Source organism: Azolla caroliniana, unplaced genomic scaffold (assembly GCF_043228905.1).
Source record: "Azolla caroliniana isolate FFs.n. ecotype wild unplaced genomic scaffold, voAzoCaro1.0.p SCAF_12, whole genome shotgun sequence".
In the NCBI taxonomy this organism is placed as follows: domain Eukaryota; kingdom Viridiplantae; phylum Streptophyta; class Polypodiopsida; order Salviniales; family Salviniaceae; genus Azolla; species Azolla caroliniana.
Window position 1 is genome coordinate 3,626,177 of NW_028230447.1, and position 72,089 is coordinate 3,698,265.

At 43.8% G+C, this 72,089-nt stretch overlaps 3 protein-coding genes across 3 annotated transcripts; 2 read left to right on the top strand and 1 right to left on the bottom strand.

Moving 5' to 3' along the window:
* Positions 1 to 8,672: 8,672 nt before the first annotated feature.
* LOC147856851 (uncharacterized) lies at positions 8,673 to 30,494 on the bottom strand. Its single transcript, XM_087328479.1, has 6 exons — positions 30,214 to 30,494; positions 28,283 to 28,356; positions 28,041 to 28,190; positions 27,538 to 27,823; positions 27,228 to 27,461; positions 8,673 to 9,287 (listed from the first exon to the last, which is right to left on the bottom strand). The coding sequence occupies exons 1-6, from the start codon at positions 30,385 to 30,387 to the stop codon at positions 8,967 to 8,969; spliced, it is 1,239 nt and encodes a 412-aa protein (XP_087184605.1). The 5' UTR covers positions 30,388 to 30,494; the 3' UTR covers positions 8,673 to 8,966.
* Positions 12,680 to 13,638, top strand: LOC147856852 (uncharacterized). The gene has a single exon (XM_087328529.1). It carries the CDS (start codon positions 12,844 to 12,846, stop codon positions 13,636 to 13,638), a length of 795 nt encoding a protein of 264 aa, XP_087184655.1. The 5' UTR covers positions 12,680 to 12,843.
* LOC147856853 (uncharacterized) lies at positions 13,876 to 14,828 on the top strand. Its single transcript, XM_087328622.1, has one exon. The coding sequence runs from the start codon at positions 13,878 to 13,880 to the stop codon at positions 14,811 to 14,813; it is 936 nt and encodes a 311-aa protein (XP_087184748.1). The 5' UTR covers positions 13,876 to 13,877; the 3' UTR covers positions 14,814 to 14,828.
* Positions 30,495 to 72,089: the final 41,595 nt, after the last annotated feature.

Below are 72,089 nucleotides of genomic sequence, written 5' to 3' on the forward strand. Positions count from 1 at the left end.
ACATAGGGAGAATAAATTACAAAGTGTTAACCACAACCCTTTTACTATTCATCAACTTGTAACTAGTGTAATTTTTTAGGAACAAGGGGAGACGATGAATGTGGATACACTTACACCGATCGGCCTCTCTCTTGAGGAAGCCGAAACGCAAAGAACAACCAAACGCCCTCGGATGTTGGACTTCAAAACAAGTCGACATGGAGTAGAAAGGATTAAGAAGATAAGGGAACGTGAGCTACATCGACTAGAAGCTATGGTTGGGGGTACCTTTTACATTGGGGCCACGGACCACATCCACATCGAAACCCTTTGACCTCTCACTTCTCTTCGAGAGACTTGGATGGAAATGAAATTAGGCCTAGTATAACATCATTTTCATTGTAGAACATGTTTGTTATTTTATTTTACTATAACTATTTAGCTTAAAACTCTATTTTTATTTTTATTTTTTACTTTCGATGAATGGGTAAATATCCCATTTTTTGTTGTAAACCATTTGTCTCATGGGCCAATTTTGGCCTTAGAAGACCTTAATATTTATTTATTTATTTCTTTCTTTCTTTCTCTCTCTACATACACACACAATCATTCACTCTCTTTATCTACACACACACACACACACACACACACACACACACACACACACACACACTAGTCTCTTAACAAGTTTCATCTCTCGTCACTCCACTAGATCTCGCCAAGTCTCACCTCATCTATGGGACGCATGGCACATGATTGTTCCCAACCAGGCATTGTCGCTGCCCATGATACCATACTGATCCACGCCTGCATGCTTGTTCTCGTCTAGGCATTGTCACCGCCCATGATACCATACTGACTTGCGAGAGAATCCGGGAACACAAAAACATCAACGTGGTTTTGAAAAACACGAAAGGAAGTGCTTGTTATTAATCTATTCCTCTAAACAACCTCGTGTCGGCCCTATGACACCCATACGTGTTACTTCGTGACCGATTTGTTCCCCCTCATTTGAGAAAATGGAAATGCACAAAATAGAGAGTTTGATTTTGCTATTTAGTTCATAGACTTGATCATTTTCTCCGAGCTATGAGACAATTCAAGGGAGAGTTTGCAAGACGAGTAAGGGTTTGTGGTGTTCCTGCATGGGATGTTTGTCTTTCTAATATTCAATGTGTTACATGTTATTATGGGGTTTCCCAAGGATCTTCATGAAAACAATATGTGATCCTCATCGAAAATTTATTAGATCGATGTAATGTGTTGTTGGTTTCCCTCCCCTTAGATGATGTGTTGTTGGATATACAAGTTAGATTGTCTCAAGGATTTTCTGATCTTGAGGTTTGTAACTATCAACACTCGTAGTTGATGGACGTGACACAAGAACCACAATATCATAATTGTCAATCACACAAATTCTTCCATGGGTTACATGCCACCCATGCTAGATTGGATTTGACTATACGTTTGAATATGGATGGAAATCCTCAAGTAATTATTGATAATTATACATGACATTTCACAACTCTTTTTGGTTCAAAATGTTTTCTAAATAGTTGGATGAGACAAGCAAGATCAATGCTATTTGAATTGATCAAAGAGAAGGTTGGGCAACAAGGCATGTTGATCTTGGAGGAAGACATAAATAAGGACAAGGTGGAGTGTGTTCCTTCACATCATTCTAATGAAACGGTCTCTTATGGAGAGCATCCCTACTAAATTTGGAGGACCACATGGTTGGTTGAGTGGTTAGCCTCTTAAAAGGTATGTGTATAGGAACTCAACCTTGGGTGTGGATAATTGGTTATTTCATGTATAAGATTGGTGTACACCTTGGGAAAACAAGAGACTTAGCTTCATTGTGGTCCGTTGCTAATAGTAATTGATTGATTAAATGTGCAAAATCAATTACGGTTCAATAATTAGTGCACTCTTGGAAAATGAGTTTAGAGTTCGTCAAGTGGAAAACACCTAGTGTTGAAAAGGTATTAATTCTCTACCAACAGTGGTGTTTGCATCCTCGCGACTATCATGTTGGGATGGAAAGGAAAATCTCAAGTGTGACTTCAATCATATGGCAGGGCTTGGCTTTGTAACCATTACAAATATTGTGTTATAGTCACACAAGCATATCACGACCTTTAGGACACTGTGCACCAAGTTTCATACACCTCCTAGATATGACCTTTAGTCTCATCTTCCATTTCAAGCAAAAGTGTTTCTTTGGTGGGCAATGGTGGGTGGCTTTAAAACATTGACACATTTCCAATGGTGCACACCTCAGAGTCCCTCACGTCTCACATTGTTTCACTTGCTTGCATCTCCTACCAATGTTATATTTTGGATTTGTAATTCCTTATATTAAGGTTGTTGATGGTAATGCTTGGATTTGACTTCTTTCAAATATGTAATGGCCAATTCCAATAGCCATTCTTGAAGGAAGTTTTAAAAAATTGATAACACATCATTTAGAGCACTAGTATGTGAATTTGATCTTATGTATTCTTAGACAAATGTGAACTTGATATGTGTTTTGCTTTTGAAATATTGATGGTTCAAGTGTAACATCTACATTGTCGAACACCTAGCATTCTTAGTTAGAAGATATCCTAAATTGATGGCCCAAATGTACACCTCAACATCCTTTCATAGATAGTAGTTGCATCAATTGTTTTTCATACTTCGATCCTATCTAAACAACCACCATCATTGTCTTTGATGACGCAGATGAACTCTTGTGCAGACACCTCTTCTTGATGTGACATTGCATTCCTTTGATTCAGACATATGTTTGTGAACCATTCAAGGCAATGAACGCCCACCTCCCTAATCATGGTGTGCATTTCCTAGATAGATAGAATTAGTTTCAACCACATATGTATGTGGGTCCATCAAACTCCATCCAAAGCATTGACAAGCTATGTCATAAAAGAAAACATTTACAAGCACATGCATAAATCATATCCTAATAGACTTTGGAAAAATGAGGTGTTGCTTATTGTATGTATGAACATGGTCCAACAATCGACGTAAAACTATATAATGAAATCCACTAATACGTAACAATTATGAATGAATAAAATAATTAGATACGTAAGGAGGGCCCTAGAATTAAACTTTTAAGGCGTTAGGTCTCTTAGTTTGTTGAGGATTTTAATAAAAACTATAAAAAAGCATGCTCAAATTTTTCTCAGTTTAAATTATAAGAAAAAATAGGTTGATTGATGATGAAGATTTCTTCAATTATTTATTGTAATTTTGATGACAATATGATCTAGAAAGAAGCATAATCAATGACAATGTAAGAAGAAAAGCATTATTGTTTTGATATTTCGATACCATGGAAATCACCAAACTCTTCTCGATGTACTTGGTTTACAACATGGATCCGTTGGTTAGGTTCATGGAACAAATAAAGAAAAACTCGTCACATTTTTACTCGAAGTATGTGTGAACACCCATCGAAAATGACAAACAAATATTATACTCATGTGATAAGGATTTTGTGAGAAGGGGGGGGGGGGGGCACAAAGAGAAAAAAAAACGGTAAGGAAAGGAGTCAAGACCTAAATTTCGAGGAGAAAAGTTAACTCATAAGGACACAAGCTATTAAATAAAATATGAGAAAGAATGATCAAAACTCAATAAATGATTGAAATTGTGATTGGCGAGACATTCTATGAGTGTTATACAAGAGAAAAAACGAGAGAATTTGATAAATGATAAAATTTATCAAGCAAACGGACAAATATTTAAGTCATAAAGATGTTCATTAATCTTTTCATTCTTATGGGAATTGAGAGGTGCTTTGAGATGCTGATAAGGCAATCATGAACATTATGTAGATTATAAGCCAAATTGTTAAAGATATGTGTGGTAAATTTCTATAGATTTTGGTACTTTTGTAGTATGTTGGATTTGTTATTTGTCTGAAAGGCTCTTAGATGAGTATCAAATTTCAACCCAAATTGTTTAGCATTTCGAGTATGGGATGAAGCAATAGGTCTTGGAGAAAATGGAATTTTTATCACTATGAGTCTTGTTACCAAAGAGAAGAGAAATAAATAGAAAGTCATTTGCAAAACCTAGTGGATATGACTAAGTTTTTTATTTTAATTCCGAGTTTTTATTTGTAGAAAGACAAAATTTGGGCTCATTTATTGTTTGAGGTAGCATATTTAAGGCAAATAAAATAAACTATTACATATGGAAATTGCTATATCCATATTTTTTTCAACAAGAAAATTAGCTACAAAGGTAGTGGCCATGCCTCAACGAAGTACTGGGAGCTGGATCGTTTGCTTACATAATAGAAACTCTTTGAATGTTCTCTAAAGATGGACTAGGGAAAAAAATATCTTCCAATAAGATGGGTTTTTTGTCTTCTAGACTCCAAAATTCAATTGGTGTAAGGTGAATGAGGACATTATTGATTCAAAACACTGCATGGGAACATGCTTTAGAGAATGTAAGGATATACACATGATTTTTCCTTTCTGTTCTAATTTGAGTTTGGTTCAACAAAGGTGTATTGTAATTTATCTCGAACATTCTCGAACTCAAGCATATTTGGACCTAGAAATGAATCTTTATTTTTTGGCTATCTAATTGTTTGATTAATGTTCCATGTAATGTATATTCAATAACATTTACATGCATCTGGTCTCATAATACATGTGAAGATAAAAGGGGATTTGAGGTTGTCCAAATGATCTACAACCTTAAAAGTTTGATCATGACGGAAATCATGTCAGTTTTTTTAAGTCAAATGTTCTTTTATTATGATTTGATAGATAAAAGGATCCAACAATTTAAGGGTTGCTGGATTTAGTTGTCTATTTTACTGTTGAGCTCCAAATTCTAGGCATGATTTTTCATTCTTGCGTTTTTCTATTTTTTCGATGAAATAGTGTAGCTCTTGTTTCTACTTCATGACCTTGAGGTTGTTCATTTAGTTTCCAAGTCGATAGAACACCCAAATGGATTTGATTGTGTGTTTGGATCATATGAGCTTTTTTCATTTAGGGTGGTTGCATGTTTCCTACCTTTTATTAAGTAGAACATGGCAAACGTTTTTCATTTACAACAATTGCCCTTATTTCTATGTTTGATAACAAATATAAGGCAAAGACTTAAGCCATTGTAGGGAGGATTAGGGATTGTAGATGCATTACATCAGTCCAAAGCTTTGATTCAATAATTGGTGATTCGGGGATTGTTGCCAAGATCAAAACCTTGGAAACAATTGTTGTTTTATGAATTGCAAAAGTTTTGTCCCAAAATTGGAGGAGATGGGATTTTATGGAACATAATAAGTTGGCTATTGTCACAAACTGGGAAGACAGATTTGCTCGATCTGTTCTTAATGCATGGAAAGATGTTTCTCTTAATTTCGTTAAGATATTGCAAAAAACAGAAGCTAAATTCTGTAGACAACACCTGATTTGGAATTCATGGTTGACTAACAAGAAAGGACAAATGTTGGGAAGGCGTACTAGATGTGCATGGGCAGAATTAGATCGTGGCCCAACACGGTCTATAGATCAACAAAATCTTAAAGATAATAATTTCGGGAATTTGGATAGAGATTGTGCATAATCTCATAGGGTTGTTGGATAGTATAAAAGGTAATACTCACCAAGCGGAGCTTATGCGTTTGGAGTTTCATGCCATTTGGGACATAGGTATATTTTATAGATGGCTTGTTGATAAGGTGGAGTGGTTTTACTCAACACCAAAGTATTTATTTAAGCCGATGGTTAGAATTTAGAAAAATACAAGGGATCTGTGGTATATCTTGTATGTACAATCTTATGCGTTTTCTAATACTAATGTAGTATCTTTTTTTGAATATATATATATATATATATATATAAGGCAAAGAATTCCAAAAATTGCAATTCATGTGACACTAATCTACATTCATAATACTTTTCATGAATTTTTTATTAGCTAAACTTTTATGTAGGGAATTAAAATGCCATCATGGTTGGATCACGAGCCAGGGCAACTTGCTAGCTAGTGAATGTGATTCTATATTTTATTTTGATGGGACAATATGTTAGCTTTTTTGTTTGGAGCCCTACTATCAAGGTGACTAAAAGTGTACAATACATACAAGGAAGTGATGCATTGGAAATTATATGGACACAATAGTGCGTGTTTAGGTTTATGCTTGTGTGTCGCATGAAAAGTACAAGGTGAACAAGACTAACATTACTTTACTCAGATTGGAAATGATCTCATGTTTGCCGTTCATTGGAACATGGAATTCGTTGATGACACAAGCGATACATTTTTATCAAAGTGCTCAAATGACTAATTCTTAGACCTAAAATGTTTAGTGAATGCTATTTAACAATGAGACTTTTATATCTCATTTTTAAGGATTCAAAATTGAAATCCTCACATACAATCTAGAATTGAGTACATAAATGCATATTTGAATTTTGGTTATTGAAGTTTGTACTAAGTTCTTTATAATTTTGAGATGTTTAAAGAGCACTCCAAGACAAACCATATCAAACACAATGCAAAATCTATCACATGTCACATACAGTTAAGGTTAGAGTCTAAAGAAATGGGTGGAAGTACTGTGGAACAATGGAATGTCAAGTTCATTCTAAATGGCATTCTCCTTTTGTTTACACTAACTACTACTTAATACTTTTCTCCCAAATGAATTGCTTTATAATTTCATATTCCACATTCCAAGGGGGTTGAAAACCATAGATAGCCCAACCATATTTGAATGGAAGAATAGTATGAACATATATACAAATTACATCTCCTAATGTGATATGTGCATATAAACATATGTGTTCTAGTGTAAATAACTAATGTGGATGAAATTGATCATAGCGTGATATGCACTTAAACATATGTGTTGTTACAAGCGCTATGTAGGTTGTACCGTGATTGCATGTTCTTGTGTGAAGATACATGCAAGTCCTCGTGTGGTAGTATATATAAATGTATGTTCAAAGAAATTGGAATTATTTTATTAAGGTGCATGTAGCCTTTCTTTTTTCTGTATGTGCAAATCTCTCTCTCTAACCTTAAGCAAACATTTGGTTATTCTACTTCTCTATGTGGATGCCCTAGTTTTCAAATCACAAGATATTAACACTTTATTTTCTATGAGATACAAAAGCATTATGTGACAAGAGCCATATAGTGCATAAATGTTATTGCTCATGTTTCCAACTCTATTTGAGTTGCATGGATCATGTCATCGGGCTCGTCAGAACTTTAAAACATTTCTTGAATGAACTACCCTAGTGTTAAGAGATTAGACTAGCTACCCACACAAGGCCTTGGGTTCAAAGCCCAACATCCTCACATCTTATTAGATGTTATACTTTTCCTGATTTACTAAGCAACTTTGGGAGTCATGCTTTGCCTTTGATCACATTCAACTATTGTTTCCACACATCTTTGACCAAACCCAATCCTTGCATGAGTTTATCTCACAGTCACAATGTGATGTCTTGATTACAACATTTATTGGTAAAGTTCTTGAACATCAAGAGTTGCTACTCGCTTTCACATGTATTACATGAAATGTAATATTATAGGTCGTATAGGCCATATTTGACCTTTGAAGATGACTTGAGAAAATTCCAACTGGGCATGCTTCCTTCAAGGACATCTCTTAATATAACTAGGTTTCTTTTGCACTCATAGGTGAACTTTGTCCTTAAATATTTTTTTAAGTGCAATGACAAATTTCCTTGCTTAGATAAAGGTTTTCTTGGTAGAAGTTCTTATTTTAGAGTATTTTCCAAAAGCTCTAAACAAAGATGGTTCTTGTAAGGATTAATACCTTGTAAGTTCTACATGTCCCATTACTCGTACAATGGTTACACCACTTAGTTTCACATGCATTTATGATTTTACCAAGATTGATAGATCCTTGGTGCCCTTGGTGTTAGAGAGATGTCCTTGAAGGGAGCATGCCATTTGGAATGTTTTCAAGATTCTCAAATATCTTTACCATAATGTATGCCTTGTTCCCATGTTGTGTTCATACCAATACTCTTTCATGGTAGAAGAGGCACATATTTTTATATTGATGATTAGTACTCCCATATTATATGGTTTCAAAGACCTTAACAAGGTATAACAAAGGATCTCCCTTGTAATGTGTTTGTGAGTTCCATGGGTATCACCACTTGCTTACCTTGGAATTTAATATAATATTAACTACAAGGAAGATAACACTAGATAAACAAATACACTAGATGATTGATTGGTGATGAGTATATTGTAGACCTTGGAAGATATTAAAATTATGTTGAATTACAACTACCTTGACTATAGGATAGCTTGAACAACCATATACATTCATACAAATCATTTCCTAGGCATGCATAATCCCAACAACACTTGGTCTTGGGAAAGGTTTATAGTTCAAGAACAGTCAAGGGGGAATTTTTGGTTCAATTCTCTTATATATTAAGCAGAATTCAACTGGATGACCATGACCCTTGCTAATACATCAGTCACTTGTACACCAAATGCATAATGTGTTCGGTAGACTCGCTCCTACCTTCTTAATATTAACACTATATACTTTATATTATGACATGTGCATGCTATGCTACCTTTGTAATTGATCGTCTACTACAGTATAGTCTACCACCGCAATAGTGTTTAATGCATCTATTGTATCATACAATTATATTGAAGTGAGGTAAAACAGTGTAGCCCATGATTTAAAGCAGATCGATTGTTTTGATAGCATGTAGGCACTTAACCCAAGGTCATAATACTGTACAAGAAAGAATCAGGATCGGAAAGCTTAAAGTTTCCAAAAGAGGAATCAAAGAGAAAAGACCCTCCAGTTGTTACCTTTAAATGTAGTCTTTAATAAATTTGACATCTTTCCTTTTAAAGAAGTGAGAATTCATCTCACCGACAGTGGCTTCCATAGACAACTGGCTCAAAATCAACAGGAGTAGACCAGATTTGTTTCAAAATCCATATCATTTAGCTGCTGGAACAGACATCTTCGGATCGAAATCATCAGGCATTATATGGTTTATTCTACCACCATCTACATCGTGGACAGCTGCAAATGGATTTTGAGGATCAAATAGAAGTAAATTTTGCCCTGAAGGTATCCCTTCTGTCGACATTGCACGTTCTGAATCCGAATGAGGGCCTGTAGCAAGTGTGTCCATTTGCTTGCTCTTACATAATTCCATCTCTTGCCCTGTAGGAACGAATGTTCTTACCATGTATGTGGTTGGAGCTTCTGGAGTTCCATCACTGTATAATACATAGTTATGGTATGTAGGAGCAAACTGCAACAGCAATCCAATAGTCAGTATGATGTTTGGAAGTTGTAACAAACTACTTGTAGCTTAGATTTAGGTTTCAATACCATCTTTCAGCTTATATCTGGCACATAAATTTTCTTTTCTTCTCTCTTCTCTCTTCTCGCTATACTTTTTATCCGGTGAATACTCTCTTCTAATATCTATAACTCTCATTTGTTCTCATAGGCCATTTCAGCCCTTTAAAAAACATTAATATGGTTTTCCTCTTTCTTACTTTCTTTGTTTCTCTCTCTCTTTTTGGAATCCTCTCATTGTCATCTGCCTTTTTTTATAATGATTTCTCTTAAAAGACGTTAATAGTTCTTTCTTTCTTCTCATTGGACTGGAATCCAAAGAACACCATGTCATTGTAGCGTCTTTGGCCCACTACACAAGGTAATGGAATATGAGGACCAACGGTGCCTAGGAATTTTCTTGCTAGAACTCAAGAGACATAGGGAAAAGTTGTTGAAGGACAATAATACAGGCACACAAGCTCATCCACAAAGGACAATCACAACTTTCTTTAGCCCCATCACTCCTACTAATGCTACGAGTCAATTAAGGGATACACAAATGGGCTCGCGAACAGGACAGAACAAAGGTGTTACAATAGATCAGGCAATAGCAATTTGTCGTGCACATAGGCCCCAGCCCCATGGACCACGACCTCAACACCCTTGTCATCAACAGATAAAAGTGATTATCTCCCACCATCGCAGGTGCTTCCCTCGCTTTGGAGACCTTTCCATTCTAGATTAACCTATGCTAGAGATCTTTTGAAGACAAAAGTTACATACATCTAACTTGAGAATCTCACATGTGCCGAAAACAAGTTTCCCTCATCTCTTTTTATCTTATTTACTTTTATATTTACGGAGTAATATTTATTTTATTTTGATTTGTTGTTCTCAAAGACGAGACAACATTTGAGATATAATCTCTTGTTTGGTCTTCAGGCCATTTTGGCCTCTTAAAAGACGTTAATATATCTTTCTTCTCTCTATACTTTTTATCCTGTGAATACTCTCTTCTAATATCTATACCCATAGATTGACACATGCATGATATTCATCATATTCTCCATGCGTGATATTCTCAATATTCGAGAATACAAAATGGCCCTAAGAATATTTAAAAACCATTCGTTTTGTAAAATAAATATACAAAAAATTAATTAATTAATTAATTTAAAAATAAATAAATTTAATTCACTAAACAAAAGAACAATTATTCATTAATAAATTATAAAAATATTATTAGTATAAACTCTCCTTTCTAGTGTCAAATAAAAAAAGAGGAGAGTTTATGAACCTTTATTTTATTTAAATAATTGATTTTTTTATTTTAAAAAAACGAATATTTTTATATTTACTATGAAAACATGATTAATGTGAAGTTTCAATTTTAATGTCAGGTAAAAATATCCATAAATTTTGGGAAAAGAAAACGTCAAGAATTAATGAACCATTCTTTTATTTTATTTATTTAGTAAAGAATCAAGATCTCCAATGAAAATTTATTACTGTCAAGTCTCTCTCAACTCTCTATTTTATTATCCCCTTTTTATTGTCAAGTCCCTTTTTTTTCCTAAGAAACTAAAAGGAGGAAGTTCATCTCTCTTTTTTTCCTTTCTTTTTAAACGAATACTTCAAATGTGAATATGTCAATCTATGTCTATACCTCTCATTTCTTCTCATAGGCCATTTCAGTCCTTTAAAAAACATTAATATAGTTTTCCTCTTTCTTAATTTCTTTGTTTCTCTATCTCTTTTTGGAAACCTCTCATTGTCATCTACCTTTTGTTATAATGATTTCTCTCACACTTCTTACATACATCCGAGGATGGATTCGTCATCATGCCAACCTTATATGGGCATACATCTATCCTATGCGCTACATACTGTGATAGGGCAACTACGAACTTCATCACATTAGTTACAGATTGAGGTAGGCAGATATACACAACTACCTCTAGAAGAGAGAATTTGCCAATTGTGTCATCAAGGAGTGGAATCTGAGGAACACTATGTTTGTCATTGTAGTGTCTTTTATGAAATCAAAGGGAGATACCATTGCCTCTTTTATCAAGGCTTTGGCCTACTACGCAAGGTAATGTAATATGAGGACCAACGATGCCTAGGACTTTTCTTGCTAGAGCTCAAGAGACACCGGGAAAAGTTAATGAAGAATACAACCACACAAGCTCATCCACAAAGAACAATCACAACTTTCTTTAGCCCCATCACTCCTACTAATGCTACAAGTCAATCACAAGATACACAAATGGGCTCCAGACCAGGACATAACAAAGGGGTTACAATTGATCAGGCAATGGCAATTTGCCGTGCACGTAGGGCTCAGCCCCATGGACCACGACCTCAACACCCTTGTCATCGACAGATAAAAGCCATTATCTCCCGCCATCGTAGGTGCTTCCCTCGTTTAGGAGACATTTCCATTCTGAATAGACCTATGCTAGACATCTTTCGAAGACAAAAGCTACAATATTCCTAACTTGAGAATCTCAAATGTGCCAAAAACCAGATTCCCTAATTTCTTTTCTTTTCATCTTATTTACTTTTATATTTACATTGTAGTATTTATTTTATTTTGATTTGTTCTCAAAGACGAGACAACACTTAAGATGTAATCTCTTATTTGGTCTTCTTAAAAGACGTTAATATATCTTTCTTTCTTTCTTTCTCAACGTTTAGGGTTTAGGCTCTATCTCTGTCTCTGCGTTTTCTGCAATGTCTGCCCTGTGTGTTCTCTACAATGTCTAATCCTCTGCGTTTTCTGCAATGTCTATCCTCTACGTTTTCTGCAATGCCTGATCCTCTACGTTCTCTGCCAAATCTGATTCCCTGCATTTTCCACCAAATCTGTTCCTCTGTGTTTTCTGGCCAATAGAAATTCCTGGAATCAATATTGTTCCCTCTGCCCTCAGCATTTCATACCCTGCACCTGCTGTCCTAAGACACCATGGAGTCTGAATGGACAGAAAATGAAAAGATGGATCTTAACACGCACGACGAGGGTTCAGATCCATGGAAGACCCCAAGAAGATACCATAGACGAAAAGGACGGGATAGAAGCACCCCGAATAGCATTAGAAGGGTGCACAAGGCACCTAGAATGTAAGCCCCATTCGACATTCCATTTGATGTCAAAAATGGGAAACATGATCTATTACGCCATTTGATTGCGCACGAGATCAATCTTATTAGAGAGGATATAGAAATAGCACTAAAAGAAGAAATGAAAAAAGAGATAGAGAAACAGAAAACTGAGTTGTATGCCTCTCTCAAGACTAAGTTATTAGAAGAGATGGAAGACCCCAAGAAGATACCATAGACGAAAAGGACGGGATAGAAGCACCCCGAATAGCATTAGAAGGGTGCACAAGGCACCTAGAATGTAAGCCCCATTCGACATTCCATTTGATGTCAAAAATGGGAAACATGATCTATTACGCCATTTGATTGCGCACGAGATCAATCTTATTAGAGAGGATATAGAAATAGCACTAAAAGAAGAAATGAAAAAAGAGATAGAGAAACAGAAAACTGAGTTGTATGCCTCTCTCAAGACTAAGTTATTAGAAGAGATGCGGAAAGACATAATAAACCATGTGAAGAAATCACACTTGGAGCTCAAGGATGACATGACACAATACCTTAAGGATGAAATATCCTCAAGTAAGGTTGAGTTCGGAGCTATAAAAGTGGATTTAGAAAAAGGACAAGAAGCAGTGGAAAGATGCATCTCTACAATGAAAGCCAATGTCACTAAGGAAATGCAAACATGGGCAGACATGGCCAAAGATGCCAAACCTCAAGCTGAGCACGCCCAAAACGAAATTAAAGCAAATGCTCCTTGGATAGAAGTAGTGAAAAAGCAAAAAGGAACATCCATGGATAGGACAACAATGATGAATGCTACATTAGAAGAAGCCAAGAGGAAAGCTCGTGCATTGCATGTACGAGTGGTTGGTTGGGCCGAAAAAGGAAGTCCACAAGAAGATGCCAAGAATCTCAGAACAAAGATTGGAGCATCAGATATTCCTTTTGCTTCAGCATGGAGGGTGGGAAGAGATGAGTGTAGAGTTAAAGCCCTTATCATCCGCTTCATGGATATTGACAAGAAAAGAGCTTTCCTCTCTAAAAGAAAGGCACTCAAGGGTGAAAAAATATACTTAGATGACAATCTCACTCCAGCCCAAGTGGCACACCGCAAAGAAAACATGCCACGAGTGCTTGATGCAAGAAAGGAAGGAAAATGGGCCGTATATAGAGATGGTAAGGTCATTATTATAGAGAAGGCAACCGCATGACAATATATGGCCTATGAGACCCTACGCAATGCACATGACCATATGGAATTGCAACGGCTCTCTCCGGAGAGATGTCGGATATTTTGAAGATACATTGAAAAACACAGATATTGCTATGTATACAGACAGAGACTCACCAATGCATGGCTAGCAAACTCCCCGAGGTACAAGGATATAGATGAGAGTCAATATGTCGCCCCCAACCTCGGACACGAGGAAGCACTAGAGGTTCGAGAGGAATGGCGGTGCTATACAAAAAGGAGTTCCATGATAGAGTGCATGTTGTTCATAAGGATGTAGATGCACGCTACATGTGGATACGAATAAAAAGAGGGGATCTTAGGGAGTTATATATTGCAATTTGCTACTTTCCACCTGCTTACTCAAGGTTTGCACCTCTAGGTGAATCACCATATCTACCTCTATATGATGATATCATAAGATTTGCTACTATGGGGGACATTATACTATTAGGAGATTTTAATGCACGAACCAAGGATGAACAAACAACTATGTTTAACACCAACGAGGCTGTTTATGGAGAAGTTATGGCAGAAGAGGTTGGTCTAAAGCGACAAGCTCAAGATATGAGTGCTATAACTGAATATGGAAAACACTTTCTAGACTTGGGAAGTGCGCATGGATTTGTGATATATAATGGCTTGTCACAATGGCCTAGATCAGATGTTTTGACATGTTGGAACCCAAAAGGGGGTGCAAGCACAGTGGACTATCTAATGGGATCTCCATCTCTTATACCTGAAATAAAAGTGTTCACTATATCGGGTAGACCTATTGGCTTGGCAGCAGATCATGCATATCTACGCTTCGAGGTAAAGGATGGATGCACAAAGGATGTATATGCTAAGGAGAGTGGGCTGGCTAAGTATCTATTTACTCGCGAGACAATTGATGTGTATAGTTGTGGTGTATACAATGGCATGCTAGATTTAGATCCTTTCGCACCCCTTGAAGAACTTACCCAAGGATTGTCCAAATCATTGCATAAAGCAGCCACAAATGCCTTCCCTCACACAACAGCCAATCCCCCCAAACTTCGTAGAGTAATACAAAATAGTTGGTATGATGAGGAATGTCGTGATACAAGGAAATGCTTGCAGCGTGATGTAACTCGGGGCATTTATACACACAACCAAGCAAGAGCAACCTTCTAAAGCCTTGTAAGGAAGAAGACGAGATTGTATTTGGCTAAATTTGAAGATCATTTGTATCGCTTGTTTCTAGGACAAGAGAGTAAAAGAGCATGGAAAATGTATAATGAGAGGCAACCCACCACACAACTAACCTCTATATGATATCCCGGGGCAACCTCGTCTTCCCCACCCGAATGCCTCACGCCCACATTAATCAACCTTCTTTACACCACAAAATGCAAGAAATGCCATTGATTGGCTACAATTTGGGAAGGCCCAAGATCATGATGGATTGGTGGGTGAGCACTTTATCTATGCCCGCGACACCTTGCTTCCATTGCTAGCACACATCTTTAATAGAGCCATGTGTGAAGGTTTCCCTACTATATGGACTCAAGATACCATTGTGCCAATTCTCAAAAGTGGAGACCCCATGATGCCAGGCAACTATAGGACAATCATGATAGGCCATTACTTGGCTAAACTATATGGGTCGATTCTAGAATCAAAATTGAGTATATGGGCAAAGCAGAATGGCTGCCGTTCAGTTGGACAGGCAGGCTTTCGGAAGGGGTTCACAACTTTGGATCACATATTCACCCTCCGGGCCCTTATTGAGGACGGCAGAGCCCACAATAAGAGGATTTATTGTTGCTTTGTGGATTTCCGAAAAGCCTTTGACACTGTGCCACGTGCTCGGCTTATGCGGTGGCTAGAAGCCCTTGGTGTTCCAACATATATGCAATAGGGAGTCTATGCACTCTATGAATCCGTGTCAGGAAAAGTGTGGTCTCCCAAGGGCTTGTCAAAGGCAATGGCTAGCACAATTGGAATGAAGCAAGGATGCCCACTATCCCCTACTCTCTTCGGTCTCTATATAGATGAGGTATCACATTACATAGAGAGATTCGGGGGTTCCGAACCACGCCTAGCAGGTATAGCTATACAAATATTACTATATGCTGACGACATTGTGCTGATTTCTGACTCTCCGGAGGGAATGGGTAACAAGATCAGAACCAGAATTCTTCTTGGGAGAGGAAAAGGTGGAATACACACTCACATGGCATGAGTATAAATGCACTACCGCCGTTCCAATATAGCTTGGACTGTACCCACCTAAATATGACCAAAGTGGAAAAGAATAGAGTGATCCGGACTGATATTATTAACTTGGAAAACAAGCTAACATTAACTTGGAAAACAAGTTAACATGGATCAGCCATAAAATACCACTTGGTACAAAGATGGCCCACTATAAGACGCACTTCTTACATACATCCGAGGATGGATTCGTCATCATGCCAACCTTATATGGGCATACATCTATCCTATGCGCTACATACTGTGATAGGGCAACTACGAACTTCATCACATTAGTTACAGATTGAGGTAGGCAGATATACACAACTACCTCTAGAAGAGAGAATTTGCCAATTGTGTCATCAAGGAGTGGAATCTGAGGAACACTATGTTTGTCATTGTAGTGTCTTTTATGAAATCAAAGGGAGATACCATTGCCTCTTTTATCAAGGCTTTGGCCTACTACGCAAGGTAATGTAATATGAGGACCAACGATGCCTAGGACTTTTCTTGCTAGAGCTCAAGAGACACCGGGAAAAGTTAATGAAGAATACAACCACACAAGCTCATCCACAAAGAACAATCACAACTTTCTTTAGCCCCATCACTCCTACTAATGCTACAAGTCAATCACAAGATACACAAATGGGCTCCAGACCAGGACATAACAAAGGGGTTACAATTGATCAGGCAATGGCAATTTGCCGTGCACGTAGGGCTCAGCCCCATGGACCACGACCTCAACACCCTTGTCATCGACAGATAAAAGCCATTATCTCCCGCCATCGTAGGTGCTTCCCTCGTTTAGGAGACATTTCCATTCTGAATAGACCTATGCTAGACATCTTTCGAAGACAAAAGCTACAATATTCCTAACTTGAGAATCTCAAATGTGCCAAAAACCAGATTCCCTAATTTCTTTTCTTTTCATCTTATTTACTTTTATATTTACATTGTAGTATTTATTTTATTTTGATTTGTTCTCAAAGACGAGACAACACTTAAGATGTAATCTCTTATTTGGTCTTCTTAAAAGACGTTAATATATCTTTCTTTCTTTCTTTCTCAACGTTTAGGGTTTAGGCTCTATCTCTGTCTCTGCGTTTTCTGCAATGTCTGCCCTGTGTGTTCTCTACAATGTCTAATCCTCTGCGTTTTCTGCAATGTCTATCCTCTACGTTTTCTGCAATGCCTGATCCTCTACGTTCTCTGCCAAATCTGATTCCCTGCATTTTCCACCAAATCTGTTCCTCTGTGTTTTCTGGCCAATAGAAATTCCTGGAATCAATATTGTTCCCTCTGCCCTCAGCATTTCATACCCTGCACCTGCTGTCCTAAGACACCATGGAGTCTGAATGGACAGAAAATGAAAAGATGGATCTTAACACGCACGACGAGGGTTCAGATCCATGGAAGACCCCAAGAAGATACCATAGACGAAAAGGACGGGATAGAAGCACCCCGAATAGCATTAGAAGGGTGCACAAGGCACCTAGAATGTAAGCCCCATTCGACATTCCATTTGATGTCAAAAATGGGAAACATGATCTATTACGCCATTTGATTGCGCACGAGATCAATCTTATTAGAGAGGATATAGAAATAGCACTAAAAGAAGAAATGAAAAAAGAGATAGAGAAACAGAAAACTGAGTTGTATGCCTCTCTCAAGACTAAGTTATTAGAAGAGATGGAAGACCCCAAGAAGATACCATAGACGAAAAGGACGGGATAGAAGCACCCCGAATAGCATTAGAAGGGTGCACAAGGCACCTAGAATGTAAGCCCCATTCGACATTCCATTTGATGTCAAAAATGGGAAACATGATCTATTACGCCATTTGATTGCGCACGAGATCAATCTTATTAGAGAGGATATAGAAATAGCACTAAAAGAAGAAATGAAAAAAGAGATAGAGAAACAGAAAACTGAGTTGTATGCCTCTCTCAAGACTAAGTTATTAGAAGAGATGCGGAAAGACATAATAAACCATGTGAAGAAATCACACTTGGAGCTCAAGGATGACATGACACAATACCTTAAGGATGAAATATCCTCAAGTAAGGTTGAGTTCGGAGCTATAAAAGTGGATTTAGAAAAAGGACAAGAAGCAGTGGAAAGATGCATCTCTACAATGAAAGCCAATGTCACTAAGGAAATGCAAACATGGGCAGACATGGCCAAAGATGCCAAACCTCAAGCTGAGCACGCCCAAAACGAAATTAAAGCAAATGCTCCTTGGATAGAAGTAGTGAAAAAGCAAAAAGGAACATCCATGGATAGGACAACAATGATGAATGCTACATTAGAAGAAGCCAAGAGGAAAGCTCGTGCATTGCATGTACGAGTGGTTGGTTGGGCCGAAAAAGGAAGTCCACAAGAAGATGCCAAGAATCTCAGAACAAAGATTGGAGCATCAGATATTCCTTTTGCTTCAGCATGGAGGGTGGGAAGAGATGAGTGTAGAGTTAAAGCCCTTATCATCCGCTTCATGGATATTGACAAGAAAAGAGCTTTCCTCTCTAAAAGAAAGGCACTCAAGGGTGAAAAAATATACTTAGATGACAATCTCACTCCAGCCCAAGTGGCACACCGCAAAGAAAACATGCCACGAGTGCTTGATGCAAGAAAGGAAGGAAAATGGGCCGTATATAGAGATGGTAAGGTCATTATTATAGAGAAGGCAACCGCATGACAATATATGGCCTATGAGACCCTACGCAATGCACATGACCATATGGAATTGCAACGGCTCTCTCCGGAGAGATGTCGGATATTTTGAAGATACATTGAAAAACACAGATATTGCTATGTATACAGACAGAGACTCACCAATGCATGGCTAGCAAACTCCCCGAGGTACAAGGATATAGATGAGAGTCAATATGTCGCCCCCAACCTCGGACACGAGGAAGCACTAGAGGTTCGAGAGGAATGGCGGTGCTATACAAAAAGGAGTTCCATGATAGAGTGCATGTTGTTCATAAGGATGTAGATGCACGCTACATGTGGATACGAATAAAAAGAGGGGATCTTAGGGAGTTATATATTGCAATTTGCTACTTTCCACCTGCTTACTCAAGGTTTGCACCTCTAGGTGAATCACCATATCTACCTCTATATGATGATATCATAAGATTTGCTACTATGGGGGACATTATACTATTAGGAGATTTTAATGCACGAACCAAGGATGAACAAACAACTATGTTTAACACCAACGAGGCTGTTTATGGAGAAGTTATGGCAGAAGAGGTTGGTCTAAAGCGACAAGCTCAAGATATGAGTGCTATAACTGAATATGGAAAACACTTTCTAGACTTGGGAAGTGCGCATGGATTTGTGATATATAATGGCTTGTCACAATGGCCTAGATCAGATGTTTTGACATGTTGGAACCCAAAAGGGGGTGCAAGCACAGTGGACTATCTAATGGGATCTCCATCTCTTATACCTGAAATAAAAGTGTTCACTATATCGGGTAGACCTATTGGCTTGGCAGCAGATCATGCATATCTACGCTTCGAGGTAAAGGATGGATGCACAAAGGATGTATATGCTAAGGAGAGTGGGCTGGCTAAGTATCTATTTACTCGCGAGACAATTGATGTGTATAGTTGTGGTGTATACAATGGCATGCTAGATTTAGATCCTTTCGCACCCCTTGAAGAACTTACCCAAGGATTGTCCAAATCATTGCATAAAGCAGCCACAAATGCCTTCCCTCACACAACAGCCAATCCCCCCAAACTTCGTAGAGTAATACAAAATAGTTGGTATGATGAGGAATGTCGTGATACAAGGAAATGCTTGCAGCGTGATGTAACTCGGGGCATTTATACACACAACCAAGCAAGAGCAACCTTCTAAAGCCTTGTAAGGAAGAAGACGAGATTGTATTTGGCTAAATTTGAAGATCATTTGTATCGCTTGTTTCTAGGACAAGAGAGTAAAAGAGCATGGAAAATGTATAATGAGAGGCAACCCACCACACAACTAACCTCTATATGATATCCCGGGGCAACCTCGTCTTCCCCACCCGAATGCCTCACGCCCACATTAATCAACCTTCTTTACACCACAAAATGCAAGAAATGCCATTGATTGGCTACAATTTGGGAAGGCCCAAGATCATGATGGATTGGTGGGTGAGCACTTTATCTATGCCCGCGACACCTTGCTTCCATTGCTAGCACACATCTTTAATAGAGCCATGTGTGAAGGTTTCCCTACTATATGGACTCAAGATACCATTGTGCCAATTCTCAAAAGTGGAGACCCCATGATGCCAGGCAACTATAGGACAATCATGATAGGCCATTACTTGGCTAAACTATATGGGTCGATTCTAGAATCAAAATTGAGTATATGGGCAAAGCAGAATGGCTGCCGTTCAGTTGGACAGGCAGGCTTTCGGAAGGGGTTCACAACTTTGGATCACATATTCACCCTCCGGGCCCTTATTGAGGACGGCAGAGCCCACAATAAGAGGATTTATTGTTGCTTTGTGGATTTCCGAAAAGCCTTTGACACTGTGCCACGTGCTCGGCTTATGCGGTGGCTAGAAGCCCTTGGTGTTCCAACATATATGCAATAGGGAGTCTATGCACTCTATGAATCCGTGTCAGGAAAAGTGTGGTCTCCCAAGGGCTTGTCAAAGGCAATGGCTAGCACAATTGGAATGAAGCAAGGATGCCCACTATCCCCTACTCTCTTCGGTCTCTATATAGATGAGGTATCACATTACATAGAGAGATTCGGGGGTTCCGAACCACGCCTAGCAGGTATAGCTATACAAATATTACTATATGCTGACGACATTGTGCTGATTTCTGACTCTCCGGAGGGAATGGGTAACAAGATCAGAACCAGAATTCTTCTTGGGAGAGGAAAAGGTGGAATACACACTCACATGGCATGAGTATAAATGCACTACCGCCGTTCCAATATAGCTTGGACTGTACCCACCTAAATATGACCAAAGTGGAAAAGAATAGAGTGATCCGGACTGATATTATTAACTTGGAAAACAAGCTAACATTAACTTGGAAAACAAGTTAACATGGATCAGCCATAAAATACCACTTGGTACAAAGATGGCCCACTATAAGACGCACTTCTTACATACATCCGAGGATGGATTCGTCATCATGCCAACCTTATATGGGCATACATCTATCCTATGCGCTACATACTGTGATAGGGCAACTACGAACTTCATCACATTAGTTACAGATTGAGGTAGGCAGATATACACAACTACCTCTAGAAGAGAGAATTTGCCAATTGTGTCATCAAGGAGTGGAATCTGAGGAACACTATGTTTGTCATTGTAGTGTCTTTTATGAAATCAAAGGGAGATACCATTGCCTCTTTTATCAAGGCTTTGGCCTACTACGCAAGGTAATGTAATATGAGGACCAACGATGCCTAGGACTTTTCTTGCTAGAGCTCAAGAGACACCGGGAAAAGTTAATGAAGAATACAACCACACAAGCTCATCCACAAAGAACAATCACAACTTTCTTTAGCCCCATCACTCCTACTAATGCTACAAGTCAATCACAGGATACACAAATGGGCTCCAGACCAGGACATAACAAAGGGGTTACAATTGATCAGGCAATGGCAATTTGCCGTGCACGTAGGGCTCAGCCCCATGGACCACGACCTCAACACCCTTGTCATCGACAGATAAAAGCCATTATCTCCCGCCATCGTAGGTGCTTCCCTCGTTTAGGAGACATTTCCATTCTGAATAGACCTATGCTAGACATCTTTCGAAGACAAAAGCTACAATATTCCTAACTTGAGAATCTCAAATGTGCCAAAAACCAGATTCCCTAATTTCTTCTCTTTTCATCTTATTTACTTTTATATTTACATTGTAGTATTTATTTTATTTTGATTTGTTCTCAAAGACGAGACAACACTCAAGATGTAATGTCTTATTTGGTCTTATAGGCCATTATGGCCTCTTAAAAGACGTTAATATATCTTTCTTTTCTTTTCTTTCTTTCAACACGATCTACCAAGAACTCTACCAGGCCCCTCAATGCCCTTGCCTCCCAACTCTCTTCTACACTCTATACATCCTCCTATCAATAGTTTACCATATCACAACCCTTCAAGATGCTGCCTTCCCAAAAACACACCGCATAATCATTAGTATGACAAGGAGATGTACCAACTTTGTACAGAGGTACGCCTTGGGAAAATGACAACAGCCTGCAAGAAAATGAGAACCCAAGTGATTTACACCACCTCTTCAAGACTTGGTCATTGCCTGGCCATCTTTCAGAAAACCACAACTCTCAATGCCAATTCAGGATCCACAATAACTTACCACAACCATCAGGGTCTCACCCTATTCTTTTCATGCATGGTTGAAAAGGCCACCCAGTCCTACATGGATGATCATGCCACCCGATTGGACTACAACGTGAACACACTTGACCCCATTCTGGGACAAGTGTTCATTAGTGCCTTCCCAACCATGGACCATGCACATAATTGTGCATCTTTAAGTCAAGAGATCCCTTCCAGCCAAGTAAATATCAGATTATCAAAATTGGCCACATATTTGCCAAACCTTATGGAGTGGTGCTTGAAGCAGAACTCAACACTCGTGCTGAGGTCAAAGAGATACATGACCCAAGCCAAGCAGGATTTAGGTGGGCCTTCTCTACCACTGGCTAGATCCATATATTATGTTGATGAACCAAGCAAAGTATTACAGATTAACATGTCAAGGTTTACAAATTAGCTATACAATTGGTTCGTAAGGTTATGCCTATAACACAAAGGCACAAGAAAAGAGACTATATGACTTCTTTTGGATTTCTGTAAGGCCTTTGATATTACACTGAGGGAAAATCTCCAACAGAGATTTATGCACTCAAAATTCCTTTTGACATGATGTAGGTGATATATTCATTAAATGAGAACATGTTGGGACAAGTTAGCTGACCAAGTGGCTAGAAGACATCATCACAAGCACATTGGTGTGAAGCAAGAATCCCACCCTCTTCAGACTTACATCAATGAGGTAACCACATCAGACGTGGTACACCTGTCTACATTCTTTATGCTGATGACCTAAACTTGGTCTCTCTGAATTGCAGGTATGTCTACAACATAATCTCAATGCAGATGGTTATTATGGACCACAAGATCTACATTTGGCCACAAGATGCCAAGTTGAAGTGGTGGATTCCTATACTTAGCTAGGAGTCATATTTATAAGCACCACTATCTGCTTCTCTGTAACCCAACTGCCAAAGATTGACTGACTCAAGGCTATACGGCTGTCATACTAAAATGACAATGCCATGAACCTCATACCAAAGTATGGTTATTTGATAATATGTGGTGAAAGCCTACACCCCACGCAAGATCTTAGCCGAATTGGCCACAACCCTTGTGCTGGTAGAAGTCTTATTCTAAAAAGTAAACTAAATCAACTGGATCTGAACCATGCTCAGAATGCACATTAGGCATTTGAAAAATTCAAGGAAATGGTTATGGAACAGGGAGAAGGAATGTAGTACTCACAGGTTATTTAAGTGATTTAACAATAATGGTCTCAATAATAGAACTTGTCATCCTTCAGATATCCTATAGATCTCAAAAATGATGAAGAAAACAAAGTGTTGCAGCAAGATGTTAACTTTATATCCAAATGACTTGGATCACACCAAATGAGCCTCTTACCACATAGATGGCTCACTACAAAGCTCATTTCATGCAATTCTCAAAGGATGAAATAATACAGAGACCACCAAATGAGCCTCTTACCACATTGATGGCTCACTACAAACTTCATTTCATGCAATTCTCAAAGGATGGATTCATACAGAGACCAAGGTACACAGATGTCTAAATGCCCCATACTGCTCCCAAAGCAATAGGTCAAGCCATAGTTTCCTTCAACCAGCTATTGATTGGAACAGGATAAACACTTCACATACCTGGGGCTAAGAGACCTTGCAAGTTATACAAAGGCAATCACATATCATCGACTTCTTCCATAGACCTGTACCTCCACTAACAACATGTGAAGCAGTCACAAGGGAGCATGAAGAGGAGTGAGGGTAGGTCACTAAAGTTACAAATCATAAGTGAAGGGTATGTTGACTAATGTGATTGGAGAGAGGGAATGATAGGTGCAAGCACTATCATGATCTTGACAACCAGTGGATGGAGTCTTTTAAAACCAGTGGTCAGGAGGATCAGGTTCCTCTATCCAAACTATTCACCTTTTTTTTCACTTTCATTTGTTCCATTGATTAGTAAGAGATTCTTAACAGGGAACCACAAGTACCTGGCTACATAGCACACGTGCCATACCAGCAACAGATCATGGACATCATTGCTTGCCATGCCTGATCTACCTAAGAACATCTAGATGCAATCAGTGAACTTCGTCATAGTGTCACTCAACCGCACCAACCAACATCGGATAAATCATACCATGTCTCTTCACCATCACTGATATCATACATAGTAGTTATGCAGTTCATACTCGTAAAAAATTCCCAAGAATTATTATCAATTGTAAAGACACCTCATGCAGGAAGATCATTATCAAGAATCATTACTAATGTTAAGCCACTTCATGCACTAAGATTATTATCATGGATCTTTAGGTGTCAATAAGAATAGCTTGAGTTCACCCATATCGTAATCATGATTTGTCTAGTAAGTTGATTTCAGTTATAATCATGACTATAGTAGATTGTGATATATCTTTCTTTTGATACAAACTACATGAAAAGTTTCACTTTGTTCCCATTGGTCATATTTGACCTCCGAGGACAGTAATAAATTTTATTCGATAATTTGCACAAGGATTGCCACTTTGGAGCATGATACTTCAACCAAGTAACTCTTTTGTTCACTACACATATATGTCACTGTACCAGGATATCATTAATTACTCAGAGATGGGAAATGTAGTATTGCTGGGGTCCTCCAAATGCAAGAACTACAAACCAATAAGTAACCTTTCTTGACAAGGAAGAGCCCATGTTTAAGGAGCTTGCATGAAATTCCCAGGACATCACAATGTATGGCTTATGGGATTATTTTTTTATCATTGGGAGGGGCGTGTGGACTGCCCATTTTGTAATGACGAGCTAGTACAGTGGATTACGTTCTGGGTCCATTCTCACTTATACCCAACATTGTAGATTTCTTTGTCACTACCTAACATGTTCAGGTAGACACCAACCATGCATTGATGTTCACCATTAGATGGTGTTGCCCAGAACTTTGCACCTCTCCTTCAACCTCCCACTCATTTATCACTTCGTCCCATAGATTGATATATTCACATTCATGTGGCCTCCCCCATGAATGAATGCATATGAATACGAATGCATGAAAAAGTATTCATTAAAAAAAATAAAAATAAAGAAGAGTTCATAAACTCCCTCCTTTTTAGTTTCTTAGATATAAAAAAGGGGACTTGACACTAATCATATTTTTACAATAGATGTAAAAGTATTCGTTTTTTTTTTAATAAATAAATAAATAAATATTAATAAAGGTTCATTAACTCCCCCCTTTTTACTCTCCTAAAATTTGTGGATATTTTTATCTGACATTAAAAAAGGTAATGATTCACCAACCCGCTAGTTCGTATTATGACAGACAAGCAGGGGAGTGTGTTATGGAAGCAGAAAAAGTATTGAACTCCGTGATTGTATAACCAGGAGACTTGACACTAATCATATTTTTATAATCTATTAATGAGTGATTGTTCCTTTTTTAGTGAGTTAATTAATTTTTATCATGTAAATTTATTTTGCAAAACGAATGGTTTTATAATATTCTTGGGGCCATTTCTTATTCTCCAATATTGTGAATATCACGCATGGAGAATATTGCGAATATATGTGTCAAACTATGCTTCTCTCATACTCATCTAGTGTCAGACGTCTTGGCCAGACATTAGATCCCCATGTTTCGTTGGGTGCTTGTACTGCCCCAGATGCCATGCCACTCCACCTTGCAAGGAGTGATATATTTCCCCACAGAGATATACAAGCTTGAGCACCACCCTGAAGAGCATACACCTAAAATAGTTGTTATGATAGTTCCTATACAAATCCAGAAGCAACTCACACAAGAGATTGCTCACAGTAATTTGCACCCTCAGAGAGACACACATAACATTTCAGTGCCTTGTACCAAGGAAGAAAAGAACATTTATTAGCCAGATATGAGAATCATCAATTATCCTTGGGATGACATTGCAATTAGTCTTGGAAGATGTTTCAAGATTCTTATCCCTACACTCCCATTGAATCAACCATAAGGACAGGACTTTTCAAACAAACAAACCCGTTTCCTTTGGGAGAGTCACTGCCAATCGTAGAAACTTTTATAGATAGGGATTTCCATAAAAGTAAATTTTGAATATATTGGAGTCTCCTAGGACTAAGCCTATTGGTTTTAATCTTTCGAATCAATTGAAACCGATTGACAAAGTTCCACGCTCGTTCCAGCACCAAATTCATGTATGGTTGTGCATTAGAGGAAGGAAAGATTTCATTGCCATCGACTGTAACCCCAAACAAAAAAAAATCCGTAAACAACATAGAGGAAGATTGAAATGAATTACCAATCGCGGTAATAAAATAGATTTTGGAAAGTTTGCTCTCCAAGCTCAGGAAAAAATTATAACCAGAGTGGCTACCAGTAGAAATGTATAAACCAGTGCTTCCATGGTTTTGTAACTTGACCTTCACTGAATTATGGGATCCTTGAATAATTAGGACATACCTGCATCAAGTCACTGTATAAGATGCTATTATAGCAGTCTTTGGTACTTGCAAAGCTTAATTTTCTTCTCACTCTTCGTTGCATTTCCTTGTGATCATCTTTGGTAATTGCAAAGCTTTAACTTTTTCCTCACTTTTCATTGCCTTTCCTTAATGTTTCTTCTAATACATGAATTCTTGGAAGAATTTCTTGTCTTCAGCTAACAGAAGAAGAATCTCCATATGCATGACATGGACAGAACATGTTTCCTTATCTTTCGCTCAAAATGAAGTTCAAAAGCAAGGGTCAAAGATCTATGCTCCAAGCATAGTTACATATACACCATGGGCACACACACCTGCGATTATGTTTTCAGACATATGTATGTAACAAACAATTGCCCATGCCACATACAAATATATATGCCTTTATGCAGCATTAAATAGCATTTTATGTTTAGAGATTCTCCTCATGGAAATTGCTAACAGAAACATCAGCTGACAGTCTCAAGTGATTGCTCATCCTCCAAATATTTTGCAACAATTATTAATTACAATCGTTGACCAGAGAAGGAAAAGACTTTACCTGGTGAACAGTATCATAGTAGAGATCTTTGAAGTTTAATGCATGAGTAATACTATCAGCAAGATTTGCAGAGTAACCGATCTTTGCCTCTGCATATTCTTTGTATGGAAAGGCATATAAATGCCCAACTGCTGCCAATGCCATTTCAATGCAAATAATGAAATTTTGGACATCTGCAGCATCATCGGAATCTCCTATAAGGCCTGATTTTGCAGCCAGAAAGACAAGCACTCCCTAAAAGAGATTAATGAAGTTTTAGATAAAGATAATGGAGCATGTACCTCATAGATAGTCTTGAATAGAAACTTACCTGCCAGTATGTAAGAAAGACCACTGATTTTATAATGATGAACTTCGGAACTGGTTTGAAAGGCCGAAGGAGATCTTTGCAAGCAACATAGAACAGCACCAAAGAAAATAAAGCTAGGGAATAGGAAATAGTGTATATGATTGTGATATATAGGTATGCCTGTTTTGCACTGAAATTTCCATCTTCATATTTGTTCTTGGAATATAAAATGAAGGTGGCTGCCACCAACAATGGTTTCAATATAACAAACTGAAGACCCCCTTGCTTGCAGCGCCTTATGAATAAACTGAAATTCAAACTCAGATCAGTATTTGACTAACTAATTAATCTTTCAAATAGATGCATCCATACAATGCCATGATGATTATTTAATCTCCTCATAGAGAAACATCCATACAAAGCAGAACAATTGCTAAATCTCCTCTAGAGAAAGAAAAGGTAAAAGGTATACAATGCCATAATGATTAAGTGGCCTCTTCTAAATAAACGTTAAAGATATATACCCATCTAGAGGAATAGCAGGTAGACAGCATGTCATCAAATGCCATGATGGTTTGAGAACTCGTCCATTCAAACTTGTCATCACAGCTCCAGGTCCCCCAACCCAGGCAAGGCACAAGGATAAAAAGTTATATATTACCCATGCTTCATATCTACACAAACGCCATTAGGACATTCCATCTCAAAACAAGTGAAAATCCCTAAAAATGAATGAATTTAAATGCTCTCTATAAGCATTGCTTACATGTCACGTACAGAACTGAAATAAATAGATTTATCCCTCATCATCAATGACAGAAAGGACATTGTTGCATAAACCTGTAAAAAGTAATGTTAAATTATACGATTAACTTATGTGATAAAAGAGAATATCAGAAAATCTGTGTGCAATTCGTAAGATTTTCGTTATGTTCATGTCACTTAAGACTTCACTCATACCATGCGCCTGGTTATTCAACTTTTTTCCAATATCATAAATGAAGATGATATTGATGAACATATATAGAATTTTGAATTGGAATTGTTGTAATTAACCTCTCATTGATGAATTAAAACATAAGTTATGTCTAATATACAGCAAAATATCATCTTTTACTTTCAATGCCATCATTTCCAAATGATTCCAAGATTTTCCATTTCCAGTTTGGAAGTTTTTCATGCAGCATGATAAAAAAACTAAGCTGAGAGATATCACAGTAGCCGTGAAGAATAGCATTTTAAAAATTTAATATTTATACATCTGGATATTCACTCTTGATAACGGTTCTAGTTGAGAGATCTTGCTGCCATGAAGAATGATAGCAGAAGTGTATTCGGTCAATTTTTATCCAGATTGCAAGACATGGTCATCAAACTTTGGAGATAATATTACCATATGGTAGGCTTGGCCACATCTTGGACTGCTACAGGTTTTTCGAGAGACTTCATACCCGGTGCCTAATTGCCCCTAACAATATTCACCCCAAAATACGGCTTATGCTGCATTCATAAATTATATTTGTAGAAGTGATTTTTGGCTTGAGAAGTATCGCCCTACTCTCAATGAGTAAAACTCTCCGTATCCATTACTCTTTTACAATCGATTATTTGATAGATCTGGAATGTGATGAGATACACTCTAATCATCTCATAGGACCGCCCCAGTGAGAACCAGCAGACCTTCAATCTTTTTACTTGCAGCAGGCTACTAGCATGTTTTATACACTATGTGATCTCAAAACCTTTTCAGATAGATTTTACTACATTACAAACAACTGTGCAACTAAAAATTTCTTAAAAAATGTCTATTTTCTACTTTCTCTTTTTCTCCAGAGTCCTTAAAGTAGTCCTCTATCTTGTAGACATTGTGTTACTTGCATCAGCATCACAGCAAGATTTATACAGTGTGTGATCCCTCTTGAAAACGTGCTGAAAACCGTTTCAGATGGTATGAGTACATCATATACATCTACACACCTCAAACTGCTACAGATGGTATAAGTACATCATAAGCTCTTCTAACTCTCCGTACAAGTGTGATCCCAATTCAGCACATTGAACAACACCATGAACTTCAATTCTAAAATGCTACAATTTCTTAGAGATCTCTTAAAAAACAAGGTTCTACCTTTACTTTTCCTTGTGAAATCCTAACATTCCTAGCAGGATTGGCTAGTTTAGCAAATCCCAAGTATTGGACACAGAAAGTTGCTTGCACTGTAAAATCCCTATCCAAACACAGTTAGTATATTTCTATATTACAAGCTTCTACGCAGCTCAAACTGCAACAATTTCTAAGAGATCACCTGGAAAAAATCCATTTGTGCAAATCCTAAAAATTGTCTTTTTAGCAGACAAACAATGAGGAAAAGATGGTACTGCTAAACCTTTAAGCTCCTGCGGACATCAAACTGCAACAAATGTCTCATCGATTTCTTCAAAAATAAACCTACTCTCTACCTTTCGTTTCCTGTTAAAAGTCCTGATCAAATTCTCTATTTTTTCCACAGAAAACCAACCAAGAAGGAATAATTATTGAGTTTTGCAAATGAAATTGAACAACCTTACTTAGGCGAAAACATTCTTCATAAAAGTCTTTTAATTTTGTGCCGAACAAACGAAACAACAAGCAGAAACAAAATCGAGAAGATCTTCGAAATTGAAGGAAAGAAAAAATACGGTATGACACTGACTTACAGGAACCATGAAGATGATGCGAACTGTGTAACGTTGGTATGTAGGCTCGGTATAATTCTTGAGATGCATATAGATATGCCATATGGCTAGAGTGACAGCGCCACAGGTGCATACTGCAGCTAATCCAACAGCGAAATAAGAAGCCATATCTTGATTCATGGTCTCTGGATTCATCCTGTCTCAGATCGCGGAGGGCATATCTGGATTTAAGAGAGCTTCCAACAAGATGGAGCGCCGGAGCTTCGTGAGGGGATCAGAGAGAGCGAAGCGGGGGCTCTGAGGGAGGGATCCTGGAAGAAATCGGCAGAAACGGAGCCGATCGACGCGGGAAACGGGGAGCGAAACGGAGGGGGAAGAAAAAACACAGGTTCACAGAAACAAAACAAAAAAGAAGCATTTTACTGTTGTATTTTATTTATGTATTTATATTTTCAAATATGTTTTTCCTGTATTTTCTATTTTATTTATTAATTTTAAAATATTTATTGTTTATTTTTTATTATTATCTACTTTATTTATTCATTTATTTAATCATTTAATTTATTTATTCCAAGCTACCCCTCCCTCCTCATGCTCATCACTCCCCCTAGTTCAAATTCGCATCTCCGTTTGCCCTACATTTGTCCAGGTTAAAATTTGTCCCGCCATTTGCTCATGAAATCACCCGAGCTCGAATTCATCTTGCTCAAGATTTGTCCGGGCTCAAAATCTTGTCATCGCTTGCTCAATACTCGTCTGGGCTCGAAACCTTGTCGTTGTTTTGTTCAAGAAATCGCCCTGGCTTGAATTCATCTTGCGCAAGAATTGTCCAGGCTCAAAATCTTGTCATTGCTTGCTCACTAATCATATGGGCTCAAAACCTTGTCGTTGCTTTGTTCAAGAAATCGTCTGGGCCCGAATTTGTCCCACTCAAGAATTGTCTGAGCTCAAAAATCTTGTCTTCGCTTACTTGAGAATCGTTCGGGTTCGATACCTTGTCGTTGTTTGCTCAGGAAACCGTCCAGGCGCAACTTTTCGTCTCATCATTATTTGCTCAAGAATTTGAAGGCATATCTTGGAGACAATAAAAAACAAAGTGCAGACATCACAACATGATACAAGTTTGCCTTTCTCTTATAGAAGGCATTGTATGATACTATATCTTCTCCCCAATCGAGTAATGCTAAAACCTCACTAGTTAGCTCATGCAACCACAAATGGTATCCAAGAGTTTGACTTTACAATTGTATTGTTATCCCCTTCAAGGCAATATCCAGATGTCAAACTTGGGATACCATTTTCTTATGCATGAACCATTGGGATGATTCGATGGGCAATCATTGAGACAACTTGTATCAGTATGGTCATTTGGTTGCACTACTAACCCTTGACCAAAAGCTCACGTACGCTTTTTCCCACGTTGGTTTAAAGAAGAGGTTTGTCATACATGACTAAAACCAAGGAAAACGATGAATGGCTTTGTTGTTTTAAGAACATGGTCAAAGTTAGAAGGTTATGAATCTCTTATCTCTTCTTGTGGTTTCAAAAGGTAAAAACGAATAGTGCAAGATTAACGTCAACAAAATTCTCAATGATTTCAAGGGTTACATCTAATTACAAAACAATGGTGGTGTAAACGTCAAGTTGTGTTGTACTATATTTATCTTTCAACATATTAGGCTTATAGATCAATGTTATTTAAAATTTGTTATTATTGATATTACTTTGAATACTGGGCTTGTGAAAAAATTATTGAGGTCACATTTTTAGGAAAAAATGATTTGTTTTCCATAGGCCAAATTATATGAATGATTTGTTTGCATACCAATTATTTGAGTTCAATCATGGACAAAATGTGATGATTTATCAATGCAAAAAATATTAAACCAATTGATTTAGATTCGAACACAATGTAAAGCTAACAATATGTATAATTATAAGCAGCACTCTCACATTGCCTTTACTAAACAAACCGCCATGTATTAGTTTATTTGTCCAAGAGTACCACCCATTGGAAATATAGAATAGAGCTGGTGTGAAGTAAATTTCTTAAAAATAATACATGTCCTTTTAACCTAAAGAAGAATCAATAATTCACACAAATTGTAAATACATTCCATCTATTATAGTGAGCAGCCCAATGCTTTCATCCAATATTTAAAAATAACCAATCCAAATAAATTGTTTTTTTTTGCATTGTACTTTTTGGGTATAATCCAATCATTTAAATCATCCCATCAAATTGTTATTGCCAAATACAAATAGTGGTCTATGTTTGCTCATATCATTTTGTCGTTTGGATCAAATTTATCCAAATAGTCCTTTACATATTATATCTACCATTTGACAACAATTGGAATGGTAGACATTGCATTGCACACTTAGAAAAAAACAATCAATGCAAACAACATTTTTGGCATGCTCTTTTATTCCATTCACACATTTATTACCACCTTTGTTGTGTATTTGTTAAAATGGATATATCGAAGAATTAGCCCACTTATGAGATTGCGTAGTTTTACCAAGAAGGCCTCTGCTATTTGGTGGAACATCGTAATCATGTTTCTTTCGTGTGTCATGCTTAAAAGAACGAGTCATATATTCACAATGACTATGTTCTCGATATATCTTTGCCACACAAATACAAGTCATTGAAAACAATTAAAAAAACAATGTATAGCTCATTTGGTCATGCATATACATATGACAGTTGTAAGTACCTATGAGCTGTACACACACAAGTGGCCCTTCACATTGTGGAATTTTTAATAAATGATGTGCATAAGTTTTCTTATTATTTAGCCATATTATCACCTCATATATTGAAATAAGCCTTTGCCTTTTTGGTTGGTAGCCTTAAACATCCGACACTCAAATGTTATTGTTAAACGTACATAACAATATCGTTTTAGCTCGTCCTTGTAATGTGGGTCAACTTCCTTTATTCCTCTCTCTCTCTCTCTCTCTCTCTCTCTCTCTCTCTCTCTCTCTCCCTAGCATATACATTAAAGCAACACGACAATACCAAAAATAGTGAGTATTTCAAGCAAGGTAAACTCTATATGGTTTCGTAATATTAGCGGACACAAACACAACTCATATGAGGACAAGGTGTCATAGAGGTCAATTGCAAAAATAGGCAAATACATTCCTTTCACTTTACTGTCACACACAAACACAACACATTCCACTTGTGACAAATAGGGTTGAGTCGCACTCTCGCCCATTCAAGTATGCTCTTTTGGATTGCAACAGTTATCCGTTGAGAAATGGTTATGATAACAAATAAATGTTATACATGAACTAGGTACAAAGCATCAAAGACTAACGAAGAACCTTATGGGCAATGAAACTCTCTAGGGAACCTCAAGAAATAAAGCTCTTATAAAAGGACCCACTAAAAGGGCCAAATACATAAATAATTTGATGGTTGCATTGTGATTACTTAACTTTGATTTCAAGTGGCTACAATCGTTCATGCTACAAAAACTTTGGGTGTTTGTTGCCACTCACCAAAGTCAATGATGATTGTTCATCTTGACAAGTCCCTCATTACGCAACAAGCTCCTTGATGACGCTAGCATCAACTTGCATAGATCAAGCACCACTAGACTCATTAGCTTGAAAATCAACCTTGTCCTCCACACGGGGGCATTTGAGCACATACTCCATTGTGATGAGTCTCATACATAGCATATTTTGTGCAAACTTGTGTTCTACACATGGCCTCTCATACTTTCTTGGTTATGGTGTCGGGTCTCTCACTTTTGACTAGTTGGGAATACCATACTTCAATTTCTTTGTATATAGCCCTCACCTTTGCAATGACTTCTAAATGAGCACGCTCTAAAGATGCTTGTTCTACATCTAAGTCACAACATGCAAGTGTATGCACAACTATGTTTGAACCAATTTGTTACCCCTTATGAATGTGTCTAGTTTAGGAGTTGTCTCAAGTGTCCACTAGCCCCACATTACTTTATTTCATAGATTTGTCATGAACATGACAACAATTGTGTCATGACTCGAACTCTTGACCTATTGTATTGTAATCAAATGATATGTCTTAACCCACACATCCAATACATGGTCATGTTATCGTAGTAAATTATTATAGATTATCTATTCTACATGTAGAATATATTAGAAGCTTCTAGAAAGCTCCAAAAGCTGGAACAATCCAGAAGGTTGTGCATGAAAATGAGTCTATGCATGGAACTACATTTAGAGCCCCCGAACATGTATAAATACAGGGGTTCACCTTGGCCCTGGTCAAGTATTATTTCTGCTCACCGCGGCTGAACGACACCATCGACGAACCAATAGGTTATGTCATTACTGCAGCGCATCTACCCATCTAATTCGTTTTTGCCCACTCAAAAACAATCTACGACAAGTCTATCCGAACAATCCAACTAGTGGGTCCCAACATTCGGAAAACGACGGTGTCCAACTACAATAGGAGCCATGCGGTTGGACAACCAAAATTCATGTTGCTCCCATAGTTCTACTAATGATTTTTTCTTCGAGGTAACTCTCCGTTTCCAATATATTTCAATTCAATCCTTAGCGTTGCTCGATTCTAGGGCCACGACGTGTTTTATGGACGAAACATTCGTTCGTAAACACAACTTTCCCATTGTTCGATTGTCCACGCCTATCCCAGTTGAAGCTATCGATGGGCAAGTACTCTCCTCTGGCGCAGTCACTAAAGCCATGGTCCCCCTCCTTTGGCAGCGCAGGACTCATCATTAGGCCTTATCATTTTACCTCATCACTTCACTGCGACATCCAATCATATTTGGGTTGTCTTGGCTTAAAGCCAATAACCCTGTTATAGATTGGCACAACCACTCACTTGCTTTTCCACCACAAACTCACATGAAGGTTGGAGCGGCTTCCCATGTTGTTGTGTCACAATGGCACGAATCAATTTTTGTCGAGCACTCCATTCAAGTAGGCAATTGTTCCAACTTGGATGCTCATGCTCCAGTCACAACGCCCTCAATCTCAATGGGCAATGACTCAAAGTCGAGTACCCCAGCTTTGGTTCCCATGAAAACCAATCTAGACTCGCATCCATCCAAATATGGTGACTTTGCTGATGTGTTCGAGAAGAAGAATGCGGATCACTTACCAAAGCATTGACCATATGATTGTCCAATCGATCTACATGAAGGCACATCTTCACCCTTTGGGCCCATCTATGGTCTCTCTGAACTAGAACTAGAGGCTCTTTGCACATATCTAGATGAAAATTTGGAGAAGGGCTTCATCCAATCGTCTAAATGAGCATGACACTAATTCTGCCTACAATATTCCTATTTACTATAATAGGAATATAGGCCCTCAACAACCTTTCAGAATCCTTCCAACTCGACACACCCGAATCGAAGAGAGTTCGATTTGGCTCTCAGTTCTCAGCTCTCGGCCCTTAGCTCTCGGGTTCTTCAGCTTATTCGACCCATGTTGAGCTTGTCTCTCAACACTCCCCCTCAAGCTCAACTTGAGGTCCCATCGTGTAAGTTATGACTAGTTTGTCACTCTAGCCTCTTCTCCTAGCGTCCCAACACCTCGCTCACGCTCCTCATCCAGTTTGGTCCTGCATCCCACGACCCCGTCGATTTGGCACTCCTCGACTTGTTTGGTTCTGCACACCTCGACCCTTATGGTCGACTTGTCTACTTCCAAGACCCTTGTTAGCTCCCTCGTTGTCGCGGTATTGGCGCCCCTCAACTAGTCGACTCCTCTATCTCGGCATCGGCTTTGGCAGCCTTATTATCCGTTTGGCCTTTATGCAATTCAGCTCGTCCGAATCACCTTCCACAATCAAATTGGCTGGTTCCGATTCGTTCCAGCTCTTGTCCAAATCGGTTATCTCCGATTCGTCCTCTTTCCGGCCCCTGACCACATCTGCCCATGTCTTGGTTTTGGCCTTCGCTTGTGTTACCGGCCGGCAAAGGAGTCTAGAGTGTGAAATGGGGGGTTATTTAATTAGTAGGAATGGTTGTAAGTAAGCTATGAGTGTGGACAGACGGACCGGAATCGGTATGCTGTTCCGGATCCGAACCGATCCCGAATAGGTGCGGATGGCACCGTTTTGTAATACAGACCGGAAACCTATTTAAAGGCCCGGATACAATGTAATGAATAGCGGTTAATTAATAAAGCTTAGTGTTGTTATCTCTCTGTGTTAATTGCCGTTTTGCATTCATTGTTATATCTTACGCGTGTGATTATTAAAGACGATCATGCTAAGTAACCTAATTAAGTCGGATTAACCATTGAGTCTAATCCTGTTGCCGTAACACCCCTTTGGTGAAGTGTCTTTCGTAGACACCCTGTGTTAGGCCATTGTCCGGCCCTAAGAGTTAACAGCTTGGTCGACTCTATCCTTTTTTACTCTGCCGCCTTTCTTGCCCTTCTCGGCTTCAAATCCCCTTTGTTTGGTTGGCTCCGGCTCCGACTTTCCTTTTCGGTTGCTCCCCCTACATGTGGCCCCTGCATGTGGCTAGTCTTTGCTTAGCCGATCTCCTTCCACATGTCCATGCATCCTCGGCTTCTCCAACCTATTCAAACGTTCCGACTTCTTCAGTCGTGCCGAAATCAAATTCTTCATCTGATTTGGTTTTTCGAACTTCGTCTCTCTCCTTTTCGGATTCACTCCTTCCCCTCAAGTTTGGCATATTGAGGTGTTGTATGCCAAGCATACCCGAGAATTGCCGCAACTTGTCTAGGCCAAGAGGTTTAGTGAAGATATTGGCCACCTATCGACCAGTCGGAACATGCACAAGTTTGACTTCACCATAGAGGACTCGCTCACGGACGAAATGATAGTGCACCTCGAGTGCTTTGTCCGAGCGTGGAAGGTAGGGTTCTTCGAGAGTTGGATGTTGTTGAGCTTGTCACAGTATATCACTGTCGTCTCGGACACCTCCACATGCAGATCCTTCAACATCCTTTTTAGCCAAATGGCTTCGCACGTAGCGACAACCACCCCTCCATACGCTGCCTCAGTGCTTGACAGTGCCACTATTGGCTGCTTTTTACTGCTCCAGGCGATCGCGGCGCTTCCCAAAGAAAATGTGAATCCAGATGTTGACATGCGATCGCCAACATTTCCAGCCCAATCGACATCCGTGTAGCCGACTAACTCCTCGACTATGCTTGCTCGATATAGCAACACCCTATCCTTAGTGTCGTTGACATATCACAACATCCTTTGTGCGCACTAAAGGTGTTCAGCCTTTGGCTGCAACATGAATTGACTGATAAAGTTGACTAGGTAATTGAGGTCTGGCCGAGTGATAGTCAAATAAATGAGGCTTTGGACAATTTTTCGGAACCGTGTTGGGTCGCATGCCATTCCCAAAATTTTGGCGAAGCTTGACGTTTCTATCCAAAAGGGTTGAGATGGACTTACAATCCGCCATCTTGAACTTGAAAAGCATATTCAACACATTGTCACGTTAATCCGCGCTCGCATGTCTGGACCATCGAGGTCATGGACCAGGAGAGAGGAGACTGTCGGAGGCTCGAGTCCTTGGGATCTTGCCGCACTGTCGATTTCTTCTCGGCTGCGATCGATAACCGTCTACGGATTGAGAAGACGCGCGCTCATCTTCACTGCCCTTCGGTTCATGTGTACAAGGGCCCAAAACAGGCACGGGTCATGACCCCATTAACCGTGCCCACACGCATGCACGCACACATATACACCCGGTTTTGACCGACTCTTCGGTACCGGTTAGAACTCAGCCTCACACACACGAACCCTAAGCTACTTAGAAACACACCTACGCCTACACACACGACGCCGGTTCCGCACAGAGAGGAAGAGGGAGCTTGCAACCCAGGACCGGTCGGGGAGCGCTCGAGCTCTGTTGCGCGACGGGATCCTCGTGCAGGACACACCCCTTCCTTGAACAACCACCTCCTGTCGCCAAGTTGCCCGCCGGGAGCGCACAGGCTCGCCAGCTTGAGTTGGGACTTAGGCACCAAGGAGGGAGCCTTCGGTCGATCCGCTTAGCGCATGGCACATCAGGAACGACAGAGGCCAAGGAGTGGTGAAGGCAACCCACGCTCTGTCTACCGCACTTGAGCGTGCACGCCCTCTCACGCACACAAGCGAGACCTAACAGAAATCGGAGAGCACAAAGAAAGTGCCTTGACGGAACCCTAACAGAAATAGAGTGAGACCAAGACGAAACTAAATAGACACAGAAGACCCTCAACGAGAGCACACGAGACCTTAGCAGAGACTGAGACTGAGAAGAGAGAGCAAGACGACAGAGAGGTAGAAACAGAAACGTTATGTTATATTACAGAGAACAAAATAGAACCCAAACGAAGGAAAATTGGGGACCCCTATACAAAGGGCGTGCCCTCCCTTTTATAGAACAAGGTGAGGGTCATGTGGAATGTGAGGTAAACCCACGATATGTGGGATTCTCTGTCCCGTAATTGTTGTCGTTCGGCGCCATAAAGGCGCCCCTATTCCTTATACAAATTTACAAGGATGGGTGCACATGTTGCAACTCGCCGATCCCTCCAATATCTCCCGGTTTCTCACTATGTGCCGGAAACTTCACGACATCCGCCCCCACCAAACCGCACGTCCACCAATATGTGCCAATTCCAGAGAAGGGAGAAGGATTTCGGCCATTGAGAAACCGGTCTTTCGCGTCCGCATCCCGGCTTGCCGCGTCGATCGCTGTCGGGTTTGAACCGTCGGCTCAGGTTCTTCCTCGCGCTTGCCTCCTCGTAGGCTCATTCGACCCGTCGACAGGTCATCCGCCGCGGTCCCGTAGTATGCGTGCTTCGATGCTGGCCCTTCACTTGGCCAAATGCACGCGTTGCTATCTGTTGTAAGCCCGGGGTCCTCCGCTCGAGGAGCGCCTGTAACGTCTCGCTTGGCCTCAGTCCGTCACCGCGTTGTCTTGGTTGCCGTCTTTGCCGCCGCTACCGTCTGTCACTCTCGGTCTCACACGGGCTCTCGGGCCGGATGTTAGAGTCTCCAGAGTCGGTGCGTGCAAAGTCCCGGCACCACCGCTTCCCTTTCGCCTGTGGGTGTCCTTTGCGTCCGAGGAATACCCGTAGTAGCCTGCTTGGCCCTCTTTCGTCTTGCGCCGTTGCCGTTGGGTTGAAGCCTTTCGCTCACTGTCGTGCCCTTGCCCCCACCAGCTTGTCATCTCGGGCTCGGCTTGCCACGCCAGTTGTTGCCACTCCGACTAAGCCGCCGAGATCTCCGAAGCGGACATGGAGGATCCTTCTCCGGCCTGTATATCTTTCCCGGTCTTTGACCCGTGCAGTCCGTCGCGCACCCCTTTCCGCGTTCTTGGCACCATTGCGTGCGTGTCGTCCTTTAGTCGTGCTCCGATTCGGCCCTCCATGGCCACTTTTCTTCTTCAACTCTGGGTGTGCCCTTCCCGGCTTGGCACACCGCCCGTACTTGCCCTTACCTGCTCCTTCGAAAACCGTAACCGGCCGGTAGGGGTTTTGCACTTAGACAACTTCCGTCTTGTTGGCTATTGTCAATGTCGGGTCCCGTTCCTTACCGCCACCATCCTTCTCTCTCGGTCTTACGTTGCCACGTTGGCCAAACAGCCGGAGTCTCCGGATTGGTGTGAAGATCCCATAGGACCGGTCTTCGTTTCGTTGCTTGCCGAAATTCGGGTGTCTTTTGTTTGAGTCCCTCCCGGACTCTCCTCGTGTCTTCCATGTAGTTGGGTCCCGTTTCCCGCCGCCACAAGCCTTCTGTCACGGTCTCACGTTGCCACGTTGGCCGAACTACCAGAGTCTCCGGTCTGGTGTGGGGATCCCGTAGGACCGAAATTCCTTATGCTCATGGACCTTGCCGGAAAGCCCGATTCAGTTTGTGGCCGCTTCGTCGGCCTGATTCCTCTTTTCGCTTTGGTATTCGATGTCGTCTCGGTTGCCCGCCTTGCCACCGCCACTGCTCGTTACTCTAGGTCTCGCGCCGGCTCTCGGGCCGGATGCCGGATGCCGGAGTGCCTAGGATCGGTGTGTGTAAGGTGCGGCACCGTTGTTCATCTCCTCGCCCTCGGTACCGTTGTACCAACTCACCTCCTTTTCGGATCGATCATCCGGAGGGCCGATTTCTCGGTTCTTGCTCGGGTACATTCGTGTTGCCGCATCCCGCTTCCCGTCGCCACCATCCTTCTCTCTCGGTCTCACGTTGCCACGTTGGCCGAACAGCCGGAGTCCCCGGATCGGTGTGAGGAAATCGAAGAATGGGCATTCTTTATCCTCACCCACTTGTGCTTCTCTCGAACTCGTCGTCCTCCTTCTTCCGTACCCGCCTCTGTCTCCCATCTCTCCAGGTCTCACGCCAACGCCTGTTGTTGGCTGCCTGAGTCTCCGGATAAGACGCGGGGTAATCGTCCTGTAATGATTTGCGGACGCTCATTCAGGGTACCGATCCCTAAGCACGTTCGGTGGGAAGCACCTGGTCCTCGATCGTTTAAGTGCCTCCTGCACTTGATTCTCCAACGTCCGGAGTTTCGCACAGCGGTGCCCGAAACCTACCGGTCTCTCTCTGCACTCTCGACTGCCAGCATGTTGATTTACGGCCTTTGCCCGTCCGGCTTTTCTCCCGATGCAAGAGAGGGCGATTCGTTTCACACCCTCTCCGCCGCTGTAACGGTCGACTCGCTCGACCTCGCTCATGATGATGCGCCACTTCTCGACTCCTCTTCCTGAAGTCCTCTGCCTCCAACCCCACTCTCCTTCGCCGCCTTTCACGTCGGGTTCACCAAAGATGTCATGTTAATCCGCGCTCGCATGTTGGATCCAGGCGGAACCATCGGGGTCATGGACTAGGAGAGAGGAGGAGACTGTCGAGGCTCGAGTCCTTGGGATCTTGCCACACTGTCGATTTCTTCTCGGCTGCAACCGATAACCGTCCACGGAGTGAGAAGACGCGCGCTCATCTTCACTGCCCTTCGGTTCGTGTGTACAAGGGCCCAAAACAGGCACGGGTCATGGCCCAGTTAACCGCACCCGCGCGCACGCACACATATACACCCGATTTTGACCGGCTCTTCGGTACCGGTTAGAACTCAGCCTCACGCACACGGACCCTAACCTACCTAGAAACACACCTACGCCTACGCACACGACTCCGGTTCCGCACAGAGAGGAAGAGGGAGCTTGCAACCCAGGACCGGTCGAGGTGCGCTCAGGCTCTGTCGTGCGATGGGATCCTCGTGCAGGACACGCCCCTTCCTTGTTGTCGCCAAGCCACCCGCCGGGAGCGCACGGGCTCGCTAGCCTGAGTTGGGACTTAGGCGCCAAGGAGGGAGCCTTCGGTCGATCCGCTTAGCGCATGGCACATCAGGAACGATAGAGGCCAAGGAGCGGCAAAGGCAGCCCACGCTCTGTCTCCCGCACTTGAGCATGCACGCCCTCTCACGCACACAAGCGAGACCTAACAGAAATCGGAGAGCACAAAGAAAGTGCCTTGACGGAACCCTAACAAAAATAGAGTGAGACCAAGACGAAACTGAATAGACACAGAAGACCCTCAACGAGAGCACACGAGACCTTAGCAGAGACTGAGACTGAGAAGAGAGAGCAAGACGACAGAGAGGTAGAAACAAAAACGTTATGTTATATTACAGAGAACAAAATGGAACCCAAACGAAGGAAAACTAAGGACCCCTATACAAAGGGCGCGCCCTCATTTTTATAGAACAAGGTGAGGGTTGCGTGGAATGTGAGGTAAACCCACGATACATGGGATTCTCTATCCTGTAATTGTTGTCGTTCGGCGCCATAAAGGCGCCCCTATTCCTTATACAAATTTACAAGGATGGGTGCACACGTTGCACCTCGCCGATCCCGCTAATATCTCTCGGTTTCTCACTATGTGCCGGAAACTTCACGACAACATAATGGCATTGACTGATCAATATGCCTTCTTGTGTTCAAATCACTTCGATCTTGAGGAAGTAATGAAGGTCCCCTAGATCCTTCATTTTGAATGATGCCTCAAGCTGAGACTTTACTTAGCCGATTTCTCCGAGGTCGACATTGGCGATGACTAAATCATCAACATATAGTAGAATGCTAATTGGTCCAATGCAACTTGGCGGAATGTACAATGAGGAGTTCGATTTTGATGGAGCAAATCTCATCTTACGTAGTCTTTGCATGATCTTCGCGTTCCAGGCACATAGGGCTTGCTTGAATCCATACAACGACTTCTTCAATCAGTAAACTGCCGAGGTGTTTCATTTGTATAGAAATCCGGGGGGTTGTACCATGTACACTTGTTCCTCAAGTTCACCTTGCATAATGCGTTCTTTACATACATCTGATGTAAGTGCCATCCCTTTGTCGTTGCTACTGTTAGCAGTATAGGGATAGTTGTCATCTTTGCGATCGACGCGAAGGTCTCATCGTAATTGATGCCATGTTTTTGCGTGTAGCCCTTTGCCACTAATTGGGCCTTGTATCAGTTGACCGGGCTATTAGAGATCTAGGTACTAAAGTAAGCTTAAGATAAGGATAAACTAATGATAGATAGAAAGGAGAAAGAGAAAGAAGGGTGCCAATCCACCCGACCACCCCCGAGCGAAGGGATCGAGACGGACTCGAGTCTCGATCGGCATCCCAGCGTCGAGTCGTACCTGGTGCTGGTGCGCTCGCTACTAGAGTTGACCCACCACAAGAGCAGAGTCTCGATGTAGTCAAAAGATGATCAAATGAGGGTAGCTAGGCCTCTTATTTATAGCGATACCCAAGGCCCCCAGGCAAGTTCACACTTGACCTAATGGGTTGTCTCAATCCCGAGGATTAAAAGCAATCCTCCCCTTCTTTACACTCTCGTTTAACCCTCACACTTATCCACGTGTATAGAATACTACGGTAAATTCTCACCACGGGATATTAAATGGTAATGCCCGTAACATACTCCCCCTCTTTAAAACATTGCACTCTTGCAATGGAAAGTTAGGGAAATTAGTTCTGAGAGTATTTTCGCGTTCCCATGTGGCATCTTTTATTGATTTATCCATCCATTTTATTTTAAATTCTTGGATTTCTTTAGCACGTAATTTTTTTGTTTTAACATCGAGAATTCTTTCTTGTACATGTGGTTTAGAAGATAATTCTTCAGAAGTAACCAGAGTTTCAGTTGTAACTGTATTGTCGCAAGAACCTAGAAGTTCTTTTAGACGACTCACATGAAAGACCGGATGAATACCAACACCATCGGGAAGAGTGAGACGATAGGCTGATGACCCAATGCATTTGAGGACTGTAAAAGGTCCACAAAACCGTGGGGCTAACTTAGTGCACTTACCCGTAGACAATGTCTTAGAATTGTGGGGTACACGTAAAAATACCTTCTGTCCAGGGTTGAATACACGAGGTTGCCTATGATGGTCGATACAAAAACGCGCTCTATCTTGAGTTGTTTTTATATTATCTCGTGCAATATGCAACATATCTTGCATATCCTGAAGAAAGTTTTGCGTACTTCGCAACTCATCATGATGTATATTAACATCAATCGGGGCTCGTGGCTGAAAACCATACATCAACATAAAAGGACTATATCTCGTCGATGTATGCTTGGAGCTGTTATAAGCAAATTCCAAAATTGGGAGATAACGTTCCCATTTTGTTGGTTTTGCACCAACGTATGCTCGAAGCATGTCCTCAATATGCTCGATGCTTCGTTGGGTTTGTTATGGTCCTTCTTCGAAGTGCGTTGATAGCGAAGAACTATTTCAACAGCCTCTTCGAAGGATTTTGGATCCTTATCGTGCACTATCCAGTGATAGTCCGAATTGGGGATGCCATTGACAAAACAAGCTATTAACCAGTTATCCCCTTCTAGACCCGATTTTTGGATTTGGGTTCTAGCATGGTGAACATAGTCTTCTAGCGAGGAAAATTTCCTGCTAGAGAGGTTCATTAAAGCTTGTGCTGCCTCGGTTCAAGAGGGAGGTTGCAGAAATTGGCCCTTAAAAACCGTGACAAAATCTGTCCAGGTATCGGGCAATTTCCCCATAGTACGGAGCTCACACCACCAGGCGGCGGCCTTACCCCCGAGTTCTCGGCCGACATATGCAATCTTCGTACTATCTGGCGTGGGATAGAGCTCAAAATGAGACTCCCATCGTCCCAGCCATGTGCAGATTGCTTCTTCGGTTCTTTCCTTTTTGTCTCCCGTAAATGGCTTAACGACAAATGATGGTTCACCTTGTCGCTCATTAGGTCTATTAGTCTCACGTTGTAGACTAATGACACGTGCCTCAAGAGCACTCTGAGATTGCCGAAGTTTGGTCATTTGTTGAGTGGTGAAACTAAGGTATTGGGTTATTTGTGCCAAATACATCTCAGTGGACATTTGTCCAAGAGGATTCCCTTGAGTTCCTTCCGCTTGAGCGAATGACATCGGGTCGTTAATTTGAGCCATTAAAGATTATTTCTGGAAAAGAAATAGGATAAGGTCAGAGAGATAGTCATAACATCATGTCGTGATGTAAACATATCATGGGCAAACATTAATCGATATCATGATCTCACGTGAATACCCCTCTAGACGTATGAGATGAGGTTCAAGATCAGGTTACTATGGTAACACAAAGTGTTGGAAGACAAGGCCGTCAATGCGGAAGATCAAGAAGCATTCGATTCGAGTTGAAACCTGTGTATGACAGTTTCCAAGATCGTGCACAGAGATAGAGAGAGAGAGAGAGAGGAGGCACAAAAGACTCTTTCTATTCAATAGAAAAATAATACAACCCAACCTTACAAAAAGGTTACAAGGTCACTTTATATAGTGACCGACTTAGGGCAACTCCCGTTTATGCTAATTACACAAATGGCCCAAACTTGAGCTATACAAAAGGGATAGTGTGAATACGTCCATTATACACTTGTATTCGACACTCCCCCGTAATGGGCGTATACATGGGTTATCTAAGATTACAGGTATAAACCTAGGTTCTCGGACATATCAGTTTTGTTCGAGTCGGCAGGGTCCGAAGGCAGAAGACCGAACTGGTCGGGTCGGAAGAGTTGAAGCCGATCATTAAGGAACTGATGTCAGTTGTCGGAAACCATCCTGCGCTGTGTCCGGCTCTAACCGGACTGGTTTGTCGTTACGCCCATCTGATGCCGAAGAGACCGAAAGCGGTCTGCCGAAAGACACTTGGTCATTCCATCTGCGACATTGTCGGTTGTGGATATTTTCTCTAGACCGATTTTCCCTGAAATGACGCAGTCCCGAACGAAGTGATATCGAACGTCGATATGTTTGGAGGCGTTGTGGTGAACCGGATTTTTCGACAGGGCAACAGCACCTTGACTGTCGCTATAGACAATTGGGGCCGAGTCATGGTCGACTTGCCGAAACGTGTGCGCCAGCCGGCCGAGCCACAAAGCTTCTTTTGCAGCGTCGGACGCAGCTACATATTCTGCTTCGGTCATTGAGGTCGCTGTGCACTCCTGAAGTTTCGACTTCCACGAAATTGCTCCATTGCCGAATTTGAAGCAGTATCCGGTTGTTGATTTCCGACTGTCTATACAGCCGGCGAAATCCGAGTCGGTGTAACCGACTACGCCTGAGGTTCGGTTCGGACCGAAAAGAATGCCGTGGTCTTTTGTGCCAGCCAGATATCTGAACACATGCTTGACTGCGTTCCAATGCGATCGGCCAGGATTGTGCATAAATCTGCTAACGACTCCTACGGCATGAGAGATATCAGGCCGTGTCGCGACCATCAGGTACATAAGGGAGCCGACTGTCGGTGCATACGGTACCGACTTCATATCTTCCCCCTCCGAACCGGATGTCGGGCAGTCTCGCTGAGAGAGCCGAAGATTCATGGGGAGCGGGGTTGAAGCAGATTTGGCTGATTGCATGTTGAAGCGTTCCAAGACACGTCCGATATAGTCGGTCTGAGACAAAAAAAGATGTCGTTTATCGCGATGCCGACTAATCTTCATGCCGAGTATGTGTCGTGCCGGACCGAGGTCCTTCATGGCAAACTTCAACCGCAGTTGCCGAATGAGATCGGCAAGTTCGCCCGCGTGGCGTCCAGAAATTAGCATGTCGTCCACGTAAATGATGAGGAAGATGGGTGATCCATCTTGAGCTGTGTTGGTAAAAAGACAATGGTCCTCATCGCTTTTGGAGAAGCCGATCGATTGGATGAAGTCGTCGAACTTCTTGTACCATTGTCGCGGTGCCTGTTTGAGGCCATATAGACTCTTCCTGAGTCGGCAGACTAGATGTTCTTGGCCAGTTGCCACGAAGCCTTTTGGCTGCTCCATATAAATTTCCTCTTCAAGATCACCATGGAGGAAGGCTGTTTTGACATCTAGCTGAATCAGCTCCAAGTTGTCGGCTGCCACTACGCCGAGTAGAAAACGAAGGGTTGTCATTTTCACCACTGGTGAAAAAATCTCGTCGAAGTCGACGCCATATTCTTGTCGGAAGCCCTTCGCAACTAATCTGGCCTTGTACTTTGGGGTGGTCGAATCAGACGTCTCTTTTAGTCGATAAACCCACTTGCAAGGAAGAGCACGTCGATTCTTAGGTAGTTCGACCAGATCCCAAGTCTTGTTTGCCCGAATGGAGTGCATTTCCGACTCCATCGCCAGATGCCAGGTGGCTGAATCGACAGATGTCGATGCTTCTTCGTAAGACGTCGGTTCGCCGGCGTCGGTGAAGAAAATTCCAGGAGAATACCTCTCCGGAGGTTGCGACAGTCTCTCGGATCGTCGAGGTATGACTGGACTGGTCGTATCGGGTATCGAGGTCGGATGGTCCGAAAGCGAATTATTCTGCTGTGCCGAGTCGGAGTTGTCCGAGTCGGTAGTGTAAGGTTCAGCTACCCGTGAAGCTGACCGTGTGTTAAGAGCGGGGCCTTCTTGAAGGGTCGGCACATCGGAAAATGTTACCCTTCGGACTTCGATCGGTGTTTCGACTGATGGAGTCATAGCCGACTCGTTGAACACAACGTCCGAACTTCGAACGATTTGTCTGCGTTCGGGGTCCCAGAGTCGGTATCCCATTTCGCCGTCTGATCCATATCCAAGGAAAATGCATTTCCTGGACCGAGGTGCAAGTTTTCGGCGATCATCTTTCGGAATAAGGGCGTACGCCTCGCATCCGAAGATCCTCAGCTTGTCGTAATTCGGCTTACTGCCGATCCATAGTTCCTGAGGAATTTGAAGTCCTAGAGGTCTACTTGGCGACATATTGATTATGTGTACTGCCGTGAGTAGAGCCTCTGCCCAGAAGCCATCCGACAGTCCGGAGTGTTGGAGCATGGAAACTATCCGTTCTTGGATTGTCCGATTCATGCGTTCTGCAATCCCGTTTTGCTCCGGACTGTGTGGTGCCGTAAATTCACGTCGGATGCCGCGTTGTCGGCAGAATTTGACGAATTCTTCTGATTTGAACTCTCCCCCATTGTCGGTCCGAAAGCATTTCAGTTTTCGGTCAGTTTGATTTTCCACCATAGCGAGCCAATCGGAGAAGATCGAGAAGACACGATCTTTGGTGCGAATTGGATAAGCCCACACCTTTCGAGTTGAATCGTCAATAAAACTGACGAAGTAAGAGGCACCGCCGAGAGACTGATGCGGCATTGGGCCACAGACGTCCGAGTGGACTAAATCGAGAGGTCTCGTTTCTCTTGGTGCTGATGTCGGGTGTGATGCGGCTGCTTGTTTGCCATACTGGCAATGTTCGCAGAATTGATGGTCCGAGAAGGAGAGTTTAGGGATGTATCTGGCTCTAGATAGGTGCGTAATGCCGGCCTTGCTGAGGTGTCCTAATCTTCTGTGCCATAGTGATGACATAGGAATATCCACCAAAAACAGGTTACCCTCTCTGAGCGTAACATGTAACGGATACAGTGAGTGTATCTTGGGTCCTCTAGCAAGCAGGAGGTTCCCCCTGTGGAGTGTCCACCCTCCCGAAGAGAAACCGGCACGAATGCCGTCTTCATCTAGTTGTCCGACTGAGATCAATGGCCTTGAGAGCTCGGGTACATGTCGGACATTGTGAAGTACAAGTGTAGAGCCACCTGCAAGGTTGAGCTCTACTGTGCCGATTCCAATGATGTCACAGTGTTGCGAGTTGCCGACTCGAACTGAGTCGGAGTGACGGATCGTATATTGCCGAAATTGGGATCGATGAGGAGTCACGTGAAATGACGCGCCCGAATCTAAGAGCCATGTGCTCGATTCTTCAGTCGTGAGCAGAACTTCTGATCCGACTGGATTTTCGATTGATAGTATATTCGGGTTGTTTGGTAGCACATCAGCTGAGAAGCTGACGTAATTGATCTCCTCATGCCGGCCACTCTTCTTGTCTGATTTCTGAGACTTGTCGTTCTTGTTCTTGAGTGCGCGGCAGTCGGCTTTGATGTGTCCGGGTTTCTTGCAATAGTTGCAGATTCGGTTATCCCGTGACTGGCTCCGTCTTCGCTGATTGTTCGGCTGCCGTGAGGAATCTCTTCCTCGTATGTTCAATCGGTCTGTCGAACCTTGTACTACATAAGCGTCGTCTGTTGAGTCTTTGGCGAAAGACTTTCTCCGAGCTGCTTCAGTCAGGATTGCGCTCGTGACTTCGGAGTATTTAACAGCCGTGGTTGACGCGTTGCACACGGTTGTGACGAAAGTTTCCCATGATGAGGGAAGGCTGCTCATGAGTATCATTGCTCTGAGTTCATCCTCGATTGCCGTCCCCTGAGATGAGATTTGGGAGCTTATGCTTTCGTACTCATTGAGATGTGCTTGAACCGAATCTGATTCTTTCATCCGCAAGTTGTAGAGGCGCCGGATCAGAAACATCTTCGTTGCGGCGACCTTCTTTTCGTAGGTGTCCGACAGTGTTTTCCACAGTTCGAATGCTGTCGTACACGATTGCACCGTAAAGTATACCGATTCCGATAGGTGCATCCGAATCGTGGCGCGGACGATTCTGTCCAGCTTCTGCCACTCAATTGGTTTGTATCCTTCTGGAGGTTCTTCATTTTCGATGGGATCGATTTGCCCCTTGACTATGAGATAGTCCTGCATTTGCTCCTTCCAGAAGTTGAAGTTCGATCCATCGAACTTTCGTAGACTCATTTCTGACGAGCCGGATGTTGATGCCATCAAATTTGGTTTCGGTTGACGAAGCTCGGTTCGGAGTTGACTACGAACCTTGTTGGAGTGCAGCCGGTTGGCTCACCCGATATCGTTCTAGTCGGATTTGAACCCGAGTCGGTTCGGCTTCGGATATATGTGCCGAACACCGATTATTGAAACCGATTGTCTGGACCGATTCTGCTTCGGGTGACTGCAGCGACGAGAGAGACGGATCCAACTGATCCTCCCGAATGTCGATCAGCCGGATGAAGCACGAATTTGGGGTTGTTGTCTTGAGACCGATCTGCACCGAGTGGTTACAATGAGCGGCGAGCATCGTTTGATGACCTCTTCGGATGCCGTTTAACCGAGTGGAGCACGATCGTGTCAATGTTGCACAAGGGGATTTCACCTCGAGCGGTTACGATCACAAGGAACAGAGTACAACCTGCTGGCTTACTCCAAGCGAAGATGATCTAACGCGATGAGATGCAAGCCTTGTTTTTCTTCTTCTTCTCTCTTCTTCGAGTGACGCAAGAAACCGAACGCTGTGCAGGCTGAGACGACGGCCGACAGCGGGTTGAGGAACCTGGCTCTGATACCAAATGTTGGAAGACAAGGCCGTCAATGCGGAAGATCAAGAAGCATTCGATTCGAGTTGAAACCTGTGTATGACAGTTTCCAAGATCGTGCACAGAGATAGAGAGAGAGAGAGAGAGAGAGAGGAGGCACAAAAGACTCTTTCTATTCAATAGAAAAATAATACAACCCAACCTTACAAAAAGGTTACAAGGTCACTTTATATAGTGACCGACTTAGGGCAACTCCCGTTTATGCTAATTACACAAATGGCCCAAACTTGAGCTATACAAAAGGGATAGTGTGAATACGTCCATTATACACTTGTATTCGACACAAAGGTGTTTTAAAAACCATGGGGGTGACAATTTAATGTCTTTCCCTGATCTCTATATCGATTTTTTCATGGCAGCTCCCCGAGGCTCAACCATGTATGTTCGCGTCATGAGTAGTTTATACACGAAAAAAATGTTAACAATAAACTATGTTTCTTTGCCCACATATGTGGTTTCGGCTCTTTAAGTCCTATTACGAGGACCTCGAGGTGCACTTAGACCTTAAGTCTAAACATGTGTTATAGTCATATGTATCAAGGATGTTGTATGGTCTTGGTCATATTTGAACTCGAGACCTCGAGAACAAATACATTAAACACTTGAGCCAACCAAGTAAGTTGCTCTTCTCGAATGCTTAATGTTTGATGCGTATAAGAGATATGCGAGGCATTTGATCATATATGTTTTTTTAAAAAGAACATATATGTCAAGGGTCCTTATTTCGCCCTCATTTACCAAAACTATGTTGGTACATTACCTAACCTAGAGTCTCGTAATTACGATGGCATACGCCAAAGTGCAACCTAATGGTCAAGCCAAATGAGGCCTTGTTTCATAGTAGGCCCACGTGGCCCATCACATGGTCACGGCATAACGAATGCCTCTCGTAAGAACAAGCTCATGGTGGCATCATATCCATGTAACGAGGGAGGGATGTTGGATACGTGTGTCATTGGAGCGACCTCACTTGAAGTGGGTCAAGCCCTACGTACTCAACATCATTATGGCTATAGGCGTTTCTTTACGTAACGAAATCGAGGTCCTCAATGGGGTTGTCAACAATAAAAAATTGTTGAAAAAGGGATGGTGAAAACGCCATTCTCACAAAAATGTGAGGACGGCCACCAACATCCTTTTCCCGACAAGGACAACTTTCGATATAATCACGTAATAACGAATATACACATATGTTTACTTATCACATATATACGATCAAATACGTATATACGTGACCACATATGCCTATATTAAACATATCGTTATATTAAATAGCCACAAATGATGTGATCGAGATACGTAATCGAGGTATATACCTCTACGCACACGAAACATCCACAAATAAGAGATCATCGTAATACGCAATTGAGGTATTGACCTCTTATGCATACGAGACCAAACACATATCCTTTACAATAAATCAAGGTATTAAACTCATACGCAAACGTAACATATGTTCGTGAACGTAATACGTAATTGAGGTATTAACCTTGTACGCATACGACACTCATCACATATTATTTATATGTCAAACGAGGTATTGACCTCGTGCACATATGTAAACGTTTTAGATAATCAATTAAAGACCACTACAACATCATTGACTTAATGAAAAAAATGACATATAAACTAAACACATGATTAGATGGGAGAAGAGAGAATAGAAAAAAAAATTACGGAAAGAGTTACCGAAGTTCTTTGTTGATCGTTGTCTGGATCAAGGCCGACCGCACATCGATCGATCACCATCAATCAAAAGACAAAAGACAAACAAAGAAACATTAGTACATAGCTCTGAAACCAAATATTAGAGATCTAGGTACTAAAGTAAGCCTAAGATAAGGATAAACTAATGATAGATAGAAAGGAGAAAGAGAAAGAAGGGTGCCGATCCACCCGACCACCCCCGAGCGAAGGGATCAAGACGGACTTGAGCCTCGATCGGCGTCCCATACCACTGTCGTGGCGTCGAGTCGTACCTGGTGTTGGCGCGCTCGCTACAAGAGTTGACCCACCACAAGAGCAGAGTCTCGATGTAGTCAAAAGATGATCAAATGAGGGTAGCTAGGCCTCTTATTTATAGCGATACCCAAGGCCCCCAGGCAAGTTCACACTTGACTTAATGGGTTGTCTCAATCCTGAGGATTAAAAGTAATCCTCCCCTTCTCTACACTCTCGTTTAACCCTCACACTTATCCACGTGTATAGAATACTATGGTAAATTCTCACCATGGGATATTAAATGGTCATGCCCGTAACACGAGCCATCGACGTTATACTTGACTTTGTACACCCACTTGCATCCAATCGGCCCAGGCACGAAAAAGAATGGGCGAGTTCGAAGAGGAGGAACAAAGACGACGCGGGCGAGGCATAAGGAACAAAGGACTCAAGGGTTGGCTACCTTTGACCTCGCCAATCACATTCTTTTCATGGCACATGCCAGAGGATGTGCGGTTTGGTGGGGGTGGATGTCGTGATGTGGTATGTCTGAGTGTGGGAAAACCGGCGAAAGGGGGTCAAAATGTGTATGTGCACACAAAGACAATTAATTGTGCACATGCAAAAGAAAAGGGAAAAGGAAGGGTGCAAAGGAGGTATAGAAACTCGTGTAAAAGAGAGAGGAGAGATGAAAAGTAGAGAGGAGACAAGTTGTGGATTTGTATACATAGGATATAATAGGGAGTTAATGGGCTAGTGGATAGACATATTAACTATTAGTTAAAGGTGCACGCTTCAAATCTGGCCTGACAATGTAGCGTGATTAAATGAATTTTATTCTTTTTCCATTGAAGACGATGTGGCGAACCCCCTTCCTTTTTTCTTCCTATAAAAGGAGGTCGAGGGGGGCTCATTGGGGGACCATTTTTTTTGAGTTTTAGAGGTAGACCTTTAGGAATTGGAGATTTATCTTCTTCTCTTTGATTTCTAGGGTTTTGGGAAGTGTACCATTAGGGTTTTGATTTTAGGGTTTTCTTGTTTTTCTTTTCTTTTACTTTCTATTGGGTTTAGAGCTAATGAGTTCTTTCTCATCTTCTTCTAGCTAGAGTTTATGGTTTTGATACTTCTTCCTCTTCTTGGTCATTCGGAGGTTCTTATGGGTTCTTGATCTCTCTCTCACACATGCTCATCCTTGAGGTGTGTCTGTGGCCTTGTGTTGGTGTTGGCGCTCGAGGTGCTCGGGGAGCTCGTGAGCTCGAGGCTTGTTGGTCCGGCGTTGCTTTGCCCCTGTTCGTTGTTGCGAGCCCGTGTGCTCACCCGTTCGGGTGGTTCTCGGTCGATGGTGTCAGTGCCCGTGTTCGTCGTTGCGAGTCCGTGAGCTCACCGTTTGTGTGGTCCAAGGTTTATGGTGTTGGTGTGGTCGATTCTCGTGGTACATGGTTCTCGGTTCGTGTGGTGTGCGGTGGTGTGCTCCTGTTTGGTGATTGTTGTCGTCACGAATTCCCATCTTCGTCCCTCTCTATTGTACCAGTCTTGTTTGTCTAGCATAGTCGAGACTGGCCTAAGTGCCATCGTTGTAAATCTATTGAGGCTTTGAGCCTTATAAATTGTTTTGGTATATACTATGGTGTCTAGATCTCGACTCCTTTTGTTCTTGTTGTGTCAAATGTCAAGTCATCCATTTTTGTGTTCGGAAACATTCTCGTTGAAGTGCTAGAGTCGCTAGGCCCTCGATGTTTTATGTTTGTATGGGAACTGTTGGCCGTGAACCCACACGGTAATGTTGTCGAAACCGAATGCGATGTTGTAAGCTCCTCCTTTTCTCCTTCTCCCTAGTTCGAGACCCTCGTGGTCCTGGCCGAACGACATGCACGCGAATCTTCACGACATAATAGGGTGAACCCGACGTGAAAGGGCGGGAAGGGAGGGTGATGGAGGAAGAAGATATCGAGGAGATGATGTTGAGTATGATCATGGAGTTTTCGAGGGAAAGAGAAAGGCGAGATGCGGCTCAACAAGCCGTCAAGAGCGTGGTTGAAAAAGTCGGTCGTTTGAATGGGGATGAGGTCCCAAAAATTTTAAAAACCTATAATGCCGAGATGATGACTGTTAGGAAACAGGTCCCTCCGGATGGGAAGTGAGAAGAACAATACTGATGAGCAGCGGATGTGGAGTACCCGGCAACAGAAGACCCGGTGTGAACCGGATGTGGAGTACCCGGGTACGGAAGACCCGGTGAGAACCGGATGACGAGTACTTGGCTACGGAAGACCCGGTAAGAGCCGGATGGTGAAGGCCCGGTGAGAAGTACTCATCGGATGAAGGGACATATTCGTAAATATGTTTTCTGAGAGTCCATCGTGACTATATTTGTAAATAGCCGAAAAGTCATATTAGTATAAATATGACTTAGGGCAAACTTAATTTGTTGTTGTCATTCTTGTTGGTGCAAGATCAGAGCGTTGTTCATCGGGAGCGTGTAGCTCTTGTCAAAGTGGTATCAGAGCGAAACGATACAAAAAATGGACGAATCGTTGGGCGGCATGTTCAAGCTCACCGGCTCAAACTATTCAGTGTGGAAGTCAAAGATGAGGGACATGCTCGTGGTTAAAGATCTTTGGTTGCCAGTTCAGTTCGGGGACAAGAGACTGGAGAACATCGACACCACGATATGGGAGGTGATGCACATGAAGACAACGACTTACATACGGTGCTTCATCAACATGAGCCTATACAACAACTTCAATGAAGAGAGCAAGGCTCATGAACTATGGGAGAAGATCGACATTATGTTTCAGAACAAAAGTGTTTTTAACCAGGTTTCGGTATTCCGGAAGCTAGTAAGACTCCGGTACCAAGATGGCTCGAGCATGGCGGAGCACATGAATGCCTTCCAGGGGCTGATACACCAGGCAACTTCATTGGAAATACCTCTCGCCGATGAGGTACTAGTGCTACTCCTGCTCGGTTCCCTCCCGGTGTCGCGAAAATACGACGAGGATACGGGAACTTTGAGGCAAGACCCCGGGGCCTCCGACCAGAGGATAATCACATTCGTGCGTTTATATTTTTAACAAATAACGGAAAGAAGAAATTTAATAATTTTCATTAACAAAGGAAAAAGAAATTACAATATGTCCCAAGATTGGGATTTAGAAGTTTTAGGTTTACTAAGATTAATAGAAAAGAAAAATTAGGGGTTTTGAGAGATATGGCTTCCGTAGGGAAGATTAGGATTAGGTTATATGAGTATTATGTCTTCAGTAGGGGAGATTAGGGTTTTTGAGTGTTATGGCTTCCGTAGGGAATTTTAGGGTTTATGAGAGTTATGGCTTCCCTAAGATAAGGGAGTTGAGAAGAAAATTAAGATAATATGGAGAGTATCCCAGTATAGGAAAAAAAATGGAATTATATATGGAGTTCCTCGTTGATCATATGCCTCCACTTTTAGTTGCATAGCTTTTCTTTTCGTTGAATCTATTTTTAGTTGCATGGCTTTTTCTTTAGTTGCATGCGACCGTCCACTTGACCTTTACTTTAGTTTGTTGCATGATCCAATCTTTTGTCCGTCCGTGTCCAACCTCGTCCAGTAGCCGGTTCCATTTTGCTTGTCGGTCGGTTCCGATTCCGATTTTGCTTGCCGGCGAGTTTCTGATTTGCTTGCCAGTTCCGATTTTGCTTACCGGCCGGTTTCCAGTTTTGCTTGCCGGCCGGTTTCCGGTTTGCATACCCGTTCCGGCTCCGGTTTGCTTGCCAACCGGTTCTGGTTTTGCATACCGACCGGTTTCCGGATTGCATACCGGCCGATTTCCGGATTTGCTTACCGGCCCCGTTTTACGGATTTGCTTACCGGCCAGTTTCCGGTTTTAGGGAATTTGGCCACCATCATCCATCAAGACAAAGTGGCCAAAGTGCTCTTAACACAAATGACAAATGAGGGAGCTCAAGGTGTTTATATAGCCAGGGCCTTAACTTTCCTATCTATGTGGGATAGTTCTAATTTCCCTATCTTCTCAAACTTTATTTTCTCATAACTTGATATGTATTTCTCCATTTTTTATATAGTAAAAAACATTTTGAAGCTCTTGAGTATATCCATCTTTCTATAATACTCTACTAATCTAATCTATAATAATTATTTCATTATTTTTTTACATAGTGAGTGAAGATTCACACGACACCGAATAGCTGGGAGACGTTGGTTGTCACTTTGGGCAATGCCGGGCCGGAAGGGAAACGGTTATCCCTAGCAAGAGTGAAGTCGAGCTTGCTAGATGATGTTAGGAAATAGGTCCCTCCGGATGGGAAGGGAGAAGAACAGTGCTGGTGAGCGAGTACCCGACTACGGACAACCGGATGGTGCAGACCCGGTGAGAACCGGATGAGGAGTACTCGGCTACGGACATCCGGATGGTGCAGACCCGGTGAGAACCGGATGAGGAGTACTCGGCTACGGACATCCGGATGGTGCAGACCCGGTGAGAACCGGATGAGGAGTACCCGGCTACGGACAGCCGGATGGTGTAGACCCGGTGAGAACCGGATGAGGAGTACCCGACTACCTGGTGAGAACCGGATGGCTATATTTGTAAATAGCCGAAAACTCATATTAGTATAAATATGACTTAGGGCAAACTTTTGTAGCGTAGTTATCATTCTTGTTGGTGCAAGGAGAGAGAGAGTGCGTAACAGTGTATAGAGAGAGAGAGAGAAAGAGGTTGTTGCCTCTGTTGTAATCGCCGCCTGTGGCGAAGATCGTGAGCACGAGGTCGTTGCCTCCGTGAGCTCACCGTTGTAATTACTGTGACATAGTGATAGTTAGCAGTCAGTGGACTGTCGTGGTTTTTCCCTCTCAGGGTTTTCCACGTTAAACATCCTGTGTACTCTTCTCTCCATTGTGTCGTGCTTGCATTTCCCATTTTCTGTGTATGATTCTAAGCTCGGTTGTGGCCGAGCGTTGCGTATAGGGAGCGTAGAGTTCCTGTCAGATGAGGAGGCATGTCGGAAAGATAAGGATACAAGCTCCGACTCCAAAGCGCTCATTACCGAATCGGAACGCAGAAGACAAAGGTACCGTAGTCCCCATAACCGGGAAAAGTCAGGGACACGGTCAAAGTCAAGGGGGAGGCCTACCTGCTTCTATTGTGGCAAGCCGGGACACTTCCAGAAGAACTGTCGGCACTTCCGAAAAGACAAGGAAATCGACGGTACTGATTCGAAGCGGACACCGTACCGGAATGGTAAAGACCAGAGGGGGCCGGACCGGAAGGGAACGACGACAATCGCGGCAAGTGAAGAAGAGTTAATGCTCATCACCGAGGAGAGTGAGTTAAACCTTGCCGGCGACGAGATGACCTGGGTGGTCGACTCCGGAGCGTCATTCCACCTTACACCGGACCGGAAATGCTTCTCATCCTACTTTGCCGGTGGTCACGACTGTGTCCGGATGGGGAATGAAGGTACATGCCGAATTGTCGGCATAAGAGACGTGTGGTTGACAACACCAACCGGATGCAAGCTGCTGCTAAAGGATGTTTGACATGTTCCGGAGGTTCGTCTGAACCTGATATCAGTCGATCGGCTAGATGATGAAGGCTACACAGGTAGCATCCGGAACGGTGTTATGAAGTTCAGCAAAGGGAGCCTGATTGTGGCTCGGGCCCGGAAGGTAAACACGTTGTACCTGATGAATGCCCGGTTATGCCCGGAAGAAGTGAACATGGCTTCTGACACTACCGGTGAGTTGTGGCACAAGAGGCCGTGTCACATGAGCGAGAAGGGGATGAAGAGGCTTGCAGATGACAATCTCATTCTAGTGAAGAACGTGCACTTGGAGAAGTGCACTGATTGTCTGACCGGTAAACAAAACCGGACCTCCTTCCGATCGAGGCCACCGATGAGACGTAATGCACCACTGGAGTTGGTGCATACTGATGTGTGTCAAGTGGACACGAAGTCACATGCAAGATCGCAGTACTTCGTGACGTTCATAGATGATCACAGCCGGAAGCTGTGGGCCACGCCGTTGAAGTCGAAGGATCAGGTGTTATCCGTCTTCAAAGAACTCCACGCGAGAGTGGCAAGAGAAACCGGCCGGAAGCTGAAGGCGGTTCGAGCAGATAACGGAGGTGAATACCGGGGGCAGTTCAAGGAGTATTGTCACTCGAAGGGAATCCGGCTCGAATTTACCGTGCCGAAGACGCTGTCGCGAAGTTTCGCGAGTACGTGTAGATCCTAGGCAGGACCAGGGGGTCTTGGACTAGGGAGAAGAGGAGAAAGGTTAAGACAACGAATGGAAGATTAGCTCAAGAGGAGAAGAGAACGAATATGACATTATGATATAAGAAGAAGAAGAAGATGGCGTCAAGATACTCAACAAGAAGTTCTATTAAGAAATGAATGATTATAATAATCGTGACCGCATAGGCCGCACCCCACGATATATGAAACCGTCATCGAATTAGTAGGAAGAAGAAGAATAAGAAAACCCTAAGCGAACCCTAACCCTAAAACGAAATGGGAAGAAGGAGAACCCTAGACTAAGTGGTATACCTCACTCACACTCAAAATTAGGCAACCCCTTCAAATGTGACCCCTCACTCCCCTTTATAGATGTAAGGGGTGAGGCCCAATATAAGATGAGTGGTCAAATCCCCCCTTCTCCTTTTCAAAGGAGAATATTTGATCTCGATCTTGAGACCGTCAGCCATAACTCTCACTCACCAACCGTCCTATTCAATGCCCATCACTCCTACACTCTTGTTCCTTATGTACCTCTCCCTAGTCTACAAGTGCACATCACATTTACTCTCCACGAATTCCGTGGTGCCCCTTTGGCACCTTAGATTATTACCCTTCCCTTACATTTTGGCTATCTTATTCTTATTACACAAATATACAAGTGCATGTGCACATGTTGCACACCACCGATTTGCCCTTTCTATCCCGGTTTCACACCGTGGCCAGAAATCTTCACGACATCCACCCCCACCAAACCGCACATCCACCGGTATGTGCCAAGAGGGAAAATGTGAGAGATTCCGGCGACGGTGATCAACCGGGTCCTCCGTCGTCTCGACATCCGTCCGCCTTGCCAGCTCCTTACCGGCCCGATCCGTTGGCTCCATCTGATCCACCACGCCCACTACGTCTCCTCGAACCACCGACTCCATCTGATCCGCCATATCTGATGTTTGTCCCCGACCCATTGGCTCCACCCGATCCGCCATATCTGTTGTTCGTGCTTTCCTCCCCGTTCGGTCCTCCCGAACGTCGTTGCCAACCCGGTCTCCCTTCCTTTGTCCACCATGCATCTCCTTCGGATGCACTCCCGATCTCTCCGGTCGCACGCCGGATTCCGCCCTTTGCGTGCCACGTATTTTCCTCCTTTGGTTTTATCGTCTCTGCATGCCGAACACCTCGGCATGTCGACTCTTGCCGCTCCGCGCTTGCCTTCCGTAGGCTCTTCCTGTGCGCCGATGTTGTCCCCCAAATATGCACTCATTCTTTGGTCCTTAGGCGACTCTATTCCGCGCTCCTTGCCTCTCCTTTGCCCGCCGTGCTCTCTCGCCGTAGAGTGTACTGTCATCCCGACCTCCGTGTCGGTGTCCCTCGAGTCTTTCGGTACCGCTTCGCCTTGACTTGTGCCCTCTTGGCCCACTTGGCCTTGCATGCCCTCCGGGAAGCCGCGCTTCCTCTTCTCGGCGCATAGCCCGTTGCTCTCCGCGCGCCTTCGTCGGTTCTCAAGACATAGCCTTCCGTGCTAACCGATCATCCGCCAATACCGGAACCCCACCACTCCGTCTCTCGTCGCGTGCTTGCCTCTCAAAGGCTCGACCGGTCCGCCGTTGCTAGTCACTTGTTGTAGCTCTCTTGGATGCATGCTCGTTCTTGGGCCCCTCACCGACCGTAATGCATGCTTCGTGTTACGTCCTTCATCCGCCGTAGACCTGACCTCCGCGTCGGCCACTTCTTCCTTTGTCGCCATAGCCCGTTCCGACTCGGGCTCGCCATCTTGGACCCGCTCATCCATCATCTCATTCCGGATACCCGTTCCGATAACTTTGTCCGCTTCGGCCTCTGACTCCTTGCCGCCACCCGCTGTCTCTCCGGTCTCACGTTGATCTGCAACCGCCGAAGTTTCTAGAATGGGTGTGGAAGGTCCCTCTCGCTCTCGGTCTTCCACCAGGCCGTGATCACCGTGCCCGCTAGGCCTCCTCAATACGCTCACCGGCTCTCGTCGCGTGTTGTGACCCGTCCTCCCCGATCTCCAATCAGACCGGCATAGCCTTCGCCCGGATTGGTCTTGACCGATCGTGATCCGGTTCGGTCTTCTCTCTTTCACAATTGTCACCGGTCGAACGATTCCGACCTTGCCGACTCTTCTTCGGTTTGGGCCCAGTTCGCCGGCCCTCGCTCCATTCTTCTTTCGCGCCGTCTTCCGGTCGTGTCGGTTCCCAATTCTCCCCTTTCCACTCCCGACCTCTCCGTCGGTCCTCTCGTATATGGCCGTTCTGGGCCTCGCATCCTCATCTTCGTACGTACTCGCTCCGGGCCACGCCTCCTCACGGCCACCGCCCATCTCTCCGGTCTCACGTTGGCACTCGGGCACAACTGCTGAAGTCTCCGGCCCCGGTGTCGAGGGGTCTTGCCTCCGTCCGCTACAATCTTCCCCGTCGTTCTCGCCGTCGTGGTTGCCCGCCTTGCCGCCTTGCCGCCCGTCGCTCTAGGTCTCATGCCGGCACTCGGGCCAACTGCCGGAGCCTCTAGGACCGGTGTGGGTAAGGACCCGGCACCGCCGCTCGTTGTGTCCGTAGCCGCCTCTGTTTGGACGTCGTTCTCTGTGGCTAACCTGCCTCTGATTATGCAAGCCTCAATTATGCTTGCCGCCTCCCCTTCGTTGTCGTTTCGGCCACCCGCCTTCCCGCTTGATGTTTTGGGCCACCGTGCCCCAAATCCTTTGCCCACTCTCGAAGTGGCGCTTCCCGCTCTGTAGTCATTGGCCTCATCCATGGTTGTCCATTCGCCACAAGACGAGAGGGTCACTCGCTCCACACCCTCTCCCATGTCGCCGTTGCACGCTCTCTCGGCCTCCGCATGGGCCCCGTCCTCCATGCGTAGGGAGGCTTCTTCCTCCACATCCTTCAATCCGCTTGGGCCCAACTCTGTAATAAGCCCTTCCTCGGCTTCGAACTTCACCTTCACGCTCTTGCATGCCTCCCATACCAACGCCTCGAAGTTGTACTCCTCCGGTTGATCGTGCATCAAGCTCTTTTCCGACGGTGGTGTGTAGCCGCCCACCGCCCTCTCTTTTCCGTCGCTCGCGGGCCAAGTCGTTGCCGACCGCTCCCCATCATATTGCCGGCATACCCACTTTGGTTTCGCGTATCCGTATGCCTCCATTAGAGCTCCCTCGAAGGACTCCCACGACTCATGAGCTTCTTGAAGCTCCTTGACCTCTTTATGCACCGATACGGCCGCCACTCGACGAAAATACTCTAGCCGCATCGCTTCGTCCACGCCCCACTTTCTCATCTCGGCATCGTACGCTTCCAAGAACCTCAGGACATCGTCCCCGTTGAATTGGCCGACTCGATCGACCACCCTCTTGACGGCTTGTTGAACCGCATCTCGCCTCGCCTTTTTCCATCACGCATCCATTACGATCTTTGCCACCATCTCCTCGAAGTCGAAGTCTTCTTCCATCTCCATCCTCCCTTGCCGCCTCTTCACGTCGGGTTCACCAAAGATGTCGCGAAGTTTCGCGAGTACATATAGATCCTAGGCGGGACCACGGGGGTCTTGGACTAGGGAGAAGAGGAGAAAGGTTAAGACAACGAATGGAAGATTAGCTCAAGAGGAGAAGAGAACGAATATGACATTATGATATAAGAAGAAGAAGAAGATGGCGTCAAGATACTCAACAAGAAGTTCTATTAAGAAATGAATGATTACAATAATCGTGGCCGCATAGGCCGCACCCCACGATATATGAAACCGTCATCGAATTAGTAGGAAGAAGAAGAATAAGAAAACCCTAAGCGAACCCTAACCCTAAAACGAAATGGGAAGAAGGAGAACCCTAGACTAAGTGGTATACCTCACTCACACTCAAAATTAGGCAACCCCTTCAAATGTGACCCCTCACTCCCCTTTATAGATGTAAGGGGTGAGGCCCAATATAAGATGAGTGGTCAAATCCCCCCTTCTCCTTTTTGTTTAGAGACAAGCTCAACATTTGTGTGTAATACGATGCGTAACCAGTGCGTAGACTGGGTGCATAAAACCGGTACGCAGACCGGTGCGTAGAAAGGTCGTATTGGTGCATAGACCGAAAGGCCGTTAGAAAGATATTCCTCGTAAGGAATAGTTTTGGGAGTAAGTGTCGCGGCTCATTTATGAGCAATCAAGTACTACCAGTACTTGTGTCAGCCCATTGTCAGGGCTTGTATAAAAGTGCTCACCAAGCACATCCTATGTAGAGATTGAGTATTATTTTTCGAATTTAAGTTCTTGAGTTACTCTCTCTCAGTCTCTCCCGTGCGTAATGTGCAAACCTAAGCTTTCCATTAAACCTGCATTTTCTATTGTTCGGTTTTCCTATATTGCTTCCGCACGCCATTCTTTTCATGGTATTAGAGCGCGAGGGTTGAGAACCTCTGCAGCTGACTTTGCTTGAAGGAAAAACCAACGAAGAAGAACAAGAAAACCGATGGACAGAGGAATGGCTAGCTCGCTTCCAACGGAGAAGCTCGACAAAACCAACTACGCATCTTGGTCCTACAAGATGCATCAGTACCGGCTCGGACACGGTTACTGGAGCTATGTCGATGGAGCAAATGACACAACACCCGATTCGACACACAAAGACTTCCCGGCGTGGGAATAATCGGCGAGCAGAGTGCTATAGTGCTTCGCGTCTTGTGTGGGTGAACAACTGCTAAGCTACGTTCGGGATGCAAAAACGCCGAAGGGTGCATGGGAAAATCTGAAGAAGATTTTCGCCGCGAGCACCACAAGCAGGAAGCTTCAACTTCGACAAGAGTTGAGCAACCTACGACAACGCGATTTGTCGGTGGTTGACTATACCTCGAAGATTAAGGACATATGCGACTCCTTAGCTTCCATCGATGTGAACATCGAGGAAAGCGAGATGGTCCAGGTTTGTCTCGGGGGTTTGGCGTCGAAGTTCGGGGCGTTCCGAACTGCAGTGTGTACCCGGGAGAATACGCCGTCCTTTTTCGACTTACAGTCGATGCTCTTGGTAGAGGAGAACCACGCGGGTGCGTCGACGAGCACGCACGCCGACAACAAGATGTTGTACATGGAGGGAGAAAGGCCCCGTGGTCATGGCGGACGAGGTGAGTCGGTACGCAATGGAGGCGGCCGACGGGATCAAGGAAGAAGGCACAGAAGTGATGCTGACAGCAATTCCGGACCCTCCGAAAATAGGGGGAGTCGAGGCGACGAGAACCGGAAAGGGAAATCCGCCGCGGAATGCTGGTACTGTGGCAAGAAAGGCCACAGGGAGAGCGAGTGCTGGAAGAAGAGCACCGAGTCGGAGAGGTCTGGTTCCGGATCTGGTTCCGGACATACCGACAAAGGAAATCGGCAGCGATCGCACTACGCAGAAGGATCCGAAAAAGTCGGAAAAGGGTCAGTCTTCGTGACGAGACACGAAGCAAACTCAATGAAGCAGACCGCCTCGCAATCAGACGAGGTGTGGTATGTCGACTCCGGCGCGTCAAACCACATGACGTGCCACAAGGAGTGGTTCTCATATCTTGAGAAACCGATGCAACTAGGAGTAGTCGCAAATGGAGACGACACTCCGCATCCGATCGCGAATGTCTGTGAAGTTCCCTTGAGCCATGTCGGGCAGAAAGGGAAACTTATGAACGTGTTACACGTCCCGACCATCACGAAGAATCTGGTGTCGGTCGGGCAGATCGTCGACCAGGGGATGCAGGTTCGGTTTACGCATCTTGGGTGCTTCATTGAGGAAGAAGGTCGTATTATTGCACAAGGGCGCAAAGATGGGAGGTTGTTTATCCTCGACTCTACTGACGGTGGCACCGCAATGTTCGCGAAGGGACAAAAAGTCGAGTCGGACATCGACTTATGGCACAAACGGATAGGCCACGTCAACTACCAGCGGCTTCAAGACCTACAATCGAAACAAGTGGTGTTTGGATTGCCCAAATTTAGTGGCCGGAAGGCACAAATTTGTGAAGCCTACCAGCTTGGGAAGCAACACCGACTTCCTTTCCCAAACGAGCGTAACCGGAGCCGGAATAAGCTAGACTTGATACACTCTGATGTGTGGGGGCCGGCACAAAATGTTAGTCTTGGCGGGAGCCGATATTTTGTCTCCTTCATCGACGACTACACGCGGCACACATGGATCTACCTCATTGAGAGGAAAAGCGAAGTCTTCGACTGTTTCCGGGACCTCAAAGGGTTCGTGGAAACTGAAACAGGAAGAAAGATCAAGTGCCTTCGGTCGGATGGCGGAAAAGAATACTTTTCTAGTCAATTCAACGGTTATCTACAACAGATGGGAATTCGGCGCGAATTCAGTTGTAGATACACGCCGGAGCAAAACGGCGTGGCCGAGAGGAAAAATCGGTCGGTTGTGGAAGCTGCATGCGCAATGCTGGAGGAGAAGAGCTTGCCTAAGTTCTATTGGGCCGAGGCGGTAAGAACCGCGGTATACATCCAGAACCGGATTGGAGAAAAAGTGTCAGCGCACGAGCTATACTTTGGAACAAAGCCGAACTTGCGACACTTACGAGTTTTCGGTAGCATTGCGTATGTGCATGTGCCGAAGGAGAAAAGGAGGAAGTTGGACGCAAAAGCCGAGAAGTGTATCTTGGTCGGCTATTCAGACGAGCAGAAGGGTTATAAGTGCTATAACCCGAGTACCAAACAACCGCATGTTGTCGTGACGATTTTCGGCTACGGTGTGAAACCGAGTGAGACGAATAAACCAAGGATGTGCAACATTGCACATACACTTAGCAAATAAGCCTCCTCCTAAGGCCTAGTGGTACTTGAGTTCAGATAGAAGGGTACAAGCAAGGTTTGAACCCTGCACCTCTAAGATACAAGATAAATGCTTTACCACTAGGACAACTATCATATAGTGTAGATTTTATGTATTTACTTTACATATATGAATTATAGATGAAACAACCATTAGAAAACCATGTGCACAAAACCATGGTTCTAAACCCATGGTTTGTGCATGTCACAAGCATGGAAAGACCTATAAAAGCCTCTAGTTGGGCTTGTGTAAGGGGGGCTCAATATGTGATATCACCAACACCATTATCATCAATATAATTATATTTGTCTTTATCTTGTTCATATTTTTCTACTTCTCAAGTGTACAATCTTTCTTCTTCTCAAGTAAACCAATTTTATCTAATCTTACATTGATCGTCATCTCTTCGATAATTCTGCAAACATCCTCCCTAGTCCAAGACCCCGGTGGTCGCTCAAGTAGCACATGCACGCGCGAATCTTCGCGACATCATTTTGTGAACCTGACGTGAAGAGTAGCAGGGGAGGACGAAGATGGATGGCGAATATCTCATGGAGGCAATGTCAAAAAGGATGATGGAGTTTCTAAGAGAAGGGAAAAGACGAAATGAACCCCAACAAGCCGTTGAGAGGGTAGTCGAGCGAGTGAGCTATTTGAACGGCGCTGAAGTCCAAAGTTTTCTAAAAGTCTACAATGCGGAGATGGATTCAAGAGGTGTGGACGAAGCTATGAGGCTGGAGTACTTTTGTCGGGTGGTGTCTCAATCGATCTTCAAAGATGTAAAAGAGCTTCTAGAAGCTCATGATTCATGGGAGACTTTCGAGAAGGCTCTATTGGAGGAATATGGCTATGAGAGACTAAAGGGACAAGATCGACGCAACTTCGACCAATGGGTGACATCGGTGAAGACCCACCAAGGCGCGACACAAGCATTTGTAGACTTCGAGCATCATTTTTCTCAACTCTCGGAGCGGGAACAAAGATTAGTGGGGGTCGATAAGGTCCTTATGTTCGTGAAGTCAATCGATCGAATGGAAAGGATGGCCATCGGCCTCAAACTCGAAGAAGATGATGGTGCAAATGGCCTCATTGAGGATTGGATCAAAGTGGAAAGTGTATGCCGACTACACGATAAGGGGCAAGCAAGAATATCGACGACAACAAGACGGCCCATGAGGGACGATCGAAGAGGGATGAGATGCAACAATGCGCCACCAACAAAAGAAATGAACCTTAAAAGGGAGACAAAACCGAGGCGAATGGTGATCGGGGAAGAAGAGACCTCCCAACAAATGCGGGTTAATGAAGTGGCCAATACAATGGCTCAGGTTCGGTATGACGGTACCGAGAGAGAAGGTGCGAAACAAGTCACCTTCTTGTCTTACGAAGAAACGACGGCCAAGGAGGAGGCCGATGACTCGAGGACGGCGAACACCACTTCGAGGGAGGATAAATGTTTCGGAACATGCATTGTGTACGAAACATCGGGTTATGAAGGTGCAAGCATGAGAAAAGCTTGCATGATTGAGGGAGATAAAGTATTTGAGTCCGACGTGATTGAGGAGGTAGCCATGACAAATGACATCGAGTCGGAGGTGGCTATGGACGTGTCGACGACGGATAGCCATGTCGACACTTTCTTCACGCTTGTTCCAGAGACTTCGGCGGTTGCGCCCGTGTGCCAACGTGAGACTGGAGAGACGGAAGGTGGTGATGGGAAGACGAAGGCCCAACACAAGGAGGAAGAAGATTGAGGACGAAAGGATATCCCCACACCTATTCTAGAAACTTCGGCGGTTGTGCACATGCGCCAACATGAGACCGGAGAGACGGAATGTGTCAACGAAAAAGCGGAGGACCGGAAGGGCGATGAGGAAGACAAGGTAAATGTGCATGAGCGAAGGGATTCCTTCACACCGGTTCCGGAGACTTTGGTAATCGAGACCGTGTGTCGACATAAGACCGAAGATAAAGGAGGTGGTGGAGGAGACAATATGGCTCGAGGCGAGCATACACGGAGGGAAGGATGTGGCCGATGAGGAGGCCAAGGATGAAGCCGCGGTTGAGTTCGATGGAGAGGCGGCATGCGGGAAGGAAGGAAGAGTCGAGAACCGGTCGAACCGGAAGACGATCCGGCTGGGATTCCGGCCCGAACGAAAAAAGATCCACATGGGAGATGATCGACCGGGGCCGACCCGGCCGAAACCTGATTCGGCCGAAATCGATTGGACAATCCCGATCCAAAAGGGGGCCGACCCGGCAGGAATCAATCGGTCGAGCCCGACTCGGCGAAATGCGAATGCAAACGAAGGCCAACCGAGCCAAGAAGCGATTGGTGGAGACCGATCCGGACAAGGGCAAACTCGGCCTAATCGGAGATCGACATGAACAATCCACAACACCCAGTTGAAGACAGTGAGTGCGAGGAGTGGCCCGGAGTCCAATCGAAGGACACACGCGGTGGAAGAAGGAAGAGCGGTCGGATCGATGACATCGTTCGGTAGATCTACTACAACCGACCGGCGAAGAAGGTGTGAGCACCGGATATGGTGGATCGGGTGGCTATGGTGGTTCGGTTGGAAAGATTGGGCATACTCGAAGTGGAAGAAGAAGTCAGACAAGGTCGACAAGCATGCAGAGGAATTTGGTTGATCACCGTTGCCAAAGATCTCACCTCTTCACCTTTCTCGGCACATACCGGAGGATGTGCGGGTTTGGTGGGGGTGGATGTCGTGACGATTTTCGGCTACAGTGTGAAACTGAGTGAGACGAATAAACCAAGGATGTGCAACATTACACATACACTTAGCAAATAAGCCTCCTCCTAAGGCCTAGTGGCACTTGAGTTCATACAGAGGGGTGCAAGCAAGGTTTGAACGTTGCACCTCTAAGATACAAGATAATTGCCTTACCACTAGGACAACTATCATATAGTGTAAATTTTATGTATTTACTTTTCATATATGAATTATAGATGAAATAACCATTAGAAAACCATGTGCACAAAACCATGGTTCTAAACCCATGGTTTGTGCATGACATAAGCAAAACCGTGTGCACAAAACCATGGTTTTAGCCCATAGTTTTGTGGATGTCACAAGCATGGAAAGACCTATAAAAGCCTCTAGTTGGGCTTGTGTAAGGGGGGCTCAATATGTGATATCACCAACACCATTATCATCAATATAATTATATTTGTCTTTATCTTCTTCATATTTTTCTACTTCTCAAGTGTACAATCTTTCTTCTTCTCAAGTAAACCAATTTTATCTAATCTTACATTGATCGTCATCTCTTCGATAATTCTGCAAACATCCTCCCTAGTCCAAGACCCCGGTGGTCACTCGAGTAGCACACGCACGCGCGAATCTTCGCGACAACGTGAGCCGCGACGTTGTGTTTGATGAGTCCGCTTCCTGGTACTTGCCTCCGACACCGGACCTCACCTCCAATCCGAGTTCTGATGATGAGGACAGCGAGGCCGAGGTGCCTCCGGCTGAGCCTGAAATCGGGACCCACGAAGAGAGTCTGATTTTGTTTCCGATAAGTGGACCGAATGGACAATTGAGTCGGTACAACCAGTCCGATGAAGAGCCGACGAGTAGTGGAGACTCGGCCGTGCATTCCCTGCTTAGGAAGCCGAGGAGATGGCTTACATGCAAAGAGAAAGGGAAGAAGAAGGTGTCGGATTCCGGCATGGATAGGAACAAGTCAGACTGACGCGAGTCCGACTCCGAGGGAAGCGGCGACGAGCCTTCAGGAACAAAGTCCGCATCGCCGAGAAGACCTTGACATCGGCTAATGACCGATTACGCCGATCTACCCGCCAAAAGAACCCAGTTGTGCGGTTCAGATACAACAAGTACATGGCGCATCACTATGCGTACATGACACGTGTAGCGGAAGTGCGTGAGCCGGAGAGCTACGTAGAAGCGGCGAAGGATGCGAATTGGCGCGCCGCGATGGAGGAAGAGATGCACGCATTGGTGGAAAATGAGACCTGGGATCTGGTTGACGCACCGAAGGTGTGAAGCCGATCGGATGTAGGTGGGTGTACAAAGTCAAGTACAACACCGACGGCTCGGTCAACCGATACAAGGCCCGGTTAGTGGCAAAAGGCTACGCGCAGAAACACAGCATCAACTACGATGAGACGTTCGCGCCGGTCACAAAGATGACGACCGTCCGTGTTTTGCTCGCGGTAGCCGCGGCCAAGGGGTGGCACCTACATCAGATGGATGTAAAGAATGCATTCCTGCAAGGTGAGCTTGAGGACCAAGTGTACATGGTACAGCCCCCCGGATTTCACTCCGGGACGAAGGACCGATTCTACGATGAGCAGACCCAACCGGCAAGAGACCGGTTAGCACTCGATGAACCGGCCTGTGACGGTAAGGAAACAAGACAGGCCGAAGAAGAAGGAATAGGTGAAACTGGAACCAGCCAAGACCCCGAATCGGATTCGGATGAAGAGTAAATGGAGGAGCCGGTTACGGAAGCCCAAAGACAGAGATATCCTCTCAGAGAGATAAGGGCCCCTCGGAGATTTCCGGATGCAGAGCATGTGTTGCTAACCGATGGGGCGGAGCCAAAAAGCTTCGAAGAAGCGAAGGATGACACCCACAACCGCAAATGGTTAAGTGTCATGCAGGATGAGATGGATTCCTTGCATGAGAACCATACGTACGAATTGGTGGAGTTGCCGAAAGGAAAGCGGGCACTCCGAAACAAGTGGGTGTACAAGTTGAAACCGAGAGTTGTACAAAGCCTGGATTGTGGTAAAGGGGTTCCAACAGAAGAAGGGTGTGGACTTCGACGAGATATTTGCCCCGGTAGTAAAGATGACCTCCATCCGGACGGTGCTGAGTATAGCGGCAAGCATGGACCTCGAGGTAGAGCAGTTGGACGTGAAGACGGCATTCCTTCACGGTGACCTCAAAGAGGAGATCTACATGCAGCAACCGGAAGGATTCGTGAAGAAAGGGAAGGAGCACCTGGATTGCCGGTTAAAAAAGAGCCTCTACGGGTTGAAGCAGGCCCCTCGGCAGTGGTACTGGAAGTTCAACTCCTTCATGACCGATCAAGGGTACCACAAGACGCAGGCCGATCACTGCGTGTTTGTGAAGAAGTTCGAAGGAGGCGACTTCTTGATACTCCTTCTGTACGTGGACGACATGTTTATCGTCGGATGGGACCAAGCCAAAATACGGATGCCGAAGAAGGCTCTCAACCGGACCTTCTCAATGAAAGACTTGGGTCCGGAAAGACAGATGTTGGGGATGCATATCATCCGGAACTGACCAACGAAGCAACTGTGGCTATCACAGGAGAAATACGTGACAAAGGTGCTTCAGCGGTTCAACATATTAGAAGTGAAACCGGTCGGATCGACACTCCCGGCAAACTGCAGATTATTCGGTAAGCAAAGCCCGAAGACGAAAGCAAAGAAGGCTGATATGATGAAGGTTCCATATGCCTCTGCTGTCGGGAGCTTAATGTACGCAATGGTGTGTACTCGACCGGATATAGGATACGCAGTCGGAGTGGTGAGCCGGTTTATGAGCAATCCCGGCAAGGAGCACTGGAACGCGGTTAAATGGATACTCCGGTACTTGAAGGGCACTTCGAACATGTGTCTCCGATTCGGTTCCAGTAAACCTCAACTTGACGGTTTTACCGATTCGGACATGTCGGCTGATGTGGATACCAGCCGGTCTACATCCGGGTATGTAATGACATATGCAGGGGGAGCTATTTCGTGGCAGTTGAGGCTGCAGAAGACGGTTGTGTTGTCAACCACAGAAGTGGAGTACATGGTGGCTGTGGAAGCCGGCAAGGAAATACTATGGATGAAGGACTTCATCGGAGAGCTCGGTATCCGGCAAGATGAATACCGGCTCTATTGCGACAGTCAAAGTGCCATCCACCTTGCTAAGAACGCAGCGTACCACTCCAAGACAAAGCACATCTAGCGTAGGTATCACTGGATCCGGGAAAGATTAGATGACCAAGAGTTTGCGCTGACGAAGATCCACACGGCCGAGAACGGGTCAGATATGCTGACCAAAGTACTGATACCCGACAAGCTGGATGCATGCCGGAAGCGGATCGGACTAGTAAGATATCCCATGCCGGAGTGAAGGGGGAGTTTGTTAGGAAACAGGTCCCTCCGGATGGGAAGTGAGAAGAACAGTACTGATGAGCACCGGATGTGGAGTACCCGGCAACGGAAGACCCGGTGAGAATTGGATGTTGCAAACCCGGTGTGAACTGGATGTGGAGTACCCGGCTACGGAAGACCCGGTGAGAACTGGATGACGAGTACCCGGCTACGGAAGACCCGGTAAGAGCCGGATGGTGAAGGCCCGGTGAGAAGTACTCACCGGATGAAGGGACATATTCGTAAATATGTTTTCTGAGAGTCCATCGTGGCTATATTTGTAAATAGCCGAAAAGTCATATTAGTATAAATATGACTTAGGGCAAACTTAATTTGTTGTTGTCATTCTTGTTGGTGCAAGATCATAGCGTTGTTCATCGGGAGCGTGTAGCTCTTGTCAATGAGTAGGATGTGGACAAGGAGACAAGGCTAAAGTATTTTTGTCGGGTGGTGGCGGTGTCAATACATAAAGAGGTTAGAGAGCTTCAAGAAGCTCACGAGTCATGGGTGTCCTTCCAAGAGGCTCTCTATTAGAGGTATACGGTTATGAAAAACCGAAGGGACGAGGTCAGTGCGAGTTCAACCACTGGGTAGCATCGGCGAAGGCCCATCAAAGCCCAAGGCAAGTATTCCTAGAGTTCTCGCGTTGTTTTGCTCAACTCTCGGAGCGAGATCAATGATTGGTGGGGGTGAAATTGATCGATTGGAAGGAAAGGGAGGCGATTGGGGTCCAACTCGAGGATGACGACCGTGCGAACGGACTCATGGAGGATTGGGCCTAACTGAGAAGACTGTGTTGACGACATGATAAGGAGGGAGCGGGAATCTTGTCAGCAACAACATGGCCTAGGAGGGATGGTCAAAGGGGAACAGAATGTGACGACATGCTACTGCCTAAGGAAGACAACTTGAGGCGGAAGGGTTCGATGCTACACGACATGGAAGCCTTGGTAAGAGAGGCATACGAGAGCTTGCAGTTGCAAGTCGAGGCCGAAGG

Coding starts and splice junctions, on each gene's coding strand:
- LOC147856852 (XM_087328529.1), top strand. CDS start 12,844: ATGAAAAAAGAGATAGAGAAACAGAAAACTGAGTTGTATGCCTCTCTC.
- LOC147856853 (XM_087328622.1), top strand. CDS start 13,878: ATGGCGGTGCTATACAAAAAGGAGTTCCATGATAGAGTGCATGTTGTT.
- LOC147856851 (XM_087328479.1), bottom strand. CDS start 30,387: ATGAATCCAGAGACCATGAATCAAGATATGGCTTCTTATTTCGCTGTT. Junction 28,357..30,213: donor GCATCATCTTCATGGTTCCT/GTAAGTCAGTGT, acceptor TACTTTTTACAG/GTTTATGCAACAATGTCCTT. Junction 9,288..27,227: donor ACTATGATACTGTTCACCAG/GTAAAGTCTTTT, acceptor TTGCTGTTGCAG/TTTGCTCCTACATACCATAA.